Source organism: Gallinula chloropus (assembly GCF_964237585.1).
Source record: "Gallinula chloropus genome assembly, chromosome: 34".
Taxonomy (NCBI): Eukaryota; Metazoa; Chordata; class Aves; order Gruiformes; family Rallidae; genus Gallinula; species Gallinula chloropus.
In genome coordinates this window covers 1385318-1457406 of record NC_140119.1, presented here as the reverse complement: position 1 = coordinate 1457406, position 72089 = coordinate 1385318, and positions in this window count along the sequence as shown.

Genomic DNA, 72089 nt, shown 5'->3' with positions numbered 1-72089 from the left:
TAGGGCTTAGGGGTGGGGGATGATTTGCATAATGAGGCAGGTGGGGGCGCTTGTTAACTCCTTCTGTGTATCTGATCGCTAAGGAGGTGCACCCACTTGGTTTGGTTTGACTTAATTAATTAGTTCTCCAGAGAATGACGCTCGTGGAAAAATAATTTATTTCTTTTTCTATCTATTTATTTATTTAATTGATTACAAGGGTCTGGTCTCAGGTGTCCATTCAAAACAAGGACTTAATTAATTAATTGGAAGTTCTCCAGGGCAGCTGTGGGATTTAATTAAGTAATTATGGGGAGATGGGTGGCAGAATGAGATTCAGAAGTCTGTTAATTAAGGAATTATAGGGATCTCTGGGGAGCCTGTGTCATATGCACGGCAAAAGTAATTAAGATATCCATGAGTTACTTGGTGAATGGGGGTGTCTGGGGGAGCCTGTGGCAGGGACATGGGGAACGTGATGCCTCAGGAAGCCGGAATCCAAACTCAGTGGCCTTGGTGCCTCTGCAGCAGGATCCTTGATGGCAGCGCTGGGCACACAGGGGATCGATCGCTCCTCCCTCTGTGTGCTGATCACAGCCAGATTTCTCACCCTGACACACATGAACTACACACAGTCAGTGTCATTGCTGAGAAAAGGCAGGGTTATGATAATTATTCCCAGGAAGTCATTCCCATTCCCTCCTCCCAGCTAGAGCGTGCTCAGTGGCACTCAGGGGCTCTGCCGCTGGGCTTCAGGGATGAAGGCTGGACGTCTTCCTCTCCCTCAGCTCATCCTCTGTATGTTTCTCCTCCATGGCTACCTGAGCTCAAACACACATTCCTGCACCGACTCGTTAGGAAGCCCTGTAACTGGAAACAAGATATACTTTGTCTCTTAATTGCTCGTTGGGCTCATTATTGATGACTCCCCGGTCGTCACTTTCTGCAGCCCCAAGGCTGTTGCACTCTCATGGCTCAGTTTGGTAGCCGCTGCCACCAACAGCTCACACAGTTACAGCCACATTCTACTGAAATCCAACCCAAATCTATTCTTAAAACACTCCAATTAAACTTCTATTAATTGTCTCTCAAGCTGCATCTCCATCAATCTATTCAGCATCATTACACTTCATTGAATCACCAGGGTTTGAGCTCGGGGTGCTTTGGGCAGCAGCCGGGGAGGTTTTGGGGCAAAGAGTTGGGATTTGAGTGCAGAGGGTCAAGGGTTTGGGAAAGGGTCAGAGCTCGGGGCCAGCAGTCAGGGTCTGGACAAGCATGGCCAAGGGTTGGGCAAGTCAGACGGGGCAACTCACCCCACCCAAAAGCTCACCCACCGGTGGCTTCACCTTCGGCAGCTCCACCACCCTTCGGGTTGTTCCGGAAGTGTTGGGGTGGGTCCAGGCCCTAAACTTGGCCATGTTGGACCCAACACCAGGAGATTTCAAGCCTCCACATCCCCCATTCCCACCACAACCCCCAACTGGTCAACCCAACCCTCAACTGGTCACCCCAAACCTCGGCCCTTGGAGCAACATCTTGACCCGTCCCTGCCAACCTCACCCAGTTTTGCCTCAACACCCCCCTGAGCTCCCACCCTGGAGCCACCCAGACACTTCCCGGGCCGTGACACCCCCAGACCCAGACTTGGTCCCACCAAGGGGTGATGAATCGGACACTGAGGTCACTGGCGGCACGGGGAGACTCACTGGTGTCCTTCCTCCTTCCCCAGGGCTGCGGGCGGCCGTGATGCTGGTGGAGTCCGGAGGGGCCTCCAGACACCCGGGGGGTTCCTGCGCCTCCTCTGCAAGGGCTCTGGCTTCACCTTCAGCAGCACCAGCCTGGGATGGGCTCGACAGGCACCTGGGAAGGGGCTGGAGTGGGTCGCGACTATTTACACTGGTGGTGGCAGCACCAGCTACACACTGTCGGTCCAGGGCCGGTTCAGCATCTCCAGGGACAACTCCCAGAGCACGGTGACGCTGCAGATGAACAGCCTCAGGGACGGTGACACGGCCACCTACTACTGTGCCAAAGCTGGTGGTGGTAATGGTGCTGATGCTGATGGAGGCCCTGACCCCATCCCCATGTCCCCAGTTCCCTGGAGAACCATTTCGAGCTCCAACATAAACTGGTTTGGAGACCTTGAGTCTCCCGGTCCCACCATCACCCTCCTCATCCACTTCAATGTCCCTCGGGGGGAGCAACTCTGTGTTGAGCTCTTGGCAGTGCTACAAGGCCGAAGGTTTGGGGTGACCAGTTGAAGGTTGGGGTGACCAGGTGAGGGTTGGGTTGAAGAAGGTTGAGGTTGGAGGGCAACGGTCACAATTGCAGGCCAATGGCCAAGGGTTGGGGAAAGGGCTCAAGCGGTTGGTGGGCACCAGAGGGATGATTGAAGGAAACTGGTCAAGACTTGGGCAAAACCACTCAAGGATGGGTCAGAAAAGCCTGATAAATGTTCAAAATTGTTCTCTAGGGAGGTGGGGAAACAGGGACGGGGTCGGGGCCACCAGCACCAGGAAATTTAAAACTACCAGCTCCATCGTATTTCACACAGTAGTAGGTGGCCGTGTCACTGTCCCTGAGGCTGTTCATCTGCAGCGTCACCGTGCTCTGGGAGTTGTCCCTGGAGATGCTGAACCGGCCCTGGACCGACGGCGCGTAGTTTGTGTATCTACTGGTTCTGTCAATACTCGCGACAAACTCCAGCCCCTTCCCGGGTGCCTGGCGCACCCATCCCATTTGGAGGCTGTCGAAGGTGAAGCCAGAGCCCTTGCAGAGGAGGCGCAGGGACCCCCCGGGTGTCTGGAGGCCCCTCTGGACTCCACCAGCGTCACGGCCGCCCGCAGCCCTGGGGAAGGAGGAAGGACACCAGTGAGTCGCCCGCTCCCACCATCATCATCATCATCTCCATCTCCACGTCCTCAACACCTCCTCGATACCTGGATTGCTTTGCAAGTATTTACCCCACTGCTGGCAGAGCCTACTATGGATCATTTAGTCCATCTTTAGCCCAAATCTCAACCAGTTTCCTTCAGAACCTGCCTGTGCTGCCCAGCAACCCCTTGAGCCCTTTGCCCAAACCTTGACCATTGGCCACATGGAGCCAAACGTGCTCCAAGTTTGAAGAAGAACAGCCCTATAATAACACCTCTGCCCTATAAGAACCCCCCGACCCTGTCATGGAGCCATCACCCCCCTTCCCAAACCCACCACCCATCACCATGGGCAGCCGCTGGAAATCCCCAATCCTCCTCTTCCTCGTCGCCCTCCCAGGTAACGAGGGGGTGGTGAGGATGTGGCGATGGATCTGATGATGATGATGATGATGATGATGATGATGATGATGATGATGATGATGATGATGATGATGATGATGATGATGGTGGGAGCGGGCGACTCACTGGTGTCCTTCCTCCTTCCCCAGGGCTGTGGGCGGCCGTGACGCTGGTGGAGTCTGGAGGGGCCTCCAGACAGCCCGGGGGGTCCCTGCGCCTCCTCTGCAAGGGCTCTGGCTTCACCTTCTGCAGCTACGGCATGGGATGGGTGCGACAGACACCTGGGAAGGGACTCGAGCCTGTCACAGGTATTAGCAAGGATGGGAGTAGCACCTTCTACGCGCCCTCGGTCAAGGGGTATTTCACCATCTCCAGGGACAACTCCCAGAACACGGTGACGCTCCAGATGAACAGCCTCAGGGACGGTGACACGGCCACCTACTACTGCGCCAAAAGTGCTACTGGTGGTACTAATGTTGGTGGCCCTGACCCCATACCTGTGTCCCCACCTCCCTGCTGAACAATTCTGGCCCAATATTGGCACTTTTTGACCCATCTTTGAGGTTTTTTGGCCCAAATCTTACCCATTTTTGTTCAAACATTCATGTGGTGCTCACCAACCCCTTGGGCACTTTGCAAAACCCTTGACCATTGACCTTCAACTTCAGGTTAGGGTTAGGGACTGTAAACATCGGCCAATTCAAGGCCAAAGTTGCTGCTGACCAAGGCTGAGCACATCAGCGATGGTCACATCGCCTCTGGGAATCACAGTTTTGTAGGAAAAAACCCCTACAGGCATCTGCTTTCTGCCCCCAGAGAAGGGAGTGAGAAGATGTAAGAAGCCATGCAGACACCAAGACCAGGGAACAAGGAGGGAGGGAGAAGAATGAAGCCGTTAGGGTGCCACAGAGAGATTCCCCTGCAGCCCGTGGAGAAGCCCATGGTGCAGCGGGTGTCCCCTCGCAGCCCATGGATAAGGGCGGGGAGCAGAGACCATCTACAGCCTGTGCAGAGACCGACCCACCCCTCAGCAGAGTGGGAGAGCGGCTTTGGTGGGCGTCTGGCCTCCAGCCAGGGCCAAACCACCACCCACGGCCACGGCCTTGGTCCTCGGGGGGAGCAAGTCTGGGTCAGGCCTTGGCCATGGCTCCAGTGGTCAGGGGTTGGGGTGACCAGTTGAGTGTTGAGGTGACCAGTTTGGGGTTGGGGTAACCAGTTGGTGTCTGGAACAAAATCAATGGAGGTTGGAGGGAAACGGTCAAAGGTGGAGGCCAATGGCCAAGGGTTGGGCAAAGGGCTCCAGGGTTTGGTGGGCACCACAGGCAGGGGTTGCAGTAAACTGGTCGAGCTTTGGCACTAACCACTCAAAGCTGGGTCAAAAGAAAACAGGCAAAAGCTTTTCTCCGGGGAGGTGGGGACACGGGAACAGGGTTGGGGCCACCAGCAAAATAATACCCAGCATAACCAGTACCAGCATTTTTAGCACAGTAGTAGGTGGCTGTGTCACCATCCCTGAGGCTGTTCATCTGCAGCGTCACCGTGCTCTGGGAGTTGTCCCTGAGGATGCTGAACCGGCCCTGGACTGATGGTGCGTATTCTGTGTAACCACCACTGCTCTCAATACCTGCAACAAACTCCAGCCCCTTTCCGGGCGCCTGTCGCACCCACTGCATGCCATAGCTGTCGAAGGTGAAGCCAGAGCCCTTGCAGAGGAGGCGCAGGGACCCCCCGGGTGTCTGGAGGCCCCTCCGGACTCCACCAGCGTCACGGCCGCCCGCAGCCCTGGGGAAGGAGGAAGGACACCAGTGAGTCACCCGCTCCCACCACCACCACCATCATCATCATCATCATCATCATCATCATCATCATCATCATCATCATCATCATCATCTCCATTGCCACGTCCTCACCACCCCCTCGTTACATGGGAGGGCGACACGGCCACCTACTACTGCGCCAAAGAAGATGGTGCTGGTGATTATGGTAGTGGTGGGGGCTGGTGGTTGGGGCTGGAGGTGTCCCCGACCCTGTCGCTCTGTCCCCACCTCCACAGAGAACATTTTTGTCCAATTATCAACCTCTTTTGTCATATCTTTGAGTTTTCTCAGCCCAAGCCTCGACCAGTTTCCTTCAGTCCCTGCCTGTGTGCCCACCGACCCCCTGAGCCATTTCCCAGCCCTTGGACATTGGCCTCCAGCTTTCCCCAGTCCCATCCAGATGTGAGCGTTCCCATGTCCTGGAAATCAGTGCCCCGGGAACCCAGCAGCCTGGGAAAACAGGGCCCAAGAAACTAGGGGCTCATTCAAAGGGGGGTGCAGGAAAGCGGGGTGGGGAGACCCCGCTGTGCCCAGAAACAGGGGTGCCGGCAAACTGGGTGTGCATGGAACCAGTGAGGTGGGAACAGGGCGGCGCAGGACACCGGGAATGCGGGAAATCTGGGTGCCAGGCAGCTGGGAGCATGGGAAACCGGATTTCCTGATTGCATTCTGCCACCCATCTCTCCATAATTAATTAATTAAATAAATTTTACAGCTGCCCCGCCTCCCTGAAGACCATCTAATTAATTAATTAACCCCTTTGTTTGACTGGACACCTGAGACCAGACCCTCACAATCAATTGATTTACTAATTAATAAACTAAAAAATTATTTCCCCCCCCGCCTCATTCCCTGGAGAACTAATTAATTAAGTCAAAACAAACCACCCTATGGGTGTGATCTGTTACCCACGGTAGGTGTCGTTAATGAGGTGCCCCCCTTGTCTCGCCCGCCCTGCGTCGTTATGTAAATCATCCCCCAACCCTCTGCCCTATAAGAACCCCCCAACCCCTGTCATTGAGTCATCACCCCCCTCCCCAAACCCATCACCCATCACCATGGGCACTCGCTGGGCCTCCCCCATCCTCCTCTTCCTCGTTGCCCTCCCAGGTAAAGAGGGGGTGGTGAGGACGTGGCAATGGAGATGATTGATGATGATGATGATGATGATGATGATGATGATGATGATGATGATGATGATGATGATGATGGTGGGAGCGGGCGACTCACTGATGTCCTTCCTTCTTCCCCAGGGCTGCGGGCGGCCGTGACACTGGTGGAGTCCGGAGGGGCCTCCAGACACCCAGGGGGTCCCTGCGCCTCCTCTGCAAGGGCTCTGGCTTCGACTTCTGGAGCAACTGGATGGGATGGGTGCGCCAGGCACCTGGGAAGGGGCTTGAATATGTCGCAAGTATTGACAGCTTTAGTTTCATCCCTGACTACGCGCCATCGGTCCAGGGCCGGTTCAGCATCTCCAGGGACAACTCCCAGAACACAGTGACGCTGCAGATGAACAGCCTCAGGGACGGTGACACGGCCACCTACTACTGCGCCAGAGCTGCTACTGGTCATGCTGGTGGTTATGCCCCGACCCCATCCTCGTGTCCCCATCTCCCCTTAGTAAAATCCTGGCCACACCACCGACCACCAACCACTTGATCGTGTGGCCTGAGTCCCCTGCCCCCTCGGCCTCAATCTGCTCTATCCCTGGCCCAACGTCACCCGTTTGTCCTCAAGGTTGGGGTAAATCTGGTCACGGCCGGGCCTGAAGCAGCCCGAGCTCAGGGAAGAACAGCAAAGCTGGGCCAGGCGTCGCTCCAAGGGCCGAGGGTTGGGGTGACCAGTTGAGTTTTGCGGTGAACAGGGTTGAGGTTGGAGGGAACTGGTCAATGCTGGAGGCCAGTGGCCAAGATAAGGGTCCACAGGTTCAACTCTTGATCCAACCATGAAAGACCCCGGGGCGTTGGGGATTCCTGGGAAGGGGCTGGAGATGGTTGTGACACCCGATACGCATCATCAGTGAAGGACGATGACACGGCCACCTACTACTGAGCCAGAGATGGTGGTGGTGGTTCTGATGGTGATCACCACCCCATCGCCATGTCCCCACCTCCCAGCATCTCCCTCGTGTCCTGTCACAAATATCCAGATCTCATTCCAGGCACAAACCCCAAAACCTTTGGAATTTCACCCAAATTCTTCCTGTAATCCCGGCCACGACTCATCCAGCTTCACCTCCAGTTACTCTAGGATGTTCTCCGTGCCTGAGGAACCAGGAAGATGGTTCTGGTGATTATGGCAGTGGTGGGGACTTGTGGTCGGGGCTGGAGGTGGCCCTGACCCTGTCACTGTGTCCCCACCTCCCTGGAGAACAATTTTTGCTCATTATCAGCATTCTCTAACCCAACTTTGAGTATTTTCTGTCCAAATCTTGCCCAGTGTTGTTCAGAACCTGACCTGTGGTGCTCACCAACCCCTTGAGCCCTTTGCCCAGCCGTTGACCATTGGCCACCTGTAGCCAAACATGGTCAGTGCTTGGCACGAAGCAGCTCGAGCTGGGTCAGAATGGCAAAGCTGGGCAACGTGTCACTCCAGGGACCAAGGGCTGGGTAACCGGCTCAAGGGGTTGGTGGGAACCTCAGGCTGATTTTGAAGGAAACTGGTGAGGATTTGAGCTTAAAATACGCAAAGATGGGTCAAAAAGTTCTGATAATGGGTCAAAATTTTCCTCCAGGTAGGTGGGGACATGGGGACGGAGTCGGGACCACCAGCATTAATACCACCACCAGTATAACCACCTTTGGTGCAGTAGTAGGTGGCCATGTCACCGTCCCTGAGGCTGTTCATCTGCAGCGTCACCGTGCTCTGGGAGTTGTCCCTGGAGATGCTGAACCGGCCCTTGACTGAAGGCATGTAGCCTGTGCTGCCACTGCTGGTGATACTCGCAACGTATTCAAGGGTCTTCCCAGGTGCCTGGTGCATCCAGCCCATGCCGTAGGTGCTGAAGTCGAAGCCAGAGGCCCTGGCAGAGGAGGCGCAGGGACCCCACTGGTGTCTGGAGGCCCCTCCGGACTCCACCAGCGTCACGGCCGCCCGCAGCCCTGGGGAAGGAGGAAGGACACCAGTGAGCCAGCCACTCCCACCACCATCATCATCATCATCATTATCATCATCATCATCATCATCATCTCCATCTCCACGTCCTCACCACCCCCTCGTTACCTGAGAGGGTGATGAGGAAGAGGAGGATGGGGGAGGCCCAGCGGGTGCCCATGGTGATGGGTGGTGGGTTTGGGGAGGGGGGTGATGACTCAATGACAGGGGTTGGAGGGTTCTTATAGGGTGGAGAGGTGGGGGGTGATTTGCATAATGACGTGGGGAAAGCGAGATGTCAGGTTTGCTTGTTATCTCCCGCTGTGGATCGGATTGCTAATGAACAAAACTACTTGGTTGGGTTTGACTTAATTAATCAGTTTTTCAGGCAAAAAGATGCTGGGGAAATTAATTTAATTAATTAATTCATTAATTGTGAGGGTCTCATGTCGTGTCTGGTCAAATCAAGGAGTTAATTAATTAATTATTAAATCTCTAGGGAAGACATGTCAGCTGTGCAGGTTATTTAATTAATTATGGGGGGACTCATTGCAGAAAGCCATTAAGAAATCAGTTAATGAAGCAATTAAAAGGTGTCTGCACAGAGCCCCAGGCAGATGCCCAGCAAAAGTACCTCTGAAGTGGCCCCGCTGGGCTTGTTGTTTGTACCCAGAGAAGGCCCAGTGGGGGATGGGAAGGGTGGAGGACGCCTGGGGCACAGTGACCATGTGCTGAGAGGATTCTCAGTGCTGGGAGAAGGCAGGAAGGGAGAGAGCAGAACAGCCACCTCAGGCTGCCCTAGGGCTGCCTTTGGGCTGCTCAGGCAGCTGCTGGAGAAGATCCCAGGGGAGGCAGCCCTTGAGGGCAAAGGAGCCCAGGAGGGGTGGATGCTGCTCCAGAAGGAAATCTTGGCGGCACAAGAACAGGCTGTGCCAGGCTGTGGGAAGAGGAGTGGGCCAGGAAGGAAGCCAGCTTGGCTGAGGTGACAGAGCCAGGAGGAGACTGGGGAAAATAGGGGGAAAGAGGAGCTCTGGAAGGAGGGGCAGGTGTCTTGGGACGACTCTAGGGATGGGGTGAGATCATGTAGGGAAAAAGTCAGAAGGGCTGAAGCCCAACTGGGTCTCAGCCTGGCCAGTTCTGTACCAGAGAATCCAAGTCCTTCTCTAGGGAGATGAACAGGAACAGGAGGGTCAAGACCTTGACAGGTCTTGGCGATCAGGACAGGTGCCTGAACACTGGAGGATGAGCAGTGTCACTCTGGTCTGACTACAGGCCAGTCAGCCTCAGCTCTGTCCCTGGAAAGGGGATGGAGCAGCTTGTGCTGGATGCCATCTCCAAGCAGCTGGAAGAGAAGAAGGTGATGAGGAGCAGTCAGCAGGGATTCACCAAGGGCAGATCGTGCTCCACCAATCCCGTAGCCTCTTGTGACGTCATCATCACCGGCTGGGTAGATGGTCCTGGTGGGTGACGGGTTGGCCATGAGCCAGCAGTGTGGGACACAGGGGGCCATGGGCAGCCTCTGCTCAGTGTCTGTGGGGACAGGACAAGGGGCGATGGGCTCAAGTGGGAGCACAGGGAGTTGAGCACCAATGTGGGGAAGAACTTCTTCCCGGTGAGGGTGAGGGAGCCCTGGGACAGGCTGCCCAGGGGGTGTGGAGTCTCCTTCTCTGGAGAGATTCCAGCCCCGTCTTGACACTGACCTGTGTGCCCTGTCCTAGGGACCCTGCTTTGGCAGGGGGTTGGACCCCATGGGCTCTGGAGGTCCCTTCCAACCCCCGTGATTCTGAGATAATAAATTAATTAACTCTTAGAGCTACCCCGCTTCCCTGGACACCTTCTAATTAATTAATTTACCCCCTGTTTTCACTGGACATCTCAGACCAGACTCTCGTAATCTGTTAATTAATTACCTAGTTAACTACTAGAAACTAATTAATTAATTTTTCCCTGTGCCTTATTCCATGCAGAGCTAATCAAATAAGTGAAAACAAACCACCCTATGGGTGTGCTCGTTAGCAATCTGATACCCACAGGAGGTGTTGCTAATGAGCCCACCCCTTCTTCTCCCCTCCCTGCCTCATTATGCAAATCACCCCCCACCCCTCCGCCCTATAAGAACTCCCTGACCACATTGTAGCGCCATCACCCCCGTCCCCAAACCCACCACCCATCACCATGGGCACCCGCTGGGCCTCCCCCATCCTCCTCTTCCTCGTCGCCCTCCCAGGTAACGAGGGGGTGGTGAGGACGTGGCGATGGAGATGATGATGATGATGATGATGATGATGATGATGATGATGATGATGATGATGATGATGGTGATGATGATGATGATGGTGGGAGCGGGGAGTAGTAGGTGGCCGTGTCACCATCCCTGAGGCTGTTCATCTGCAGCGTCACCGTGCTCTGGGAGTCATCCCTGGAGATGGTGAAACGCCCCTGAACTGACGGCGCGTAGTTGGTGTAACCACCACCGCTGTTAATCTGTGCAATGTACTCGAACCCCTTCCCGGGTGCCTGGCGCACCCAAACCATGAAGGTGTTGCTAAGGGTGAAGCCAGAGGCCTTGCAGAGGAGGCGCAGGGACCCCCCGGGTGTCTGGAGGCCCCTCCGGACTCCACCAGCGTCACGGCCGCCCGCAGCCCTGGGGAAGGAGGAAGGACACCAGTGAGTCGCCCGCTCCCACCATCATCATCATCATCATCATCATCATCATCATCATCATCATCATCATCATCATCATCATCATCTCCATCGCCACGTCCTCACCACCCCCTTGTTACCTGGGAGGGCGACGAGGAAGAGGAGGATGGCAGAGGCCCAGGGAGAAATTAATTAATAAGTTGATTAGTTAATTCATTAGTTACAAGAGTCTTGTCTCAGGTGTCCAGTAAAAACAAGCAGTGATTAAATTAATTAATTATAGAGTCACCAGGGAAGATGTGGCAGCTGTGTGGGATGATTAATTAATTGTGGGGAGAGGCACATTGGAAAGCAATCAAGATAGAACTTAATGAAGTCATTAAAGTGATATGGGGGGAGCATATAGAAATAGAAAGAATAGCTCACAAGATTTAAGTCACGTAACTGTGTAGCTTAAAGAAACAGATAAGGAGGCCCACAGGAACTGGCTTGCAGGGAGGTAGATTTTGTAGGGAACAGCTGTAGGAATTCAGGATTCAGGAGACAGAATGGGAACAGGATGACATCCATCACAGAGATGTCAATTATCTCTTTGCTAATGAGGGAACAGATGGCTGGAATACATCCGTAGGTCTCCCTGTAGGGACATAAATTAGTCCAAACTGATAAGAACACTGCAGGTTGGCAAGATTCTGGCGTTCCAGGCAAGGGAGTTGAAAAGTACATCGTGAGGAAGACTCGGGGCCTTCATCCCATGGACCACCAGAGACCCAGGCCCACCATATTTTTGAAGGATCTGAGCAAGCGTGAAAGATGATAAACTAATTAGCATACGAGGCGAGGGTAGCTGGGTACAGGTAATTAATATGTATAGGTGTAAAATGAATATTCATTATTAAATTGTATAAATACACAAACAGCTTGCTGTGTAGGGGTGCACGTTTGTGGTGGAGAGATGCCCCGTGCACCCAGCGCTGAATAAACACACCTACTTTATAACTTTCCAGTTACAGAGTCTGTTTTCCGCACGTCAATTAAGTCAAACAAAAAACAAGTGGGTGTGCTCGTTAGCAATCTGATACCCAGGAAGAGGTAATGAGCCACCCCCTCACCCCACACCCGCTTTACCTCCTTATGCAAATCACCGCCACCCTTCCACTTTGTAAGAAGCAGCTGACCCCACCGTGGTGCCATCTCCCCCCTTCCAAAAGCCACCACCCATCACCATGGGCACCCACAGGGCCTCCCCCATCCTCCTCTTCCTCATCGCCCTCCCAGGTAATGAGGTGGTGGTGAGGACGTGGCGATGGAGATGATGATGATGATGATGATGATGATGATGATGATGATGATGATGATGATGATGATGGTGGTGGTGGGAGCGGGCGACTCACTGGTGTCCTTCCTCCTTCCCCAGGGCTGCGGGCGGTCGTGACGCTGGTGGAGTCCGGAGGGGCCTCCAGACACCCGGGGGGTCCCTGCGCCTCCTCTGCAAGGGCTCTGGCTTCGACTTCAGCAGCGTCCAAATGGGATGGGTGCGCCAGGCGCCTGGGAAGGGGCTGGAGTGGGTTGCAAGGATTAACAAGGATGGTAGCGGCACATGGTACACGCCATCATTCAAGGGCCGGTTCAGCATCTCCAGGGACAACTCCCAGAGCACGGTGATGCTGCAGATGAACAGCCTCAGGGACAGTGACATGGCCACCTACTACTGCGCCAGAGCTGATACTGTAGCTGATGGTAGTTATAATAATGATGGTGGCCCCGACCCCGTCCCTGCACCCCTGGGGGCTGTGTGCTGGGGCAGGGACTCTGCTGCTGCTGGGGTCAGCACTCAGCCTGGCTCGTGGGCTTTCCACAGGGATGTAGATAGCAGCTGTGGGCTGGAGATGTGACCCAGGGAAGAGCAACATAATGTCCTTCTGCTGGAAGAAGGTGCTGCCTGGGTCAGCTTTGCTCCCAGCTCCAGCTGATCCCTGAGAGAAGGAACTTTGAGGAACAACATCAAGGAAGCCTTTTCCTGCCGGGCAGAGTCTTTGCTTTGACTTTTCCTCTCCTGTGGTCTGTGCTGACTGTGGGAGATGAGAACCCCCAGTCCCTGCCCCTCCCTGTGCCATGACAGGGGGAAGAAGGGGGTAAAGTCGTGTATAAAGTGCAGTCTTCTAGGAAGGGAGGGGTGGGGGAAGGTGCTTTATGACCTGTCCGTGCTTCTCATCACCTGACTCTGTTGTCACTGGGGGTGTAGTTGTAGTGTAATAAATCCCTTTTCTTTCCTTTAGTCTGTTTTGCTCTTTGCACTAATTGCAGAGTGATCCCTCTGTCCTTAGCTTGGATCCTGACCCTCCTGAGAGCTGTTTGCTCCCATTTTTGGCTCAAAAGGGTTGTGAGCGAGCGGCTTGTTGGGCATTTGGCCTCCCAACCCTCTCTACCTGCCTCGTTATGCAAATCACCCCCCACCCCTCTGCCCTATAAGAATCCCCTTACCCCATCATGGCACCATCACCCCCCTCCCCAAACCCACCACCCATCACCACGGGCACCCACTGGGCTTACCCCATCCTCCTCTTCCTCGTCGCCCTCCCAGGTAACGAGGGCGTGGTGAGGACGTGGCGATGGAGATGATGATGATGATGGTGATGATGATGATGATGATGATGATGATGATGATGATGGTGGTGGTGGGAGTGGGCGACTCACTGGTGTCCTTCCTCCTTCCCCAGGGCTGCGGGCGGCCGTGACACTGGTGGAGTCCGGAGGGGCCTCCAGACACCCGGGGTGTCCCTGCACCTCCTCTGCAAGGGCTCTGGCTTTGACCTCAGCAACACTGGCATGACTTGGGCTCGCCAGGCACACGGGAAGGGGCTCGAGTACGTCGCAGCTATTGGCTACAATGGTGGTTGGACCAGCTACGCACCGTCAGTCAAGGGCCGGTTCAGCATCTCCAGGGACAACTCCCAGAGCACGGTGACGCTGCAGATGAACAGCCTCAGGGACGGTGACATGGCCACCTACTACTGCACCAAAACTGCTTCTGGTACTGGTTGGGTGACCCCGACCCCGTCCCTGTGTCCCCACGTCCCTGAGGTGTCCCACGTAGGTGGCCGTGTCACCGTCCCTGAGGCTGTTCATCTGCAGCGTCACCGTGCTCTGGGAGTTGTGCCTGGAGATGCTCAACCGGCCCTTGAACGACGGCACGTAGTTGGTGTAACCACCACTGCTGTAAATACCCGCGACGAATTCCAGCCCCTTCCCGGGCGCCTGGTGAGCCCAAACCATGTCATAGCTGCTGGAGGTTAAGCCAGAGCCCTTGCAGAGGAGGGTCAGGGACCCCCCGGGTGTCTGGAAGCCCCTCCGGACTCCACCAGCGTCACGGCCGCCCGCAGCCCTGGGGAAGGAGGACGGACACCAGTGACTCACCCGCTCCCACCATCATCATCATCATCATCATCATCATCATCATCATCATCATCATCATCATCATCTCCATCTCCACGTCCTCACCACCCCCTCATTACCTGGGAGGGCGACGAGGAAGAGGAGGATGGTGGAGGCCCAGCGGGTGCCCATGGTAATGGGTGGTGGGTTTGGGGAGGGGGGTGATGGCGCCACGATGGGGTCGGGGAGTTTCTTATAGGGCGGAGGGGTGGGGGGTGATTTGCATAATGAGGTGGGGAGGGTGCGAGGAGGAGGGAGGCCTTGAACCTCTGAGCTCGGACCTGAATGTTGTCCCAAGGGCTCTGGGCTGCTGTGAGGCTGTTTGATTCCAGAGGGGCCTCCAGACACCCAGGGGGCCCCTGCGCCTCCTCTGCAAGGGCTCTGACTCCACCTTCAGCAGCTATAACATGGTTTGGGCTCCCCATGTGCCCAGGAAGGGGCTCAAGTACGTCAGGAGTATTATTAGGGAATTTTGGGAGGAAACGAGGGAATTTCAGGGAATATGGGCGCTGAGGAAGAGGAGGATGGCAGAGGCCCAGTGTGTGCCCATGGTGATGGGTGGTGGGTTTGCTGAAAAATTAATTAATTAGTTACACTGACCTCAGTGTAACTAAGTACTTGTCCCACTATCACCCTCCGTGTCCATGGGCTGAGCCTTTCCCATGGCTCCAGGGGTCAAATTTTGGGGTTATCAGTTGGGGTTTGGGGCAAACACGGACGAGACATGAGGGGAACTGTCAAAGGACCCAGACATGACCCTTCCACCCAACCCTCAACTGGTCACCCCAACACTAATCTGGTCACCCCAAGCCCCAATTTGTCACCCCAACCCTCGGGCCTTGGAGCGACATGTCGCCCAAGACTTTGCCATCCTGCCCCCAGCTCGGCCTCCTCCAGCTCTGTCCCAGTTCTGGGTCGCTGGGTGCTGGGAGAGAACAGGGGCTGCAGCAAAGGGCTGCTGCAGGGAGCAGCCAGAAGCTCTCTGCAGCCCCACAGAGCAACATCGGCCGGTTCAAGGCCGGAGTCGCTGCTGACCAAGGCCGAGCCCATCAGCGATGGTCACAGCGCCTCTGGGAATCACATTTAGCGGGGAAAACTCCCCAAGCAGCCGCTTTGTGCCCCCAGAGAAGGGGGTGAGAAGGTGTGAGGAGCCATATGGACACCAAGGACAGGGTAGAAGGAGGAGGGGGGGAAGAATGGGGCTCTACAGGTTCCCAGAGAGAGAGATTCCCCTGCAGCCCGTGGAGAAGCCCATGGTGCAGCGGGTGTCCCCTCGCAGCCCATGGATAAGGACGGGGAGCAGAGACCATCTCCAGCCTGTGCAGAGACCGACCCAGCCCGCAGCAGGTTTGCTGGGGACTTGTGGCTCTGGGGGGGACCAGGCTGGAGCAGTCTGGGCCCCAAGGTCAGCACCCCATGGAAGGAGCCGCGCTGAGGCCCGTGGTGAGGAGATGACTCCCTGACAGAGAGGACTCAGGCTGCAGAAGTTGGTGGAGGTCTGTCTGCCGTGGGTGGGACCCCACGGTGCCGCAGGGGAAGGGGGTGCAGAATTCCCCCCCCTCCAGCTTAGAAGGAACAGATGTTGGGAGGAACGGACTGGAACCCCATTCCCCAGTCCCTGACCCTCCCTGTGCCACGACGGGGGGAAGAAGGGGGTAAAGTCATGACTAAAGTGCAGTCTGCTAAGAAGGGAGGGGTGGGGGGAAGGTGCTTTAAGACCTGGCCACACTTCTCATCACCTGACTGTGGTGTCACTGGGGGTGCAGTTGTAGTGTAATAAATCCCTTTTCTTTCCTTTATTTTGTGCTGAGTCTGTTTTGCTCGTTGCACTAATTGCAGAGTGATCCCTCTGTCCTGAGCTTGGATCCTGACCCTCCTGAGAGCTGTTTGCTCCCCTTTTCAGTTGAAAAGGCGTGTGAGCCAGCGGTTTGCTGGGCATTTGGCCTCCCTACCCTCCCTCCCCACCTCGTTATGCAAATCACCTCCCGCCCCTCCGCCCTATAAGAATCCCCCGACCCTGTTGTGGCGCCATCACCCCCTTCCCCAAACCCACCTTCATTTTGCCCAAAATTTCCCCCTTCCTGTCAGAATTCTCTCATTTCTCCCCACAAATTCCCTCATTTCCCCACAAAATTCCCTAATTGCCCCAAATTTGCCCATTTTCTCACTGAAATCCCCTCATTTTCCTCACAAAGCTCCATAATTTCTGGCCAAAATTCCCTAATTCCCCCATTTCCCCTGAAATTCCCTCACTCCCCCCAAATTTTCCCACTTTTCCCTATAAAATCCCCTCCCCCCTCCCAATACCATTTTTTCCCCAAATGCCCATGATTTCTCCCTAACATGGAGGGGGGAGACACAGGGCAAAGCTCAATTCTGGCCTCGGTGATGAGGTCATAATTAATTAAAAGGAAAAGAAGGTATCAAGCACAGCTGGCAGTTAATTAATTAATTGGGGTAAACGTGTGATCATGCCTTGCAATTAATTAATTAGGGGCAAATAAGCGATCAATGTAGAGGCTTTCATTAATTAATTGGGGTGAAGAAGTGATCAGGCAGAGCTTGCAATTAATTAATTAAAGGCAAGTGATCGAGTCACTGCAGAGCTTGAAATTAATTATTAGAGAATTAATTTATTAGAGGCAAAGAAGCAATCCAGGTAGAGCTGGTGATTAATTAATTGAGGGTAAAGAAGCGATCAGGGCTTGTAATTAACTAAGGGCACTTCTGTGCCCTGTGATCAGGGTTCACCATACCACCCTCGCTTAATTAATTGATTAATTTGCCATTGTCGAGCTCTCTGGGGCACCTGGAATTAATTAATTAATTGGTTGTTTGGCCAAATGGCTGCTTCCCCAGAGAGATACCGCCCTTCATTAATGAAGGAATTCATTAATTGTACTGGCCATACACCTGATCACCCATTTCCCAAAGTACCCCTCTAATTAATTGATTATCTAATTGGTTTTTAGGTGCACAGCTGCTGCGGGTTCCCTGGGGTAACTCTCAGGTCTGTTAACTAACTAATTAATTAATAAATAAGCCAAATGGACTCCCTGGAGACACACAAACACACACAGAGTGCTCTCATTAGTATTCTGATACCCAAGGAGAGGAAATGACCCCAATCTCCCTGCCCGTCTGCCTGGCCTCGTTATGTAAATCAGCCCCCACACCACCACCCTATAAGAACCCCCAGACTCCTGTCAAGGCATCATCACCCCCCTCCCCAAACCCACCACCCATCCCTACGGGCACCCGCTGGGCCTCCACCATCCTCCTCTTCCTCGTTGCCCTCCGAGGTAACGAGGGGGTGGTGAGGACGTGGCGATGGAGATGATGATGATGATGATGATGATGATGATGATGATGATGATGATGATGATGATGATGATGATGGTGAGAGCGGGCAACTCACTGGTGTCCTTCCTCCTTCCCCAGGGCTGCGGGCGGCCGTGACGCTGGTGGAGTCCGTAGGGGCCTCCAGACACCCAGGGGGTCCCTGCGCCTCCTCTGCAAGGGCTCTGGCTTCGATTTCAGCACCAACAACGGCATGGGATGGGTGCGCCAGGCTCCTGGGAAAGGGCTGGAGTCTGTCGCAGGTATTAGCAGCAGTGGTGGCACAGCCTACGCGCTGTCAGTCACGGGCCGGTTCACCATCTCCAGGGACAACTCCCAGAGCACGGTGACGCTGCAGATGAACAGCCTCAGGGATGGTGACACGGCCACCTACTACTGCGCCAAAGCTGGTTGTGGTTATGGTGCTGGTGCTGGTGGATGATCCATCCCCATGTCTCCACCTCCTGGAGAAGAAATTCAATTTCCTAAGTCAACTTTTCTTGACCATTTGACTCGCCCGGTCCCACCATCACCCTCCTCATCTGCGCCACTGTCCCTCAGGGGGAGCAAGTCTGGGACGAGCTACTGAACGTGCTCCAACAGTAAAGAGCTGGGATTGAGCAGTTGAGAATTGTGGTGACCAGGTGACCATTGGGTGGAACAGTCACACCTGAAGGGGGGTGTTGAAAGCTGAAGGCCAATGGCCAAGGGTTGGGCAAAGGTCTCAAGGGGTTGGTGGGCACCACAGGCAGGTTTTGAAGGAAACTGCTTGAGATTTGGGCGCAAAAATTTCAAAGAAGTGTCAAAAGAGGTTGATAATGGGCCAGAATTGTTCTCCAGGGAGGTGGGGTCACGGGGACGTGGTCGGGGCCACCAAGAACCAGCAGCACTATAAAAAACACCATCTTTGGCAAAGTAGTATGTGGCTGTGTCGCCGTCCCTGAGGCTGTTCATTTGCACCCATCACCACAGGCACCCGCTGGGCCAGCGTCATCACCCTCTTCCTCATCACACTCTTGTTAATCAAGAAATAATTAAAAGTCATTAAAGTTGGTATCCAGGGACCCTCTGGATGGACTTGCTCTCCCCGGGGGATGAGGAGGCTGATGGTGGGACTGTGTGACTGAATGGATCAAACCCAGTTGATATTGGAGCTCAAAATGGTTCTCCGGGGAGGTGGAGACACAGGGACTGGGTTGGGGTCACCAACCACTGAAAGTAACAGTACCAGCACCGTCATATTTCACACAGTGGTAGGTGGCCGTGTCACCGTCCCTGAGGCTGTTCATCTGCAGCGTCACCGTGCTCTGGGAGTTGTCCCTGGAGATGCTGAACCGGCCCTGGACCGATGGCGCATAGTAGGTGGTGCCACTGCTACTAATATCTGCGATGAACTCCAGCCCCTTCCCTGGCGCCTGGCGCACCCATCCCATTTGGAAGCTGCTGAAGTCGAAGCCAGAGCCCTTGCAGAGGAGGCGCAGGGACCCCCCGGGTGTCTGGAGGCCCCTCCGGACTCCACCAGCGTCACGGCCGCCCGCAGCCCTGGGGAAGGAGGAAGGACACCAGTGAGTCACCTGCTCTCACCATCATCATCATCATCATCAGCTACTACTGCTCCAGAGATGTTTATGGTGCTGGTGGTGCTTTTAATGCTGGTGGCCCCGATACCATCCCCGGTTCCCCACCTCCATGGAGAACACTCCTGTCCTCTTATGAGCCTTTTCTGACCCATCTTTGAATATTTTTGGCTCAAATTGTTTCCCACTTTTGTTCAAACCTGCCTGTGGTGCCCACCAACCCCTGGAGCCCTTTGCCCAACCCTTGTCTATTGGCCTCCAGTTTTGACCGTTTCCGTCCATCCTCAATGCTCTCTACCCCAAACCTCAACTGCTCACCCCATCCCTCGCCCACAGGAGCCATGTCCAAGGCTCATCCCAGACTTGCTCCCCCCGAGGGCCAAGGCCGTGGCCGTGGGTGGTGGTTTGGTCCTGGCTGGAGGCCAGACGCCCACCAAAGCCGCTCTCCCACTCTGCTGCGGGGTGGGTCGGTCTCTGCACAGGCTGTACATGGTCAGTCAAGGGCCAGTTCACCATCTCCAGGGACAACTCCCAGAGCACGGTGACGCTGCAGATGAACAACCTCAGGGACGGTGACACAGCCACCTACTACTTTGCGAGAGATGCTGCTGGTGGTTATTTTCCTCGTGGTGCTACTGGTGCTGGTGACCCCTACCCCATCACCATGTCCCCACCTCCCTAGAGAACAACTCTGGCCCATTATCAACCTCTTTTGACCCATCTTTGTATGTTTTTGGCCCAAATCTCAAGCAGTTTCCTTCAAAACCTGCCTGTGGTGCCCAGCAACCCCTTGAGACCTTTGCCCAAGCCTTGGCCATTGGCCTCATCTATCCCATGCTTTCTCAGCTTTGTTATCAGGATGTCATGGGAGACAGTATCAAAGGCCCTGCTGAAGTCAAGGTAGATGACATCCACTGCTCTCCCTCCATCCAGCCAGCCGTTGATGACGTCACAGAAGGCTACGAGATTGGTGGAGCACGATCTGCCCTTGGTGAATCCCTGCTGACTGCTCCTCATCACCTTCTTCTCTTCCAGCTGCTTGGAGATGGCATCCAGCACAAGCTGCTCCATCCCCTTTCCAGGGACAGAGCTGAGGCTGACTGGCCTGTAGTCAGACCAGAGTGACACTGCTCATCCTCCAGTGTTCAGGCACCTGTCCTGATCGCCAAGACCTCTCCAGGTGCCCCTGTCCAGCCCAGTGGCAGACAGTTTCTCACTCAGAATGCTGGGAGAAACCCTGCCAAAGGCTTTCCTGAAGGCCAGGCAGGCACATCCACAGCCTTCCCCTCGTCCATTCAGCGGGTCACCTTGTCACAGAAGGGGATCAGGTGAGTTTGACAGGATCTGCCTTCTGTAAACCCCCGTTGACTGGGCCTGATCCCCTGGCCATCACGCATGTGCTGCAGGACAGCTCCCAAGATGAGCCTCTCCAAGATCTTCCCCGGGACTGAGGTCAGGCTGACAGGCCTGGAGCTCCCTGGATCCTCCTTCCAGCCCTTCTTGTCTGTGGGTGTCACACCTGCCAGGCTCCAGTCGAGTGGAACTTCCCCAGTCTGCCAGGATTGCTGGGAGATGATGGGAAGGGGTTTGGCAAGCACATCTGCCAGCTCTCTCAGCACCCTGGGGTGGATCCCATCCGGCCCCAGTGACTTGTGGGTCTCTAACTGGGCAAGCAGGTCACTCATCATTTCCTCCTGACCCATGGGAGCTTTGTTCTGCTTCCCCTCCCTGTCAGCCCCTTCCTGATGATGGGCACTAAGGGAACATCCAACTTGACTAGGAAAGGCTGAGGGAAAGAAGGAATTCAGGACCTCAGCCTTGTCACTCCTGTTCCCCCTGCGTCCATTATCAGTTTTTTCTGACCCATCTTTGAGTATTTTCAGCCCAAATCTCACCCACTGTCGTTCAGAACCTCTTGTGGTGCCCACCAACCCCTTGAGCCCTTTTCCCAAACTTTGGCCATTGGCCTCCAGTTCTGACCGTTTCCCTACAACCTCAACGCTCTTCACCTCAAACCCTCAACTGGTCACCCCAACCCTCAACTGGTCACCCCAACTGTCAATTGGTCACCCCAACCATCAATCGGTCTCCCCAAATTTCAGCCCTTGGAGCACTGTCAATAGCTCAGCCCAGCTTTTCTCCCCTCAAGGGACAATGAGGCAGATGAGGAGGGTGGTGGTGGTACCGGGCCACTCAATAGGTTAAATAAAGTCAATGTTGGAGCTCAAAACTGTTCTCCAGGGAGGTGGGGACACAGGGACAGGGTCGGGGTCACCCAACCAGTACCAGAAGCAATTTTGGCGCAGTAGTAGGTGGCCGTGTCACCGTCCCTGAGGCTGTTCATCTGCAGCGTCACCGTGCTCTGGGAGTTGTCCCTGGAGATGGTGAAGCGCCCCTGGACCGATGATGTGTACCATGTGCTGCTCCCATCCTTGGTAACACTCACCACGAACTTCAGCCCCTTCCCAGGCACTTGGCAAGCCCAGGATATCCAGATGCTGCTGAAGTCGAAGCCAGAGCCCTTGCAGAGGAGGCGCAGGGACCCCCCGGGTGTCTGGAGGCCCCTCCGGACTCCACCAGCGTCACGGCCACCCGCAGCCCTGGGGAAAGAGGAAGGACACCAGTGAGTCGCCCGCTCCCAGCAGCACCCTCCATGTCCGAGTACGCATTCTTCAAGGGGAGCAAGTCTGGTCTGAGCCTTTGCCGTGGCTCCAGGCGTCAAGGTTTAGGGTGATCGGTTTGGGTTTGGGGCAACTATGGCTGAGACCTGAGGGGAACGGTCAGAGCACCCAGACGTGACCGTTCAGGCCCAAACCTCACCTGCTCACCTCATCTCTCAGCCCTTGGAGCAATGTCTTGATACGTCTCTTTGAACCTGACCCAGTTGTGCCCCAAACCCTGCTGAGCTCCCACCCTGGAGCCACCCAGACCCTTCCCAGGCCCTGACCCCCCAAGACCCAGATTAGTTCACCCCAAGGGGTGATGATGTGGACAGGAGGATGATGGTGGGAGCGGGCGACTCACTGGTGTCCTTCCTCCTTCCCCAGGGCTGCGGGCGGCCGTGACGCTGGTGGAGTCCGGAGGGGCCTCCAGACACCCGGGGGGTCCCTGCGCCTCCTCTGCAAGGGCTCTGGCTTCGACTTCAGCAGCTATGACATGGTTTGGGCTCGCCAGGCACCTGAGAAGGGACTGGAGTGGGTCACAGGTATTTGGAGCGATGGGAGCAGCACATGGTACGCGCTGTCAGTCCAGGGCCGGTTCAGCATCTCCAGGGACAACTCCCAGAGCACGGTGACGCTGCAGATGAACAGCCTCAGGGACTGTGACACAGCCACCTACCACTGTGCCAAAACTGGTAGTGGTTATGATTCTGCTACTGGTGGCCCTGACCCCATCCCCATTTCCCCACCTCCCTGGAGAACAATCTTGACCCATTATCCTCCTTTTCTTACCATCTTTGAGTGGTTTGGATGTCAGCCCTTGGAGCGACACCTCACCCAGCTTTGCCATCCTGCCCCAGCTCGGCCTCCTCCAGCTCCCAGCACTGACCATGTTTCCCCGACCTTGAGTGTTCTGGGACCAACCCGTGCCCGTTTCTGCTCCAACCCCACCTGGGAGGGGACATCCCTGACCCCACTGCCCCAAACCTCCATCCTTTGTGGCCCAAAGCTCCAGGGTCAGAGTTGGGGCCAGAAGCCGTCAGGGCCTGGGGCAAACCTGTCCAGGCTGGAGCCAGAGAGGTCCCGGTGTAGGGGAGGAGCTGGGCTGTGGGGCAGGAACATCTGGGGGGTTCAGGAAGAAACGGTCAGACGTGGTCAGGGGTTGGGCCAGACTGCTGACAGGGTCAGGGCCACCAAAACCAGCATCACCAGCACCAGCACCAGCTCTGCTGCCCAGGAGGGTCCCGTAGTGCAGGGGGTGGCAGATGGCAGCGTAGCAGTCATAGGCCATGACAGTGAGAAGACAGAGCTCTGTGGAGATCAAAAACACAAAGGAAAAGACTTGAGCCACACATCCTGTGTAGGAAATGGCCCTGGTGTCCCACAGGGAAATGGCCATGGATTTGGGAACAGTGGTGGAGATGCAGCCAAGGTCAGTAACAGAGAGGCTGAGGAGGAAGAAGTACATGGCAGTTGGGTTTTGGCCCCAGTGTTGAACATTTTGGCCCCAACTTTGATGAGGTTTGGCCGAAATCTCAACCTCTCTGGTTCAGAACCTGCCTGTTGTGCCCACCAACCCCTTGAGCCCTTTGCCCAACCCTTGGCCATTGGCCTCCAGCTTTGACTGGTTCCCTCCAACCTCAACACTCTTGACTCCAAACCTCAAATGGTCACCCCTAACTTGAACAGGTCACCCGAACCCTGGGCCCTGGGAGCACTGTCAAGGGCTTGACCAAGACGTTGTCCAACCAAGGGACGATGACACGGATGAGGAGGGTGATGGTGGGACTGGGCAATTCAAAGGGTCAAAACCAGTTGATGTTGGAGCTCGAAATTTTTCTCCAGGGAGGTGGGGACACGGGGACGGGGTCGGGACCACCAGGATAACCACCACTAGTACCAGCTGTTTTGGCGCAGTAGTAGGTGGCCGTGTCACCGTCCCTGAGGCTGTTCATCTGCAGCGTCACCGTGCTCTGGGAGTTGTCCCTGGAGATGCTGAACCGGCCCTTGACCGATGGTGGGAATCTTGTGTAGTCATCGTTGTCTATACCTGTGATATACTCCAGTCCCTTCCCAGGCGCCTGGCGCACCCAGTTCATGCCATATCTGCTGAAGGTGAAGCCAGACCCCTTGCAGAGGAGGCGCAGGGACCTCCCTGGTGTCTGGAGGCCCCTCCGGACTCCACCAGCGTCACAGCCGCCCTCAGCCCTGGGGAAGGAGGAAGGACACCAGTGAGTCGCCTACTCCCACCATCATCATCATCATCATCATCATCATCATCATCATCATCATCATCATCATCATCATCATCATCATCATCATCTCCATCGCCACGTCCTCACCACCCCCTCGTGACCTGGGAGGGCGACGAGGAAGAGGAGGATGGGGGAGGCCCAGCAGGTGCCCATGGAGATGGGTGGTGGGTTCGGGGAAGGGGGGTGATGGTGCCATGACGGGGTCAGGAGATCTTATAGGGCAGAGGGGTTCTTATAGGGCTGTCTTCCCCAAACTTGGAGCACGTTTGGCTCCATGTGGCCAATGGCCAAGGTTTGGGCAAAGGGCTCAAGGGGATGGTGGGTAGCACAGGCAGGTTCTGAAGGAAACTGGTAGAGATTTGGGCTAAAGATGGATTAAATGACCCATAGTAGGTTCTGCCAGCAGTGGGGTAAATACTTGTAAAGCAATCCAGGTAATGAGGGGGTGGTGAGTACATGGCAATGGAGATGATGATGATGATGGTGGGAGCGGGCGACTCACTGGTGTCCTTCCTCCTTCCCCAGGGCTGCGGGCGGCCGTGACGCTGGTGGAGTCCGGAGGGGCCTCCAGACACCCGGAGGGTCCCTGCGCCTCCTCTGCAAGGGGTCTGGCTTTGATTTCAGCAATGCCTACATGCAGTGGCTGCGCCAGGCGCCGGGGAAGACCCTTGAATGGGTCTCGCAGATTAACAGTGCTGGGAGCAGCACATGGTACAGGTCATCAGTCAAGGGCCGGTTCAGCATCTCCAGGGACAACTCCCAGAGCACGGTGACACTGCAGATGAACAGCCTCAGGGACGGTGACACAGCCACCTACTACTGTGTGAAATACGATGGAGCTGGTAGTTTTAAATTTCCTGGTGCTGGTGGCCCGTACCCCGTCCCTGTTTCCCCACCTCCCTAGAGAACAATTTTGAACATTTATCAGCCTTTTCTAACCCATCCTCTAGTGCTTTTGGACCAAGTCGTGACCAGTTTCCTTCAATCGTCCCTCTGGTGCCCAGTAACCGCTTGAGCCCTTTCCCCAACCCTTGGCCATTGGCCTCCGATTGTGACCGTAGCCCTCCAACCTCAACCTTCTTCAACCCAACCCTCACCTGGTCACCCCAACCCTCAACTAGTCACCCCAAACCTTCGGCCTTGTAGCACTGCCAAGAGCTCAACACAGACTTGCTCCCCCCGACGGTCATTGAAGTGGATGAGGAGGGTGATGGTGGGACCGGGAGACTCAATGTCTCCAAACCAGGTTATGTTGGAGCTCGAAATGGTTCTCCAGGGAACTGGGGACATGGGGATGGGGTCAGGGCCTCCACCAGCATCAGCACCATAACCATCACCAGCTCTGGCACAGTAGTAGGTGGCCGTGTCACCGTCCCTGAGGCTGTTCATCTGCAGCTCTGGGAGTTGTCCCTGGTGATGGTGAAACGGCCCTTGACTGATGACCTGTACCATGTGCTGCCAGCAGTGCTAATACCCACAACATCCTCCAGCCCCTTCCCAGGCACCTGGCGCATCCATCCCATTTTGTAGCTGCTGAAGTCAAAGCCAGAGCCCTTGCAGAGGAGGCGCAGGGACCCCCCGGGTGTCTGGAGGCCCCTCCGGACTCCACCAGCGTCATGGCCGCCCACAGCCCTGGGGAAGGAGGAAGGACACCAGTGAGTCGCTCGCTCCCACCATCATCATCATCATCATCATCATCATCATCATCATCATCATCATCATCATCATCTCCATCACCATCATCATCTCCATCACCACGTCCTCACCACCCCCTCGTTACCTGGGAGGGCGATGAGGAAGAGGAGGATGGGGGAGGCCCAGTGGGTGCCCATGGTGATGGGTGGTGGGTTTTTGGGAGGGGGGTGATGGCACCACGACGGGGTTGGTTGGTTCTTATAGGGCAGAGTGTGGGGCAGAGATTTGCATAACGAGACGTGTGAGAGGTGAGGGTGTGGATCGTTACCTCCCCCTGGGTGTCAGATTGATAACGAGCACACCCACTTACTTGTTTTGGTTTCACTTGGAAGGAAGACATGGCAGCTGTGTGGGATAATTAATTAATATTGGGGAGAGTCATAGTGGAAAGCAATCAAGAAATAAGTTAATAAAGTCATTAAAGGGTGTATCGAGGAGCACATGTGAGATGCACGGAAAAGATTATTAAGAAAGCAGTTAATTCAGTAATAAAAGGGGGTCTATAAGGTGTCCACAGCAGACAAACAATGAAAGTAATGAAGAAATCAGTTAATTAATTAATTATAGGGAGTCTCTATAGACCAAAGGCAGACCAATGGCGAAAGCAATTAAGAAATCAGTTAATGTAACAATTAAAGGGGGTCTGCACAGAGCCCCAGGCAGATGCCCAGCAAAAGTGCCTCTGCAGGGGCCCTGCTGGGCTTGTTGTTTGTACCCAGAGAAGGCCCAGTGGGGGATGGGAAGGGTGGAGGACGCCTGGGGCACAGTGACCATGAGCTGAGAGAATTCTCAGTGCTGGGAGAAGGCAGGAAGGGAGAGAGCAGAACAGCCCCCTCAGGCTGCCCTAGGGCTGCCTTTGGGCTGCTCAGGCAGCTGCTGGAGAAGATGCCAGGGGAGGCAGCCCTTGAGGGCAAAGGAGCCCAGGAGGGGTGGATGCTGCTCCAGAAGGAAATCTTGGCGGCACAAGAACAGGCTGTGCCAGGCTGTGGGAAGAGGAGTGGGCCAGGAAGGAAGCCAGCTTGGCTGAGGAGAGAGATGCAGGAAGTTGCCTCCACGTCCGTGTCCTCGTCCTGCAAGGGGAGCAAGTCTGGGCTACAGATGAGCAGCCTATTTCCCAGGGAATCCCCAACTCCCCAGGGTCTTTGATGGTTGGATCAAGAGTTGACCCAGCTGACCCATCTCTTGGCCACTGGCCTCCAGCTTTGACCAGTCCCCCCAACCTCAACACTTTTCCCTGCAAAACTCAGCCGATGAGCCAACCCTTCAACTGGTCACCACAACCCCAACTGGTCACCCCAAAGCACATCTAGTGACCCCAACCTACGGCCACTGGAGCGATGCCTTGCTCAGCTTTGCCATTCTGCCCCCAGCTTGGGTGGATTCGGGCCAAGAGCTGACCATGTTTGGCTCCATGTGGCCAATGGCCAAGGGCTGGGTAAAGGGATCAAGGTGTTGCTGGGTACCACAAGCAGGTTCTGAACAACAGTGGGCAAGATTTGAGCTGAAAAAATCTTTTTTTGTGTCAAAAAGTGTTGATAATGGGCCAGAAATGTTCTCCAGGGAGGTGGGGACATGGGGATGGGATTGGGGCCACCAGCACCAGTAACAGCATGAAGAAAAAAACCACCAGCAGCAGCTCTGGCGCACTAGTAGGTGGCCGTGTCACCGCCCCTGAGGCTGTTCATCTGCAGCATCACTGTGCTCCGGGAGTTGTCCATGGGGATGCTGAACCGGCCCTGGACTGATGGCCCATAGTAGGTGCCACCATTGCTGGCAATAATTGCAACGTATTCAAATCCCTTCCTGGGTACCTGGCGCATCCATCCCATGACAAAGTTACTGAAGGTAAAGCCAGAGGCCTTGCAGAGGGACCCCCCCAGGTGTCTGGAGGCCCCTCCGGACTCCACCAGCGTCACGGCCACCCGCAGCCCTGGGGAAGGAGGAAGGACACCAGTGAGTCGCCCGCTCCCACCATCATCTCCGTGTCCACATCATCACCCCTTGGGGTGAACTACTCTGGGTCTTGGGGGGTCAGGGCCTGGGAAGGGTCTGGGTGGCTCCTGGGTGGGAGCTCAGCAGGGTTTGGGGCACAAATGGGTGAGGTTCAAAGAGACGTGTCAAGACATTGCTCCAAGGGCTGAGAGATGAGGTGAGCAGTTAAGGGTTGGGCCTGAACGGTCATGTCTGGGTCCTCTGACTGTTCCCCTCAGGTCTCAGACATAGATGCCCCAAAGTCCAACCAATCCCTTAAACATTGACCCCTGGAGCCATGGCAAAGGCTCGGCCCAGACTTGTTCCCCGTGAAGAATGAGGATATGGATATGGAGGGAGATGGAGGGACCAGGACACTAACTGGTGTCCTTCCTCCTTCCCCAGTGCTGCGGGCGATGGTGTGACCCCATCCCCATGTCCCCACCTCCCTTGAAAAAAATCTTGAGCCATTATCAGCCTTTTCTGACCCATCTTTCAGTGTTTTGTTCCTCAGCCCTTTGGAGCAACACCTTACCCAGCTTTGCCATCCTGCCCCAGCTCCGCCTCCTCCAGCTCCCAGCACTGACCATGTTTCCCCGACCTTGAGTGTTCTGGGACCAACCCGTGCCCGTTTCTGCTCCAACCCTGCCTGGGAGGGGACATCCCTGACCCCATTGCCCCAAACCTCCATCCTTTGGGGCACAAAGCTCCAGGGTCAGAGTTGGGGCCAGAAGCCGTCAGGGCCTGGGGCAAATCTGTCCAGGCCGGAGCCAGAGAGGTCCCGGTGTGGGGGAGGAGCTGGGCTGTGGGGCAGGAACGTCCGGGGGGTTGGGGAAGAAACGGTCAGACGTGGTCAGGGGTTGGGACAGACTGGTGACGGGGTCAGGGCCACCAAAACCAGCTGTGAGAGTCGGAAAAGGCAGTGAGAAGTTAGGGAATGCTTCTTTGAGGAAAAGCCCTTCCACTTCTCATGGAATGCCCTCATCATATCAGCACTGCGGGACTGTCAGGAGGTACCAAATCCCCACTGCCAGGGCACTGCTGGGAGCAGCTCCTTCTCCCTCCCTGACAATGTCTCTGCTGCCTGGAGCTGTCCCTGCAGCTGCTTCTCTTTGCCCATCTCACCTCCTGCTCTGTGCTCACAGACCTCATCCAACCTGCCCTGCGGTCAGCTCTGCTCTGCAGACCCCTCCTGGCATCAGGGCACTGCCCCAGGGAACCTCTGTGTGTGCAGGGCTCAGGAGATGCTCTGATGTGGACATTCTAGAGGGGAGAACTAAGTTCTCATCTCCCACAGTCAGCACAGCCCACAGGAGAGGAAAAGTCAAAGCAAAGACTCTGCCTGGCAGGAAAATGCCTCCTTGATGTTGTTCCTCAAAGTTCCTTCTCTCAGGGATCAGCTGGAGCTGGGAGCAAAGCTGAACCAGGCAGCACTTTCTTCCAGCAGAAGGACCTTATGCTGCTCTTCCCTGGGTCACATCTCCAGCCACAGCTGCTGTCTACATCCCTGTGGAAAGCCCACGAGCCAGGCTGAGTGCTGACCCCAGCAGCAGCAGAGTCCTTGCCACAGCACACAGCACCCAGGGTGCAGGGACGGGGTCGGGGCCACTACCAATGTGATAACTACCATCAGCTAGAGTAACAGCTCTGGCACAGTAGTAGATGGCCGTGTCACCGTCCCTGAGGCTGTTCATCTGCAGCGTCACCGTGCTCTGGGAGTTGTCCCTGGAGATGCTGAACCGGCCCTTGAATGACAGCGCGTACCATGTGCCGCTACCGCGCTTGGTAATACTCCCAACCCACTCCAGCCCCTTCCCGGGCGCCTGGCGCACCCACTGCATGGCAAAGATGCTGAAGTCGAAGCCAGAGCCCTTGCAGAGGAGGCGCAGGGACCCCCCGGGTGTCTGGAGGCCCCTCCGGACTCCACCAGCGTCTCGGCCGCCTGCAGCCCTGGGGAAGGAGGAAGGACACCAGTGAGTCGCCCGCTCCCACCATCATCATCATCATCATCATCATCATCATCATCATCATCATCATCATCATCATCATCATCATCATCATCATCTCCATCGCCACGTCCTCACCACCCCCTCGTTACCTGGGAGGGCGACGAGGAAGAGGAGAATGAAGGAATTTCACGGGTGCCCATGGTGTTGGGTGGTGTGTTTGGGGAGGGGGGTGATGGCGTCACGATGGGTTGGAGGTTCTTATCATAGAATCCCAGAATGCTCTGGGTTGGAAGGGACCCCAAGGGTCACAGAGCTCCAACCCCCTGCCACAGGCAGGGACAACAACCTCCAGGCCTGGATTACACATTTGCCCAGGGCCCCATCCAACCTGACCTTGAACACCCCCAGGGATAGGGCACCCACACCCTCTCTGGGCAGCCTGTTCCAGCCCCTCACCACTCTCACTGCAAAGAACTTCCCCCTAATATCCAATTTAAACCTTCCCTCCTTTAGCTTTAATCCATCCCCCTTGTCCTGCCAGTCTCTGCCCTTTAACAAGCCCATTCCCCTCCTGTTCCTCTGCTCCCTTCAGGGACGGGGAGGCTGCAGTGTGGTCCCCCCACATCCTTCTCTTCTCCAGGCTGAACCAGCCCAGCTCCCTCAGCCTCTCTTCATAGGGGAGCTGCTCCAGCCCTCTGATCATCTTTCTGGCTCCTCTGACCCCTCTCAAACAGCCCCACATCTTCCTTGTGTTGGGCCCCAGCTCTGGACACAGGACTCCAGCTGGGGCCTCCCCAGGGCAGAGCAGAGAGGGACAATCCCCCATCTGGGCTGCTCCACTGTGGCAAGACATCTCTGCCCAGCCTGAGCACCTCACTGTCACAGGACGGCGTGGACATGCCCACGGACCCAAGAGCCCCTGAAGAACATCAGAACAACCGTCGGGTGGATCAGGGTGCTGAGGCTGAAGTGGCTCCAGGAGACCTCGACTGGCAACCTCAGGGTGAATCCTTTATTGCTCACTGACCCCACGACCCCTCCGGCCATCAAGGGAGAGATGCCACATCCAGCTGGGCTGGGGATGGAGGGGGGGATTTGACCGTGGAGCTGAGAAGCGAGTCCTCTGGCGACATGGCCCTCCAGAGAGAATCCAGTGGGACAAGGGGACTCATGTCTGGAATGATCCCTTAGACACCTGGGCCCAGGAACACCCCATCCAATGGGGTATCACATCCCCCCCCATGCACCAGCCCCTGGGAAGAGCGAGAGGTACAAGGGGTGGTGGAACCCTCTAGAACTGGGATCTGCATTTAGCCAAAGCCACGTGGCTGGGTAGTTCCAGGGGGTCTTCCCATCGAGCTGGCCCTGCCCAATCAAAACTGCCACAGACTCTAGAGGGGCATAAAGTCCATTAAAACCAGTAGGCAAAACCAGTCTGGGTGATTCCTGCCCCAGGCAAAGGCAAACCCATCGTTGGGATGAGCTTTTGCTCAGGGACCTGGGTGCCCTTGGTGGGTGATGGGAAAGGGTGGGGAAATGCAGTGTGTACCCCCAGGGGACTGAATTCCAGGGGAGGACAGCCACTCAATTCTTGGTGTGGAAAATCAGTCCATGGCAGGGGAATGATGTTATGAACCTGCCCAGGGCTCTGCAAATGTAAGATCTGGGCATGGTGGAGATGGTGTGGAAACAGGGGTGGGTAATGTGCTGGTGCTGGCCAGGCCAGAGCTCAGCTCCCCAAGCAGCCAGCACAGCTGAGCTGAGTTTGCCTGGGCTGTTTTCCACACCCCCTGACACCACTGCCCCATGAAAGCAGCTGGGGGAGAAAGGGGAGGGGCTGTTTGCCTCCAGAACAGGCTGAGTGTGGCCGGGGTGTGGGGCCGCTCAGTCGGTCCTGGCCGTCAGGCAGCCCTCTGGAACCGTCGGGTCAGTCAGGGACTCTGTGTCAGCACTGGGGGGGAGTGGAACTGCCCGTTCTTGTTCTACACTCACAGGGATTTCTGTCAGGAACTGTCCCTGTCCCACCCCACGGAGGCTCCGTCTGTCTGTCTGTCCCGGGGGAGTGAGCGAGCGGCTGGGTGGGCATTTGGCCTCTAGCCAGGGCCAAACCACCCCCCACCCCCCAACCCCACATTTAGACCCAACGACGGCCTCCAGGGTGGAATTTTGGGGAGAGTGTGTCGACCCTCGTCCCCTCACCCACACGTCCCCACCCTGGGAAGGTAAAATTTTGGGGCAAAAAAGGCCAAAATTTGTCCCGGTGAGATGATGGTGACGAGGACTTAATGGAGGAGATGGTGACGACGATCCCAGCGCCCCAAAACTCAATACTACCAGTATAACCACTGTGATTCATTCCTGACGCTTCCCCTTCCAATATCTTTTGGGTTTAAAAGCCGAATTTTGGGAAAAAAAACTCTTAATATTTTTTTAAATTCTATTCAATTTTCAAATATTCCTTGAAATTCACAATTTTTTAAAAATAAATCAATTTTTTTCTAAATTTTCTTGGTTGTTTTGGATTGTATGTTGGAAATTGGGAGAAAAAAGTGATGGATTAGAGCAAAAATTTGTGAAAAATTGTGAGAAAAGGGAAAAATTACAAAAATTATGCAAAACTCCCCCAAATCATCAAAAATTGGGAAAAAAAGGGGGAAAAATTTGGATTTGGGCTCATTGTAGTGAAGTGGAATGATGGGGGGGAATACACTCAAATAGTCCAAAGTTGCCCAAATTTAGGGGCAATGGGGCAAAAAGTGGTAAGAAAGAGAGACCTTGGGGCAAAAAAGCTGAATTTTGTCAATATTTGGGGCAAAATAATGACATAATTGGAAAAAGAATGTGAAGATTTGGTGGGAAATGTGGCAAAAATGGGAAAAGAATCAAAATATGTAGATCAAAATGGGTTTAAAGTAAAACTTTCCGCAATTTGGTGTCAAAATTGGAAATTTTTACTAAAAAATGCCCATATTTGGGGCAAAATAGATAAAAAAGGGCAACACTGGGGGAAAAAGTGGTAACTATAGGGAAGCAAAGGTCAAATTTCTGGGGAAAATGTGGCAAAAATGGGGAAAGAATGTGAAGATTTGGGCAAAATGGTGAAAAAGTGGGAGGAAAGTTGAAATATTTTGGTTAAAAATGTGTATAAAGTGGAAAATTCCCCAATTTTGGGTGACAAAATGACCAGAATTGGGTCAAAACCGTGGAAAATTGGGAAAATCAGCCCAAATTTATTGAGAAACTTGGATGAAAGAGGAAGCACCATTTTTTTGTCACCACCCATGTCACTGTGAGTAGCACCCCAACCACCAGCAGCACCACGGTGACACAGGGGGGACAAATTCCCCCTCTGCCAGCACAGCTGTCTACCCTCACCCTTTGGATTTGGGTCAAAATTGGGAAACAAATATGAGAGGAAGAACAGATTTGGGTCCAAACTTGTCCCAAATCCAAAGTTATTCAAGATTGGGGTGAAAAATTGCCAGGAGACACAAAGCTTGATGAGAATTGGGTCAATATTGGCCCAAAGAAACCAAAGGAACCCCAGATTTGGATCAAAATGGACCAGAAGAAGCCAAAGGAAGAGCAGGTTTGGGTCCTGATGGACTGGTAGCCTCAAAGCTTGGTGAGAGCTGGGTCCAAAGTGATCAGAGAAGCCACAGGAAGAGCAGCTTTGGGCCCAAAAAAGGAGGTGAGGAGGCCAAGTTCTTCTCCCCTGGAGCAAAGCTGCCCACGCCCCCACTCAGGGTGGGTGTGTAAGACTCCAGGAAGGGGAAGAGGGACCAAGTGGGGGCTGGACCCCTGGGAAAGGCCCCCTGAGCCTAGAGATGACCTATAATTTCTTAATTAACAGATTTCTTCATTACTTTTGTTGGGCATCTGCCTTGGGCTCTGTGCAGAGCTCCTTTAACCCCCTTTTTAATTAATTTACCCCTTTTTTTGTCTGGAAATCTCAGACCAGGCCATTGTAATCTGTTAATTAATTACTTAGTTAACTAATAGAAACTAATTAATTATTTTTTCCCTGTGCCTCATTCCATGCAGAGCTAATCCAACAAGTCAAGAGAAACCACCCTATAGATGTGCTCATTAGCAATCTGATACCCACAGGAGGTGTTGCTAACAAGCCCACCCCTTCTTTCCCCCTCCCTGCCTCATTATGCAAATCACCCCCCACCCTTCCGCCCTATAAGAACCCCCCTACCCCTGTCATGGCATCATCACCCCTCTCCCCAAACCCACCACCCATCACCATGGACACCCACTGGGCCTCCACCATCCTCCTCTTCCTTGTCGCCCTCCCAGGTAACGAGGGGGTGGTGAGGACGTGGCGATGGAGATGATGATGATGATGATGATGATGATGATGATGATGATGATGATGATGATGATGATGATGATGGTGGGAGCGGGTGACTCACTGGTGTCCTTCCTCCTTCCCCAGGGCTGCGGGCGGCCGTGACGCTGGTGGAGTCCGGAGGGGCCTCCAGACACCCGGGGGGTCCCTGCGCCTCCTCTGCAAGGCCTCTGGCTTCACCTTCAGTGACACTGGCATGGGATGGATGCGTCAGGCGCCCGGGAACGGGCTGGAGTATGTGGCGGGGATTGGCAGCACTGGTAGCAGCACCGGCTACGCGCCATCTGTCCGGGACCGGTTCAGCATCTCCAGGGACAACTCCCAGAGCACGGTGACGCTGCAGATGAACAGCCTCGGGGATGGTGACACAGCCACCTACTACTGCGCCAGAGCTGCAGCTGTTTTTTTTTTTCTTCGTGCTGTTACTATTAATGGTGGCCCTTACCCCATCACCATGTCCCCACCTCCCTGGAGAACATTTCTGGCCCATTATCAACACTTTCTGACCCATTGTGAGTATTTTCAGCCAAAATCTCATCCACTGTTATTCAAAACCTGCCTGTGGTGCCCAACCACCCTTTGAACCCTTTGCCCAAACCTTGGCCATTGGCCACATGGAGCCAAACTTGGTCAGCACTTGGCCCAGAGCAGCCCGAGCTGGGGGCAGAACGGAAAATCCAGGCAAAGCATCACTCAAAGGGCTGAGGATTTGGTGAACAGTTGATGTTTGGGCTGAGGAGCATTGAGGTTGCAGGGAGCTGGTCACAGCTGGGATGCAGAGGAAGAGGAGGATGGAGGAAGCCCAGCGGGTGCCCATGGTGATGGGTGGTGGGTTTGGGTAGGGGGTGATGGCACCACGACGGGGTTGGGGCTCCTCCTAGGGCAGAGGGGTGGGGGGTAATCTGCATAACGAGTCTGGGAGGGCAGGAGTGTCTTGTTACCTCCCCCTGGGAATCAGATTGCTATTCCCTGAGTGCTCATCCTGAGGAAGGGGCTGACAGGGAGGGGAAGCAGAACAAAGCTCCCATAGGTCAGGAGGAAATGATGAGTTACCTGCTTGGCCAGTTAGAGACACAGAAGTCAATGGGGCCAGATGGCGTCCACTACTGTCTCCAGCCTTCCAGCCAAGGGGGAAGAGTCTCCAGCAATCCTGGCCAAGGGGGCGGAGTCTCCCCACAGAGCTGGAGAAGTGGCTCCCCCATCTCAGACTGAATCCAAGGGGGTTTTATTCCATTGTTTGGCTGATGTCACTGTCAGTGGGCAGGACTGTGTCCCAGGGGACAATGCCACCCCCCATGTCTGTCATTAGCAGTCATCCCCCTTATCTCATGCCTTATCTGCTGCATCTCTCTGCACTGCAGACCCCCTGGCTGCCTTTACCTCACTGCCAGGCAGCTGGATAGTGGCTGGATCGGGGCTCAGGGCATATTGTTTGCTGGAGGAATCCCAGGGCTCAGCCCAGGTTTGGGTTCCCCATTCAGCCTGGTTGTGCAGGACAGCTCCTGTCTGAGCTCTGGACACAGTTCCCCAGGGGCTGTCTCTGCTGAGATGGGGTCTCAGGGCCATTCCAGGCTGAGTGCCATGACAATCCCCCGTGAGTCGCCTGATGGGCTGGGCATCTCACCTGGCTTTGCTGTTTTGAGCTTGGGCTGCTTCGGGCGCGACCATGGCCGTGTTGCCCCAACTCAGGGGGGTTTTCACTCAAACCTTGGGTGATTTTTATCCACCCAATCACCGTGTGGCCAGAAACTCTTGTTGGAGCAGAAACAGTCAGTGGTTGGGCCAGGATTGTCCTTAGAGAAGATGGGGACAGGAGGACGGGATCGGGGCAACCAAGATTATTAACACCATAATCAGTTTTGGCGCAGTAGTAGGTGGCCGTGTCACCATCCCTGAGGCTGTTCATCTGCAGCGTCACCGTGCTCTGGGAGTTGTCCCTGGAGATGCTGAACCGGCCACAGCTGGAGGCCAATGGCCACAGGGTGGGAAAAGGGCTCCAGGGCTTGGTGGGCAATACAGGAATGGGTAGAACCAAAGTGATCAACATTTTGGGGCAAAGAAACTCAAAGATGGGTTAGAAAAGGCTGATAATGGGCCAAAATGGTACTCCATGAAGGTGAGGACATGGGCACAGGATCAGGGCCACCAGGGATATCACCATCACCAGCAGCATGTTTGGTGCAGTAGTAGGTGGCCGTGTCACTGTCCCTGAGGCTGTTCAGCTGCAGCGTCACCGTGCTCTTGGAGTTGTCCCTGGTGATTGTGAACCGGTTCTTGATAGACGGTGCGTACCATGTGGTCCCACCACTGAAAATACTCCCAACCCACTCAAGCCCCTTCCCAGGTGCCTGGCGCACCCAGCCCATTTCGAAGCTGCTGAAGGTGAAGCCAGACCCTTTGCAGAGGAGGGGCAGGGAGCCCCTGGGTGTCTAGAGGCCCCTCTGGACTCCACCAGCGTCACAGCCGCCCGCAGCCCTGGGGAAGGAGGAAGGACACCAGTGAGTCACCCGCTCCCACCGTCATGACCCAAACCTACTCTTACTTTGGCTTCTTCTGGTACATTTTTACCTAAATCTGGTGTTCCTTTGGTTCCTTGGGACAATATTGAGCAAAATCTCATCAAACTTTGTGTCTCCTGGCTAATTTGTACCCAGATCTTGAATAACTTTGGGGTTTGGGGCTAATTTGGACCCAAATCTGCTCTTCCTTTATATTTTTTGCCCAATTTGACCCTAATCCAAAGGGTGAGGGAAAGCGGCTGTGCCGGTAGATGGGGAATTTGTCCCCCCCTGTGTCACCGTGGTGCCGCTGGTGGTTGGGGTGCTACTCACAGTGACGCGGGTGGTGACCAAAAAACGGTGCTTCCTCTTTCTTCGGAGTTTTTTGATAAATTTGGGCTGATTTTCCCAATTTTCCATGGTTTTGACACAATTCTGGTCATTTTTTTACCAAAATTGGGGCATTTTCCACTTTATACCCATTTTTAACCAAAATGTTTCAATTTTTTTCCCACTTTTGCCCCATTTTGCCCAAATCTTCACATTTTTTCCCATTTTTGACACATTTTCCCCAAAATTTGGCAATTATTTGCCTATAGCTATCAATTTTTTGCTCCAATGTTGCCCTCTTTTACCTATTTTGCCCCAAATATGGGCATTTTTCAGCCTAAAGTTTCCATTTTTGACCCTAAATTTGGGAACATTTTAGTGTAAACCCATGTTTGATAAAATTATTCTGAATCTTGTCCCACTTTTGCCCCATTTCCCCCCAAATCTTCACATTCTTTTACCCAGTATGTCACTTTTTTTCCCTCAAATATTACCTTTTATTGCAAAATTCTGCATTTTTGCCCTAAAGTCTCTCTTTTTTACCTTTTTGCCCCATTTCCCCAAAAATTTGGGCAACTTTTGTGGATTTTATGGTATTTCACCCCCAATCTGTCCACCTCACTACAATCCGCCGAAATGCGAATTTTTCCTCCACTTTATCCCAATTTTCCATGATTTGGGGAAATTTGTCATCATTTTTGTAAGTTTTCACTTTGCATGTCACTTTTCATCCAATTTTTCCCAATTCCATCACTTTTCTCTCCCAATTTCCACCATGCAACCCAAAAAATCCAAGAAATTTTGGAAAGAAATTAAAAGATTGTAAATTCCAATAAATTTCTTAAAATTCAGTGGAATTTTTTAAAAATTAAATGGTTTTTTCCCCAAAATTTGGCTATTTAAACCCAAAAAATGTTGGGAGGAGAAGCACCAGGCATGAATAACAGTGGTTATACTGGTAGTATTGAGTTTTGGGGTGCTGGGATCGTCGTCACCGTCTCCTCTGGTAAGTCCTCGTCACCATCATCTCCCCGGGACCAATTTTGGCATTTTTTGCCCCAAAATTTCAACTTCCCGGGGCAGGGACGTGTGGGTGAGGGGATGAGGGTCGACACACTCCCCCCAAAATTCCACCCTGGAGGCCGTCGTTGGGTCTAAATGTGGGGTTGGGGGTTGGGGGGTGGTTTGGCCCTGGCTAGAGGCCAAATGCCCACCAAGCCGCTCGCTCACTCCCCCGGGACAGACAGACAGACGGAGCCTCCGTGGGGTGGGACAGGGCCAGTTCCTGACAGAAATCCCTGTGAGTGTAGAACAAGAACGGGCAGTTCCACTCCCCCCCAGTGCTGACACAGAGTCCCTGACTGACCCGACGGTTCCAGAGGGCTGCCTGACGGCCAGGACCGACTGAGCGGCCCCACACCCCGGCCACACTCAGCCTGTTCTGGAGGCAAACAGCCCCTCCCCTTTCTCCCCCAGCTGCTTTCATGGGGCAGTGTTGTCAGGGGGTGTGGGAAACAGCCCAGGCAAACTCAGCTCAGCTGTGCTGGCTGCTTGGGGAGCTGAGCTCTGGCCTGGCCAGCACCAGCACATTACCCACCCCTGTTTCCACACCATCTCCACCATGCCCAGATCTTACATTTGCAGAGCCCTGGGCAGGTTCATAACATCATTCCCCTGCCATGGACTGATTTTCCACACCAAGAATTGAGTGGCTGTGCTCCCCTGGAATTCAGTCCCCTGGGGGTACACACTGCATTTCCCCACCCTTTCCCATCACCCACCAAGGGCACCCAGGTCCCTGAGCAAAAGCTCATCCCAAGGATGGGTTTGCCTTTGCCTGGAGCAGGAATCACCCAGACTGGTTTTGCCAACTGGTTTTAATGGACTTTATCCCCCTCTAGAGTCTGTGGCAGTTTTGATTGGGCAGGGCCAGCTCGATGGGGAGACCCCCTGGAACTACCCAGCCACGTGGCTTTGGCTAAACCCAGTTCTAGAGGGTTCCACCACCCCTTGTACCTCTCGCTCTTCCCGGGGGCTGGTGCATGGTGGGGGATGTGATACCCCATTGGATGGCGTGTTCCTGGGCCCAGGTGTCTATGAGATCATTCCAGACATGAGTCCCCTTGTCCCACTCAATACTTTCTGGAGGGCCATGTGTCCAGATCTGGGGCCCAACAGAAGGAAGATGTGGTTCTGTTGGAGAGGGTTCAGAGGAGCCACAGAGATGCTCAGAGGGCTGGAGCAGCTCCTCTATGGAGAGAGGCTGAGGGAGCTGGGCTGGTTCAGCGTGGAGAAGAGAAGGCTGTGGGGGGACCTCACTGCAGCCTCCCAGTCCCTGAAGGGAGCAGAGGAACAGGAGGGGAATCAGCTTGTTAAAGGGCAGAGACTGGCAGGACAAGGGGATGGGGTGAAGCTGAAGGATTAAAGATTTAGATTAGATATTGGGGGAAGTTCTTTACGAAGAGAGTGGTGAGGGGCTGGAAGGGGCTGCCTAGAGGGGGAGTGGGTGCCCCATCCCTGGGGGTGTTCAAGGCCAGGTTGGATGGGGCCCTGGGAAACCTTGTGTAGCTCCAGGTCTCGAGATTTGTGTCCCTGCCTTTAGCAGGGGTGTCGGAGCTCTGGGACCCTTGGGGTCCCTTCCAACCCAGACCAGTCTGGGATTCTATGATAAGAACCCCCGACCCTGTTGTGGCGTCATCACCCCCCTCCCCAAACCCACCACCCATCACCATGGGCACCCGCTGGGCCTCCACCTTCCTCCTCTTCCTTGTCGCCCTCCCAGGTAATGAGGGGGTGGTGAGGACGTGGCGATGGAGATGATGATGATGGTGGTGGGAGCGGGCTACTCACTGGTGTCCTTCCTCCTTCCCCAGGGCTGCGGGCGGCCGTGACGCTGGTGGAGTCCGGAGGGTCCTCCAGACACCCGGGGGGTCCCTGCTCCTCCTCTGCAAGGGCTCTGGCTTCGACTTCAGCAACTTCCAAATAGGATGGATGCGCCAGGCCCCCGGGAAGGGGCTGGAGTTCGTCGCAAGTATTCCTGTCTATAGCAGCATCTCCTACGCGCCATCAGTCCAGGGCCGGTTCAGCATCTCCAGGGACAACTCCCAGAGCACGGTGACGCTGCAGATGAACAGCCTCAGGGACGGTGACACGGCCACCTATTATTGCGCCAGAGCTGGTACTGGTTATGCTGGTGGTTATGATATTGGTACCCCCGACCCCGTCCTCGTGTCCCCATCTCCCTTTAGGGAAATCCTGGCCCCACCACCGATAATCAATAACTTGACCATGTGGCCTGAATCCCCTGACGCCATTTCCCAAACCCTCAGCCTCAATCTTCTCCCTCCCTGGCCCTGTTTGTCCTCAAGGTTGGGGCAAATCTGGTCACGGTCGGGCCTGAAGCATCCCGAGCTCAGGTCAAAATGGCAAAGCTGGGCAAGACTTTGCTACAAGAGCTGAGGATTGGGGTGACCGGTTGAGGGTTGGGGGGAATAGTTTGGGTTTTGGGCAAACATGGCTGAGACCTGAGGGAAACTGTCAAAGGACCAAGACGTGACTGTTCCACCCAAACCTCAGCTGGTCGCCCCAAACCTTGGAGCAACATCATGACCCAGCTGTGCCAACATTACCCAGTTGTCCCACAAACCACACCGAGCGCCAAACCTGGACCCACCCAGATCTCTACCCGTCCCCTGACCCCCAGCCTCAGACTTGATCCCACCAAGGGGTGATGTCATGGACATGGAGTGTGCTGGCGGGACTGGGTGACTCACTGGTGTCCTTCCTCCTTCCCCAGGGCTGTGGGCAGCCGTGACACTGGTTGAGTCCAGAGAGGCCTCCAGACACACGGGGTGTCACTGTGGTTGTGGCCCTGACCCCATCACCGTGTCCACACCTCCCCAGGGGGACATTCATGGCCCTGATTTTGTCTCTCCCTGACCCAAGCTGGACCCAACAAGCACGGGTCCCACCCGCACAGTCTGTGTCCGAGTCCTCGTCCTTCAGGAGGAACAAGTCTGGATCGAGCCTTTGACATCGCTCCAGCATCTGGAGTGATGAGTTGAGGTCTGGGGCAAAGCCAGTCAAGATTTTGGTTGATCAGCAGAGGTTTTGGTCAAATGATCAACTCTGAGTGTGGCTGGGGAGAGCTGGAGGCCAGTGGCCCAGGTTTGGGTCCCAGGGCAGGTGTTTGGGGCCAGGATGGTCACGGTGTGGCTCTGCTGCCAAGGTTTGGGGTGATGGGTTGGGGTTTGGGCCAACTACTACTTCAGCAAAGCTGAAATGTCCTGGTTTTAGTCAGGATGGAATTAATTTCATTTGTAACAGTGGATGAAATGCTGTGTTTGAGAGTAAAATGGGAGTACTGCTGATAACACCCTGATGTTTCTAGTTGCTGTCAGACAGTCAAGGACTTTCTCAGCTCTTCATGAGAAAGGAGGGGCGAAGCCAGGACAGGTGACCGAGCTGACCAAAGAGAGTATTCCACGCCAGTTACGTCCTGCCCAGGATATCGGGGGGGCTGACGGGAGGAAGGCCTGGGGTGGCTCCGGGACGCGCGGTTCTTGGGGGACGGTCGGGTTCTGGGACGGCTCTGGGTGGCACGGCCTGAGTTGTGTGGTTTGGTGAGAAACTGCCTTGTGTATCAACAGCTTCATATATTTTGCTTTGAAGTCCTGTTAGTATTGTTACATTGTATCTTTCTGTTATCTTAGTAAACTATCCTTATCCCAACCCACGGGCCTCTTAATTTCTTGATTTTGGGGTTATTTGCCCCTTTCTCTTCCTTTTCCCTTCCCTTACTTCTCACCCCCCTTCCCCTTCCCTTTGACCTGCTCTTTTCCTTTAAGGAGCAGGCAGCTGCGTGGATCTTGGCCCTCAGCCGGGTGAAACCACGACAGTCTTTTTGGCGCCCAACGTGGGGCACGAAAGGTTGGGATAAGGGCAGATCTGACCCTGACTCGATTGTAATTAAGTCAAAGTTGTGATAAGCACTTTGATTTAAGCAGTCTCTGGTCACGATGCTCTGGTATTTACTTACAAGGCTGTGCTCACAGCTGTGGCAGCAAAAGCACCGTCTGTTGTATGCAATCCTAGCAGGATCCTTTAACATCCTGGGACTGCAGCTCCTGTTTTCGTTCCCGTACCTCATCTTGGTGTATTTTATGAAAACAGTTTATGATACAGTGATATCGATGATCGTGAACTTGTGCTGGTATGTGTATAAGATTTTTCTGCCCTCTCTATTCTTTAGACAGGGAGGGATTAATAATGGCAGCTGGTATGGTGGGAGTACAGAAAGAAATATCTACGCTGCTTTCTCTTCCTTTGGGCTCAATACAACAGCTCTGGTAACAGTTTTTGAAAATTTCCAATATCCCTGGGATATTCAAACTAGCATTTTGCTGTTGTTATGTTTGGTGAATATGGTTCTGCTTTTGTTCAATATTAAGCAAAGGTTTATGAATACCACTCAAGAGTGTTCTGCGAGGCCAGATAATCACGAGTGGCAGGGTACATGGCAGAGTATGGGCAACTACCTAGGCACTTTCTCACGTCCAATGTTTTGGAGTTTCACTCCCGAACAGTTACAGGACCCTGATAAAGTGGCTGCATATCTGAAAAGAAATTGCCGTAAGTTTCCCAGAGATGCACAGCTTACTGCACTGTGCTGGGCCCTGGCCACTATTTACCAAACACTGCTTGATAGCAGTCAGCACTGTCAGAGGGAAAGGAAGGAAAACAGACCAGCAGAAACTGCAGCTACTGTAACCACTGGGACTAACACTGAGGCCACTGTAACTTCTGTGACTAGCACTGTGGCTACTGCAACCTGCCCAACTGAAACTGCAGCTACTGTAACCACTGGGACTAACACTGAGGCCACTGTAACTTCTATGACTAGAACTGTGGCTACTGCAACCTGCCCAACTGAAACTGCAGCTACTGTAACCACTGGGACTAACACTGAGGCCACTGTAACTTCTATGACTAGCACTGTGGCTACTGCAACCTGCCCAGATGATGCTGCAGCTACTGCTGCCCCTACAGCAGATACTGCCGGTAAAACAAAAAATCAACCCACATCAGTGTCGGTTGCTCCTGTACGAAAGAGGAAATACACAAAGAAAGTTGTTCCCGTAGTGAAGGATGAGGATGAGGATGAAATTGAATCAGGGCCACCTGATGAAGGTCGGGATAAAGCTGGGTCATCTGATGAATGCCAGGATGAAGCAGGGCCATCCAAACCATCTCAGGATAAAGCAAAGCCATCCAAACCATCTCAGGATAAGGCAAAGCCATCTCAACCATCCCGGGATAAGGTTGTTCCATCTCAACCATCTCAGGATGAGGTTGTTGTCACACGATCCCTGTCCCTGAGTGAGCTGCGTGAAATTCGAAAAGATTTCAGCCGCCGCCCAGGTGAGCACATCATCACTTGGTTGCTCCGATGCTGGGATCACGGAGCCAGTAGTCTGGAATTAGATGGCAGGGAGGCCAAGCAGTTGGCATCCCTAGCTAGAGAAGGAGGCATTGATAAGGCAATTGGGGAAAAGCCTGAAATCCTCAGCCTCTGGAGGCGACTACTGTCAAGTGTGAGGGAAAGGTATCCCATAAAGGAATACATTACATGTCAAACACCCAAGTGTAACAACCTAGAGGCAGTTATCCAGCACCTGAGAGAATTAGCTGTACGGGAGGTAATTTATTATGATCTGGACAACCCACAGCTTCCCTCTGATCCTGATGACGTCCTATGCACCCCAGATATGTGGCGTAAGGTTGTACGAAGTGCACCAGCAGGGCACACCAATTCATTGGCAACAATGGACTGGAGTGATACGTATCCACCAACCGTATCTGAGGTGTCCGGCCACCTCCGGAGATATCAGGACAATGTTTCTCTCTCTGTGATCACAGCAGTAGAGAAACTGGTCAAGCGACTTGACGAAAATGTATCCATCTCCCAACCCGTATGCAGCCATGTTGCAGCTATTGGGAGAAAGCGTCCATCATCCCAGAAGGGAGGATACAGTAGGTACACACCGCGAGAGACGCTGTGGTTTTACCTGCGTGACCATGGTGAGGACATGAGTAAGTGGGGTATGCAGCCCACCTCAGCCCTTCAAGCACGAGTAAATGAGCTGCGAGGTAAAAGAATCGCACAACGTGATTCTGCCAGGAAGAACGCTGCACCAGTGAACAGCCAACACAGTCAGCGACAATAGAGGTGCCCTGCCTCCAGCCAGGTAGAGGAGAGGGATAACCGTGTTTATTGGACTGTGTGGATCCGATGGCCTGGCACGTCAGACCCACAAGAGTACAAGGCTCTGGTGGATACTGGTGCCCAGTGTACGATAATGCCATCGAATCATGTTGGGACAGAACCTGTCAGCATTTCTGGAGTGACAGGGGCATCCCAACAATTGACTGTGTTAGAGGCTGAAATGAGCTTAACTGGGAAGGACTGGGAGAAACACCCAATTGTGACTGGCCCAGAAGTTCCATGCATTTTAGGTATGGATTATCTCTGTAGAGGTTATTTTAAAGACCCAAAAGGGTACCGATGGGCTTTTGGAATAGCTGCTTTGGAGACAGAAGAAATTGAACAATTATGTGCCTTGCCTGGACTCTCTGATAATCCCTCTGTTGTGGGGTTGTTGAAGGTTGAAGAACAGCAAGTGCCAATTGCTACAACAACAGTGCACAGGAGACAATACCGCACTAACCGGGATTCCCTGATCCCCATCCATAAGCTGATTCATCAACTGGAGAGTCAAGGGGTGATCAGCCGAACCCGCTCACCCTTTAACAGTCCCATATGGCCAGTGCGGAAGTCTGATGGAGAGTGGAGGCTGACAGTAGATTATTGTGGCCTAAAAGAAGTCACTCAAGGTATGGGTGCTGCTGTACTGGACATGCTGGAACTGCAGTATGAACTGGAATCAAAGGCAGCCAAGTGGAACACCACAACTGACATTGCAAATGCTTTCTTCTCAATACCACTGGCACCAGAGTGCAGGACACAGTTTGCTTTCACTTGTAGGGGCATCCAATACACATGGAATCGTCTGCCCCAGGGGTGGAAACACAGCCCCACCATCTGCCATGGACTGATTCAGACTACACTCGAAAAGGGTGAAGCCCCAGAGCACCTGCAGTATATTGATGACATCATTGTATGGGGCAATACCGCAGAGGAAGTATTTGAGAAAGGAAAAAGGATAATTCAAATCCTTTTAGAAGCTGGCTTTGCTATAAAACAAAGTAAAGTCAAGGGGCCTACACAAGAAATCCAGTTTTTAGGAATAAAATGGCAGGATGGGCGTTGTCAGATCCCAATGGACATTATCAATAAAATAGCAGCTATGTCTCCACCAAGCAACAAAAAGGAAACACAAGCTTTCTTGGGTGTTATAGGTTTCTGGCGAATGCATGTCCCAAACTACAGTCTCACTGTGACTGTGTCCAGTGTGTACAGTACACTGTGTGTACTGTACCACGTAACTCGGAAGAAGAATGATTTCCAATGGGGCCCTGAGCAGCAACAAGCCTTTGAGCAGATCAAACGCGAGATAGTCCATGCAGTGGCCCTTGGGCCTGTCCGGACAGGGACAGATGTTAAAAATGAGCTTTACACTGCAGCCGAGGAGAATGGCCCCACCTGGAGTCTCTGGCAGAAAGCACAAGGGGAGACTCGAGGTCGACCGCTGGGGTTTTGGAGTCGGGCCTACAAAGGATCTGAGGCCAATTATACTCCAACAGAAAAGGAGATACTGGCCGCCTATGAAGGGGTTCGAGCTGCTTCAGAGGTGATTGGAACTGAAGTCCAGCTCCTCCTGGCACCCCGACTGCCGGTGCTGGGCTGGATGTTCAAAGGGAAGGTCCCTTCTGCACACCATGCCACTGATGCTACGTGGAGCAAGTGGGTTGCACTGATTACTCAGCAGGCTCGAATAGAAAACCCTAATCACCCAGGAATTGTGGACGTGATCACAGACTGGCCTGAAGGCAAAGATTTTGGTTTGTCATCAGAGGATGAGGAGGTAACACGGGCTGAAGAAGCCCCACCTTACAACAAACTGCCAGAGAATGAAAAGCAATATGCCCTGTTCACTGATGGCTCCTGTTGCCTTGTGGGAAAGCATCGAAGATGGAAAGCTGCTGTATGGAGTCCTACAAGACGAGTAGCAGAAGCCACTGAAGGAAAAGGAGAATCAAGCCAGTTTGCTGAGGTGAAGGCCATCCAGTTAGCCCTGGACATTGCTGAGAGAGAAAAGTGGCCAATGCTCTACCTTTATACTGATTCTTGGATGGTAGCCAATGTCCTGTGAGGATGGTTGCAGCAGTGGAAAAAGAACAACTGGCAGCGTAGAGGCAAACCCATATGGGCTGCTGACTTATGGCAAGATATTGCTGCCCGGTTAGAGAAGCTTGTTGTAAAGGTACGTCATGTTGATGCCCATGTACCTAAGAGTCGGGCCATGGAGGAACATCAAAACAACCATCAGGTAGATCAGGCTGCTAGGATTGAAGTGGCTCAGGTAGATCTAGACTGGCAAAGTAAAGGTGAATTACTCCTAGCTCGATGGGCTCATGATTCCTCAGGTCATCAAGGGAGAGATGCAACATATAGATGGGCTCAGGATCGAGGGGTGGACTTAACCATGGATGCTATTGCACAAGTTATCCATGAGTGTGAGACGTGTGCCGCAATCAAGCAAGCGAAGCGGTTGAAGTCCCTTTGGTATGGAGGACGGTGGATGAAATATAAATATGGGGAGGCCTGGCAGATTGACTACATCACCCTCCCATGAACCCTCCATGGCAAGCGCTACGTGCTTACGATGGTGGAGGCAACCACCCGCTGGCTAGAAACATATCCCGTACCACATGCCACTGCCCGGAATACAATCCTGGGTCTGGAAAGGCAAGTCCTGTGGCGACACAGCACCCCAGAAAGAATTGAGTCAGACAACGGGACTCACTTCCAAAACACTCTCTTAGACACCTGGGCCAAAGAGCATGGCATTGAGTGGGTGTACCACATTCCTTATCATACACCAGCCTCTGGGAAAATTGAACGATATAATGGGCTCTTAAAGACTACCCTGAAAGCGATGGGTGGTGGAACATTCAAACACTGGGATACACATTTAGCCAAAGCCACGTGGTTAGTTAACTCTAGAGGATCCACCAGTCGACCTGGTCCTGCCCAGTCAAAATCTCCACGCACTGTGGAAGGAGACAGAGTCCCAGTGGTGCATATGAAGAGTATATTAGGGAAGACAGTTTGGGTCATCCCTGCTTCAGGCAAAGGCAAACCAGTGTCTGGGATTGCTTTTGCTCAAGGACCTGGTTGTACTTGGTGGGTGATGCAGAAGGATGGAGAATTTCAATGTGTACCCCAGAGGGAATTGATTTTAGGTGAGAATAGCCAATATAATTAATAAGGTAGAAATTGTATTATAATAATTGCTCTGTGCATTCATTATTGCTATTATTGCTGTATGTTGTTGTATGTTGTACCAATGGAGTTGCAGCCGGAGTCATACAAGTCAATGAAGGAAGAGTGCCAACGATGACAGGACCAAGACCTGGTGTTCAGGAATTTTTTCCTCCTTCCCCTTTGAAAATGAACATCTTTGATTCACAGACTATGAACATGGACCACGTCAGGTGTATCAGTCGAGAGCCCGAGATGCAGCGTGCAACAATCCAATGGCGCATACTGACACCATGAGAGACTGTTACGACGAATGAAGCCTCAAAATCATCATGGACTAAATGTTCATTCACTCAACAAACTTAGAGGAATGGACTAAGGGAATAATACCTGTATGCACATGTGTATGTATACATGTGTGCACACATATATATGTGTCTGAAACAAGAAATGGTTGGATCTGGTCATGACGTAAATGGTATGGAATAAGGGGTGGATAATGTCCTGGTTTTGGTCAGGATGGAGTTAATTTCATTTGTAACAGCAGATGAATGCTGTGTTTGAGAGTAAAATGGGAGTAGTGCTGATAACACCCTGATGTTTCTAGTTGCTGTCAGACAGTCAAGGACTTTCTGAGCTCTTCATGAGAAAGGAGGGGCGAAGCCAGGACAGGTGACCGAACTGACCAAAGAGAGTATTCCACGCCAGTTACGTCCTGCCCAGGATATCGGGGGGCGGATGGGAGGAAGGCCTGGGGCGGCTCCGGGACGCGCGGTTCTTGGGGGACGGTCGGGTTCTGGGACGGCTCTGGGTGGCACGGCCTGAGTTGTGTGGTTTGGTGAGAAACTGCCTTGTGTATCAACAGCTTCATATATTTTGCTTTGAAGTCCTGTTAGTATTGTTACATTGTATCTTTCTGTTATCTTAGTAAACTATCCTTATCCCAACCCACGGGCCTCTTAATTTCTTGATCTTGGGGTTATTTGCCCCTTTCTCTTCCTTTTCCCTTCCCTTACTTCTCACCCCCCTTCCCTCTTCCCTTTAACCTGCTCTTTTCCTTAAAGGAGCAGGCAGCTGCGTGGATCTTGGCCCTCAGCCGGGTGAAACCACGACAGAGGTCTCCCCTCAGCCTCCTTTTCTCCAGGCTGAACAAACCAAGGGACTTCAGCCTCTCCCCATAAGACTTCTCCTCCAGACTCTTCACCATCCTCATTGTCTCCTCTGGACACTTCCCAATATTTTTATGTCCCACTTGTACTGTGGTGCCCAAAACTGCACCCAGCACTTAAGGTGAGGCTGCACCAGCACACTGTAGAGCGGGACAATCCCCTCCCTGGACCGGTTGGCAATGCCATGCTTGATGCACCGCAGGTTACATTTGGCCCTCCTGGCTGCCTGGGCACACTGCTGGCTCGTGTTCAACTTGCTGTCTACCAAGGCCCCCAAATCCCTACAGTTTCTGACCCCCCAGTCTGTATGTGCAGCCAGGGCTGCCCCTTCCCAGGTGCAGGATGTGGTGCTTGCCCTTGTTAAACTCCATGGTGTTGGTGACTGCTCATCTCCCTGACCTGTCCAGGTCTCTGCAAGGCTTCTCCATGCTCAGCACAGTCAAAAGCTCCTCCCAATTTGGTGTCACATGCAAATTTACTTAAGACACCCTCTAGTCCAGTTGTCTGGTCATTTCTGAAAACATTAAAAAGAATCACAGAATCACAAGGTTGGAAAAGACCAACTGTTCCCATCCTAAGCTAAACCATATCCCTAAGTGCCTCATTGACCTGTTTTTTAAACACATTGAGGGAAGGTGGCTCAACCCCCTCCCTGGGCAGCCTGTTCCAGGCCCTGACAACCCCTTCAGTAAAAAATTTCTTCCTAACATCTGATCTGACCCTTCCCTTGTGCAGCTTGAGGCCATTTCCCCTTGTCCCATCTCCTGCCCCCTGGCTGAAGAGACCATCGCCCACCTCTCTGCACCCTCCTGGCAGGTCAGTGAGAAGGTCTCCCCTCAGTCTCCTCTTCTACAGGCTCAACACCCCCAGCTCCCTCATATATGCCTCAGAGGTTTTGCCCTCCAGCCCCTTCCCCAGCCTCATTACCCTTCTCTGGACTCACTCCAGGACCTCAATGTCCTTCTGATGGTGAGGAGCCCAGAACTGGACTCAGCACTCAAGGTGCAGTCTCACCAATGCCCAGTACAGGGGCACAATCCCCTCCCCAGACCTACTGGCCACACTGTTTTTGATACAAGCCAAGATGCCGTTGTCCTTCCTGGCCTCCTGGGTGTTGCAGAATGGCTGGAGAAGCCAGTCCATGAGCCTGTGGAGCAGCTGCCCAAGCAGTCGCCTGTGTAGCTCAGCCAGACCAGGCCCCACGCCGTGTTGGTGAGCACAGAAGGGTCAACAATCGGTCAGGGTGTTCTTGTGTCTCGTGCAGCAAGGCCACAAGATGTGGGAGCAGGAGGTGTGATAAGGATTCAGTGCTCCTGGGACTGAGAAAGAGACATGATTCCCAGGCTGCCAGATGGGTGGAGTATGTAAATGTAACCTTTAGTTAAGAGCCACACTGGTTGGCAGCATTCTTCCCTCTTGTCGTGGCACCCATCCTTGGTAACAATCTTGGTAATAGTCTCTTCCCTTGAGGGAATTTTGGGGAAAATGTGAGAATTAGGGAATTTTGGGGGAAAAATAGAGGATTTGTGGGGAAACGTGAGGATTTTGGGGGAGTTTTGAGGATTTGGGGGAATTCCTGGTTCCTTGGGCATGGAGAACATCCTGGAGTGACCAGAGGTGAAGCTGGATGAGTCATGGCTGCGATTCCAGGAAGAATTTGGGTGAAATTCCAAAGGTTTTGGGGTTTGTGCTTGAAAGAGACCTGGATCTTTGTGCCAGGACACTGGGGAGATGCCCTGAGGTGGGGACATGGCGATGGGGTGGTGACCACCATCAGCACCACCTCCACCATCTCTGGCTCAGCAGTAGGCGTCCGTGTCATCGTCATTGATTGATGATGCGTATCGGGCGTGAAACCATCTCCAGCCCCTTCCTGGGAATCCCCCATCCCAGGGTCTTTGATGGTTGGATCAAGAGTTGACCCAGTTGACCCATCTCTTGGCCACTGGTCTCTGGTTTTGGCTGTTTCCCTCTAACATCAACCCCTTTCACCCCAACACTCAACGATCACCCCAACCCTCAACTGGTCACCCCAACCCTTTACTCCCTCACTGTCAGGACATTCTCTGTTTCCCTCCCCCTCCAGAGGATCCTTTGGGTTTCTCGACCGTGGCAGAGATGTTACTCTGTGTGGGACTCCACATCAGTGCCTTTGACAGCAGAGAGGCAGCAGGAGCCCCAGTGAGAAGGGAAACTGGGTTCCCCATTCTGGTTCCCCCACGTCCAGGCAGCCCTGCAGCAGCCCTACTGCTGCCATCAGCTGAGCACATCAGCAGAGGGGGTGCTGCTCTGTGAGGGTGGGTTTAGAAAGGGCACAAATGCCAGACTGGGACAGGGGTAAGGGAGGAGGGGGGAACATGAGGAAAGATCCCAGACATACCAGAGTCAGTGAGGAAGGAGGGGGAGGAGGAGTTCCCTCCCACAGAGTTAAGAAGGAGAAAAATACCCCTTCATACCCCAAAGGCTTTTAATAGGAACAAGTGGGGAGGCACAGAGTAACCACAGGAGAATAAACAGAGAGCAAACCCCGGGCTGTTTCTGCTGCCCCTGGGAGAAGGGAGATGGTTCCCTGGTGCTCAGGGCTCTCCCAGCTGCACAGACCTCTCCTCCCTCCTGGCTGCACCCAGCTGCATGGCCAGGATGGGCTGTGCTGGCCCAGGGCTCAGGGGCTGCTGTGCACTGAGCTCTGGTGTCACAGCCTTGGTGTCCTCAGGGGGATGTGCCAGAGACACCTCTTCAGCATCGTCATAGCCTGTGCTGTCCTGGGGAGGGGACCAGGCATCTCCCTCAGCTCCAGGGGCCTCAGCACGTCTCAGGGGGTGCAGGTGTGTCCCTGCAAGCAGCAAGGCAGCCCACTGAGTGATCGTCCCACCAGGTGCCCGTCCTGACCTGTACGTCACCTTCCTCCCTTCTCCTCACCAGTGGAGAAATATTTACCTCCCCCTCCCACCAAGGGTCCCCCCCAAGGAAAACACCCAGGGCAGGTTGGTCTCTTGCCAGATTTTGGGCTCTCAATATGGCAGCAATTCATCTGGCATCACAGGAACCCTCAGCACTGTCTGTCCCTCTCACTTCCAGGTGCATCCCTGGCACCAGCTCCATCCTCTGGTGCCCTGGGCAGGTAACGAGGGGGTGGTGAGGACGTGGGGATGGAGATGATGATGATGATGGTGGTGGGAGTGGGCGACTCACTGGTGTCCTTCCTCCTTCCCCAGGGCTGCGTGCGGCCGTGACGCTGGTGGAGTCCGGAGGGGCCTCCAGACACCTGGGGGGTCCCTGAGCCTCCTCTGCAAGGGCTCTGGCTTCGACTTCAGCAGCTACGGCATGGGATGGTTGCGCCAGGTGCCTGGGAAGAGCTTTGAGTTCGTTGCGAGTATCACCAGCAGTGGTGGCAGCACATGGTACGCGCTGTCAGTCAAGGGCCAGTTCAGCATCTCCAGGGACAACTCCCAGAGCACAGTGACGCTGCAGATGAACAGCCTCAGGGACGGTGACACGGCCACCTACTACTGCGCCAAATCTAGTTATACTGGTGGTGGTATTAATGCTGGTGGCCCCGACTCCGTCCCCGTATCCCCACCTACCTGGAGAAAAATTTTGACCCATTATCAGCACTTTTTGACCCATCGTTGAGTATTTTAAGCTCAAATCCTCACCAGTTTCATTCAAAACCTGCCTGTGGTTCCCACCAACCCCTTGAGCCGTTTACCCAACCCTTGGTCCCTGGAGCGACACTTTGCCCAGCTTTGCCATTCTGACCCAGCTCGAGCTGCTTCGGGCCAAACACTGACCATGTTTGGCTCCATGTGGCCAATGGCCAAGGGCTGGGCAAAGGGCTTAAGGGGTTGGTGAGCACCACAGGTCCGTTCTGAACAACAGTGGGCAAGATTTGGTCTGAAAACACTCAAAGTTGGGTTAGAGAGTGCTGATAATGAGCAAAAATTGTTCTCCAGGGAGATGGGGACACAGTGACAGGGTCAGGGCCACCTCCAGCCCCGACCACAAGTCCCCACCACTACCATAATCACCAGCACCATCTTCCTGGTTCCTCGGGCATGAAGAACATCCTTGAGTAACTGGAGGTGAAGCCAGATGAGTCATGGCCGGGATTCTGGGAAGAATTTGGGTGAAATTCCAAAGGTTTTGGGGTTTGTGCCTGGAATGAGACCTGGATCTTTGTGCCAGGATGCCGGGGAGATGCTGGGAGGTGGGGACATGGCGATGGAGTGGTGACCACCATCACCGTCACCACCACCATCTCTGCTGCAGTAGTAGGTGGCCGTGTCATCGTCCTTCACTGATGATGCGTATCGGGCATCCCAACCATCTCCAGCCCCTTCCCAGGGAACCCCCAACGCCCCGGGGTCTTTGATGGTTGGATCAAGAGTTGAATCTGTTGACCCATCTTTTGGCCACTGGCCACCAACATTGACCAGTTCCCTCCAACCTCAACCCTTTTCAACCCAACACTCAACCAACCACCACAACCATCAACTGGTCACCACAACCTTCAGCCCTTGGAGCGAAGTCTCACCGGGCTTTGCCGTTCTGCCCCCAGCTCGGGCTGCTTCAGGCCAAGCACTGACCATGTTTGGCTCCATGTGGCCAATAGCCAAGGGTTGAGCAAAGGGTTCAAAGTGTTGGTGGGCATCACAGGCAGGTTCTGAACAACAGTGGGTGAGATTTTGGCTGAAAATACCCAGAATGGGTCAGAAAGTGTTGATAATGGGCCAGAAATGTTCTCCAGGGAGGTGGGGACACGGTGATGGGGTCAGGGCCACCAGCACCAGTAACAGCACGAAGAAAAAAAACACCAGCAGCAGCTCAGCTGTCAGTCAAGGGCCAGTTCAGCATCTCCAGGGACAACTCCCAGAGCACGGTGACGCTGCAGATGAACAGCCTCAGGGATGGTGACACAGCCACCTACTACTGTGCCAAAAGTTCTGGTGATGGTTATGGTGCTGATGCTGGTGGAGGCCCTGACCCCATCCCCATGTCCCCAGTTCCCTGGAGAACCATTTCGAGCTCCAACATAAACTGGTTTGGAGACCTTGAGTCTCCCGGTCCCACCATCACCCTCCTCATCCACTTCAATGTCCCTCGGGGAGGCAAGTCTGCGTTGAACATTTGGCAGTGCTACAAGGGCGAAGGTTTGGGGTGACCAGTTGAGGGCTGGGGTGACCAGGTGAGGGTTGGGGTGAAGAAGGTTGAGGTTGGAGGGCAACGGTCACAATTGGTGGCCAGTGGCCAAGGGTTGGGCAAAGGGCTCAAGCGGTTGGTGGGCACCAGAGGGACAATTGAAGGAAACTGGTCAAGACTTGGGCCAAAACACTCAAGGATGGGTCAGAAAAGGCTGATAAATTTTCAAAATGGTTCTCTAGGGAGGTGGGGAATCAGGGACGGGGTCGGGGCCACCAGCACCAAGAAGTTTAACACTACCAGCACCATCGTATTTCACAGAGTAGTAGGTGGCCGTGTCACCGTCCCTGAGGCTGTTCATCTGCAGCGTCACCGTGCTCTGGGAGTTGTCCCTGGAGATGCTGAACCGGCCCTGGACCGACGGCGCGTAGTTTGTGTATCTACTGGTTCTGTCAATACTCGCGACAAACTCCAGCCCCTTCCCGGGTGCCTGGCGCACCCATCCCATTTGGAAGCTGTCGAAGGTGAAGCCAGAGCCCTTGCAGAGGAGGCGCAGGGACCCCCCAGCTGTCTGGAGGCCCCTCCAGACTCCACCAGCGTCACGGCCGCCCGCAGCCCTGGGGAAGGAGGAAGGACACCAGTGAGTCGCCCGCTCCCAACATCATCATCATCATCATCATCATCATCATCATCATCATCATCATCATCATCATCATCATCATCTCCATCGCCACGTCCTCACCACCCCCTCGTTATCTGGGAGGGCGACGAGGAAGAGGAGGATGGGGGAGGCCCAGCGGGTGCCCATGGTGATGGGTGGTGGGTTTGGGGAGGGGGGTGATAGCGCCATGACGGTTTCAAGGGGTTCTTAAAAGGCAGAGGGGTGACTTGCATAACGAGGCAGGGATGGTGGAGGTGGCTCGTTACCTCCCCCTTGGTATCGGATTGCTAACAAGCGCCCCGATACGGTTTGGTTTGGACTTAATTAATTAGTTCTCCAGGGGATGAGGATAGGGGAAAAAATAATAAATTAGCTAATTAGTTAATTAATTACAAGGGTCTGGTCTCAGGTGTCTGGTCAAAACAAAGAGTTAATCAATTAATTATAAAATCTCCAGGGAAGATGTGGCAGCTGTGCAGGTTAAATAATTCATTATGGGGAGAGGCACGGTGGAAAGCAATCAAGAAATAAGTTAATGAAGTCATTAAAGGGGGCATCCCAGGAGCCCATGTCAGATGCACAACAAAAGTAATTAAGAAATCAGTTAATCAAGTAATTAAAGGTGGTCTATAGGGTGCCCACAGCAGACAAACCGTGAAAGTAATGAAGAGATGAGTTAATTGACTACAGGGGGTCTCTAGAGAACCCATGGCAGGTGCTCAGTGAAAGCAATTAAGAAATCGGTTAATGAAGCCATTAAAGGGGGTCTGCACAGTGCAAAAGTAATGAAGAAATCTGTTAATTAAGTAACTATAGGGGGTGTCTATTCTCAGGGGTCCTTTCCTGGGGGTCCAGGCCCCGCTTGGTCCCTCTTCCCCTTCCTGGAGGCTTCCGCACCCACCCTGAGCGGGGGCGTGGGCAGCTTTGCTCCAGGGGAGAAGAACTTGGCCTCCTCACCTCCTTTTTTGGACCCAAATCTGCTCTTCCTTTGGCTTCTTCTGGTCAACTTTGACCCAAATCTGTGGCTCCTTTGGTTCCTTGGGCCAATTATGACACAAATCTTGAATAACTTTGGGGTTTGGGGCCAATTTGGACACAAATCTGCTCTTCCTTTCCCCTTTTTGACCAATTTTGACCAAAATTCACCAGGTGAGGGGAGGCTGCTGTGCTGATTGAGGGAGAATTGCTCCCTCCTGTGTCACCGTGGTGCTGCTGGTGATTGAGGTGATACTTATGGCAACATGGGTGATGGCAAATACCCGGCGCTTCCTCATTCTACTGAGGTTCTCGGCAAATTTGGGCTGGTTTTCCCAATTTTCCAGGGTTTTGACCCAGTCCTGGTCATTTTTGGACCTAAAGTTGGGGAATTTTCCACTGTCTACCCAAATATTTCAACTCTTCTCCAAATTTTGACCCATTCTTGCCCATATCTTCACATTAATGTCCTATTTATGACAATTTTCCCCCTAAATCTGGCCTTTGTGTGCCTAAAATTGTCACTTTCTGCCCCCAAATTGAACCTTTTCACCTATTTTTCCTAAAATATGAGCACTTTTCAACCTAAAATTGCCATTTGGACCCAACATAGGGGAATTTTTTACATTAAACCCACTTTTCATGCAAATATTTCAAGCCTTTTCCCACTTTTGCCAGTATTTTCCCCAAATCTTCACATTATTATACCAATTATTTAATTAATTTTGTACCCCATATATGGCCTGTTATTGCCAAAAAATAGCATTTTTGCTCCAAAGTAGCAATTTTTTACCTCTTTTTTTGCCCCATTTCCATCCAAATTTGGGAAACGTGACATTTTAGGGCATTCCCATTCCAATCTCTTCATCTCTCTAGGATGAGCCTAAATCTGCCCTTTTTGCCCCCAATTTATCGAATATTTTCTTATTTGGGGGAATTTTTCATTGTTTTTTGGTAATGTTTCCCTTTTCCCACCATTTTTCAATGAATGTTTGCCCAAATCCATCACTTTTCTCTCCTGAAATCCACCATGCACACACAAAAAAATCCCAGAAATTTACAAAAGAATGTGAAAATTTTAAAATAATTTGTAAATTTCAGAGAATTTTTTTAAAATCTGGAAATGTTTTAAATTTTTAGATTTTTTTCCCCAAATTTATCTTTTTGACCCCAAAAAATTGCTGTGGGGGAAGTGCCGGGTGTGAATCATAGTAGTATTCCTGGTCATATTGATCATTGGGGTGCCGGAGACGTCGTCACCGTCTCCTCCGGTAAGTCCTCGTCACCATCATCTCCCCAGGACCAATTTTGGCCTTTTTTACCCCAAAATTTCACCATGCCAGGGCGGAGGGTGGGTGGGGGAGGTGACAAGAGTCGACCCCCCATCCCCAGAATTCCACCCTCGAGGCCATGGTTGGGTCAAAATATGGGGTTTTTTGGGGGAGGAGGGAAATTCCATTTTGAGGTGAGAAATTTGATTTTTGGAGAGAATTTGGGGAATGTTGGTGAATTTGGGGGGTTTCTAGTTAAGGCGGTTTTAGAGTGTCGCCCAGTCTGACTTCCCCAACCCTTGACTGCTTTTGCCACAAACCCCAACTTATCACCCCAGACTTGGACCCCTGGATCCACGGCAAAGGCTCGGCCCAGACTTGATCCCCTTGAAGGACGAGGACACAGACATGGAGGGTGATGATGGTGGGAGCGGGCGACTCACTGGTGTCCTTCCTCCTTCCCCAGGGCTGCGGGCGGCCGTGACGCTGGTGGAGTCTGGAGGGGTCTCCAGACACCCAGGGGGTCCCTGCGCCTCCTCTGCAAGGGCTCTGGCTTCGACTTCAGCAGCTACGGCATGGGATGGATGCGCCAGGTGCCAGGGAAGGGGCTGGAATACATTGCAAGTATTAACATCTTCAGCAGCACCGACTACGCGCCGTCGGTCCAGGGCCGGTTCAGCATCTCCAGGGACGACTCCCAGAGCACGGTGACGCTGCAGATGAACAGCCTCAGGGACAGTGACACAACCACCTACTACTGTGCCAAAAGTGCTGGTACTAGTGGTGGTTATCCTGGTGTCCCTGACCCTTTCCCCATGTCCCCACCTCCCTGGAGAACAATTGCGAATTCCAACAACTGGTTTTGACCCATTGAGTTTCCCAGTCCCACCATCACCCTCCTCATCCGTGTCATCGTCCCTTGGGTGGATGACGTCCTAGTCAAGCCCTTGACAACGCTCCCAGGGCCCAGGTTTCAGGTGACTTATTGAGGTTTGGGGTGACCAGTTGAGGTTTGGGGTCAAGAGTGTTGAGGTTTGAGGGAACCAGTCAAAGCTGGAGGCCAATTTGCAAGGGTTGGGCAAAGGGCTCAAGGGTTTGGTGGGCACCACAGGCAGGTTCTGAACCAGAGAGGTTGAGATTTGGGCCATACCTCATAAAAGTTGGGGCCAAAATTTTCAACACTGAGGCCAAAACCCAACTGCCATGTACTTCTTCCTCCTCAGCCTCTCTGTTACTGACCTTGGCTGCATCTCCACCACTGTTCCCAAATCCATGGCCAATTCCTTGTGGGACACCAGGGCCATTTCCTACACAGGGTGTGTGGCTCAGTACTTTTCCATTGTGTTTTTGATCTCCACAGAGCTCTGTCTTCTCACTGTCATGGCCTATGACCGCTACGCTGCCATCTGCCACCCCCTGCACTACGGCACCCTCCTGGGCAGCAGAGCTGGTGCTGGTAGTGCTGGTTTTGGTGGCCCTGACCCCGTCACCAGTCTGGCCCAACCCCTGACCACGTCTGACCGTTTCTTCCAGAACCCCCCGAACGTTCCTGCCCCACAGCCCAGCTCCTCCCCAACACCGGGACCTCTCTGGCTCCGGCCTGGACAGGTTTGCCCCAGGCCCTGATGGCTTCTGGCCCCAACTCTGACCCTGGAGCTTTGGGCCCCGAAGGATGGAGGTTTGGGGCAGTGGGGTCAGGGATGTCCCGTGCCAGGTGGGGTTGGAGCAGAAACGGGCACGGGTTGGTCCCAGAACACTCAAGGTCAGGGAAACATGGTCAGTGCTGGGAGCTGGAGGAGGCTGAGCTGGGGCAGGATGGCAAAGCTGGGTGAGGTGTCGCTCCAAGGGCCGAGGTCCAAACCACTGACAGATGGGTCAGAAAAGGCTGATAATGGGTCAAAATTGTTCTTCAGGGAGGTGGGGACATGGGGATGAGATCGGGGCCACCAGCAGCAACATCATTATCACTACCAGTTTTGGCACAGTAGTAGGTGGCCGTGTCACCGTCCCTGAGGCTGTTCATCTGCAGCATCACTGTGCTCTGGGAGTTGTCCCTGGAGATGCTGAACCGGCCCTTGACTGAGGGCACGTAGTCTATGCTGCTCCCATCGCTCCAAATACCTGCGACCCACTCCAGCCCGTTCCCAGGTGCCTGGCGAGCCCAAACCATGCCATAGCTGCTGAAGGTGAAGCCAGAGCCCTTGCAGAGGAGGCGCAGGGACCCCCCGGGTGTCTGGAGGCCCCTCTGGACTCCACCAGCGTCACTGCCGCCTGCAGCCCTGGGGAAGGAGGAAGGACACCAGTGAGTCGCCCAGTCCCACCATCATCAGCCTCATCATCGGCGTCCTTGTCCTTCAAGGGTAGCAAGTCTGGGCTGAGCCTTTGCCATGGCTCCAGGGGTCAAGGTTTGGGTTGGGGTTTGGGGCATACACGGATGAGCCATGAGGGGAAAGGTCAAAAGACCCAGACCTGACTGTGCCACCAAAAACTCCACTGGTAACCTCAAAACTCAACTGGTCACCCCAAGCTCAAATTTGTCACCCCAACCCTCGGCCCTTGGATCGACGCCTCGCCCAGCTTTGCAGTTCTGCACCCAGCTCGGCCTCGTCCAGCTCTGTCCCAGTTCTGGGTCGCTGGGATCTGGGAGAGAACAGGGGCTGCAGCAAAGGGCTGCTGCAGGGAGCAGCCAGAAGCTCTCTGCAGCCCCACAGAGAAACATCGGCCGGTTCAAGGCCGCAGTCGCTGCTGACCAAGGCCGAGCCAATCGGCGATGGTCACAGCACCTCTGGAAATCACATTTAGGGGGAAAAAAACCTCCAAGCAGCCGCTTTGTGCCCCCAGAGAAGGGGGTGAGGAGGTGTGAGGAGCCATATGGACACCAAGGCCAGGGAAGAAGGAGGAGGGGTGGAAGAATGGGGCCCTACAGGTTACCAGTGAGAGAGATTCCCCTGCAGCCCGTGGAGAAGCCCATGGTGCAGCGGGTGTCCCCTCGCAGCCCATGGATAAGGACGGGGAGCAGAGACCATCTACAGCCTGTGCAGAGACCGACCCAGCCCGCAGCAGGTTTGCTGGGGACTTGTGACTCTGGGGGGGACCAGGCTGGAGCAGTCTGGGCCCCAAGGTCAGCACCCCATGGAAGGAGCCGCGCTGAGGCCCGTGGTGAGGAGATGACTCCCTGACAGAGAGGACTCAGGCTGCAGAAGTTGGTGGAGGTCTGTCTGCCGTGGGTGGGACCCCACGGTGCCGCAGGGGAAGGGGGTGCAGAATTCCCCCCCTCCAGCTAAGAAGGAAAAGAAGTTGGCAGGAACTGACTGGAACCCCATCCCCCAGTCCCTGCCCCTCCCCATGATGCAACAAGGGGGAAGAAGGAGGTAAGGTCGTGACTAAAGTGCAGTCTGCTAAGAAGGGAGGGGGGGAGGAATGTGCTTTAAGAGCTGGCCACACTTCTCATCACCCGACTCTGGTGTCACTGGGGGTGTAGTTGTAGTGTAATAAATCCCTTTTCTTTCCTTTATTCTGTGCTGAGTCTGTTTTGCTCGTCACTAATTGCAGAGTGACCCCTCTGTCCTGAGCTTCGATCCTGACCCTCTTGAGAGCTGTTTTCTTGACATTTCAGCAGAAAAGGTGTGTGAGTGAGCAGCTTGTTGGGCATGTGGCCTCCCTCCCCTCCCTCCCCGCCTCATTATGCAAATCACCTCCCACCCCTCTGCCCTATAAGGACCCCTGAACCCTGTCATGGCGCCATCACCCCCATCCCCAAACCCACTACCCATTACCATGGGCACCCTCTGGGCCTCCACCATCCTCCTCTTCCTCATCGCCATCCCAGGTAACGAGGGGGTGGTGAGGACGTGGCGATGATGATGATGATGATGATGATGATGATGATGATGATGATGATGATGATGATGATGATGATGATGATGATGATGGTGATGGTGGAAGCGGGCGACTCACTGGTGTCCTTCCTCCTTCCCCAGGGCTGTGGGCGGCCGTGACGCTGGTGGAGTCTGGAGGGGTCTCCAGACACCCGGGGGGTCCCTGCGCCTTCTCTGCAAGGGCTCTGGCTTCACCTTCAGTAACTACAACATGTTCTGGGTGCGCCAGGCACCTGGGAATGCGCTGGAGTACGTCGCGGAGATTAGTAGTAGTGGTGGCAGCACATGGTACGCACCATCGGTCCAGGGCCGGTTCAGCATCTCCAGGGACAACTCCCAGAGCACGGTGACGCTGCAGATGAACAGCCTCAGGGACAGTGACACGGCCACCTACTACTGCGCCAAAAATGCTGGTACTGGTTATGCTGGTTATTATCGTCCTGGTGGCCCTGACCCTCTTCCCGTGTCCCCACCTCCCAGGAGAAAAGCTTTTGCGTCTTTTCAGCCTCTTTTGACCCAGCTTTGAGTGGTTAGTGCCAAAGCTCGACCAGTTTACTGCAACCCCTGCCTGTGCTGCCCACCAAACCCTGGAGCCCTTTGCCCAACCCTTGGCCATTGGCCTCCTGCTTTGACCGTTTCCCTCCAACCTCCATTGATTTTGTCCCAGACATCAACTGGCCGTGCGTGGTGGTTTGGCCCTGGCTGGAGGCCAGACGCCCACCAGAGCCGCTCTCCCACTCTGCTGCGGGCTGGGTCGGTCTCTGCACAGGCTGGAGATGGTCTCTGCTCCCCGTCCTTATCCATGGGCTGCGAGGGGACACCCACTGCACCATGGGCTTCTCCACAGGCTGCAGGGGAATCTCTCTCCACACCTACAGCACCTCATTCCTCCCTCCACCTCCTTGTTCCCTGGCCTTGGTGTCCATATGGCTCCTCACACCTTCTCACCCCATTCTCTAGGTGCACAAAGCAACTGTTTGGGGGTGTTCCCCCCTGACATGGTTTCACCCCGGCTGAGAGCCAAGGTCCATGCAGCTGCCTGCCCTTTAAAGGAAAAGAGCAGGGGAAGAGGGAAGGGGCCGGGGGGGTGGGCTGGGGGGGGGGGTGGGGGGTGGGGGGGTGGGAAGAGGCAAGGGAAGGGAAAAGGAAGGGGCAAATAACCCCAAAACCAAGAAATTAAGAGGCCCGTGGGTTGGGATAAGGACAGTTTACTAAGATAACAGAAAGATAAAATATAACAATGCTGACAGGACTTTAGAGCAAAAATATATGAAGCTGTTGATACCCAATGCAGTTTCTCACCAAACCCACAGCTCAGGCCGTGCCACCCAGAGCCGTCCCAGAACCCGACCGTCCCCCAAGAACCGCGCGTCCCGGAGCCACCCTCGGCCTTCCTCCCGTCAGCCCCCGATATCCTGGGCAGGACGTAACTGGCTGGAATACTCTCTTTGGTCAGTTGGGTCACCTGTCCTGGCTTCGCCCCTCCTTTCTCATGAAGAGCTGAGAAAGTCCTTGACTGTCTGACAGCAACTGGAAACATCAGGGTGTTATCAGCAGTACTCCCATTGTAACTACCAAACACAGCATTCCATCCGCTGCTACAAATGAAATTTCACCTTCCCGGGGCAGGAGCTAACAAGGTCCCCCTCCCCTCATCTCAGCCGCCCAGCCTCGTTATGCAAATCACCACCCACCCCTCCGCCCCATAAGAACCCCCGATCCCTCATGGCGCCATCACCCCCCTCCCCAAACCCACCACCCATCACCATGGGCACCTGCTGGGCCTCCCCCATCCTCCTCTTCCTCGTCGCCCTCCCAGGTAAGGAGGGGGTGGTGAGGACGTGGCGATGGAGATGATGATGATGATGGTTGTGGGAGCGGGCGACTCACTGGTGTCCTTCCTCCTTCCCCAGGGCTGCTGGCGGCCGTGACGCTGGTGGAGTCCGGAGGGGCCTCCAGACACCCAGGGGGGTCCCTGCGCCTCCTCTGCCAGGGGTCCGGCTTCTTCTTCAGTTACACCCGCATGGGATGGATGCGCCAGGCGCCTGGGAAGGGCCTTGAGTTCGTCGCGGGTATTTTCGGAGATGGTGGCACCACCTACTACGCGCCGTCAGTCCAGGGGTGCTTCAGCATCTCCAGGGACAACTCCCAGAGCACGGTGACGCTGCAGATGAACAGCCTCAGGGACGGTGACACGGCCACCTACTACTGTGCCAAAACTGCTTCTGGTACTGGTTGGGTGACCCCGACCCCGTCCCTGTGTCCCCACCTCCCTGGAGAACAATTTTGAGCTCCAACATTGACTTTTTTTAACCCATTGAGTCGCCCGGTCCCACCATCACCCTCCTCATCCGCCTCATTGTCCCTTGAGGGGAGAAAAGCTGGGCTGAGCTATTGACAGTGCTCCATGGGCTGAGATTTGGGGAGACCAACTGAGGCTTGGGGTGACCCGTTGAGGGTTGGGGTGACCAGTTGAGGGTTTGAGGTGAAGAGCTTTGAGGTTGTAGAGAAACGGTCAGAGCTGGAGGCCAATGGCCAAAGTTTGGGAAAAGGGCTCAAGGGGATTGTGGGCACCACAAGAGGTTCTGAACGACAGTGGGTGAGATTTGGGCTGAAAATACTCAACGATGGGTCAGAAAAAAAGGATAATGGATGCAGGGGAACAGGAGTGACAAGGGATGAGGACAAGGCTGAGGTCCTGAATTCCTTCTTTCCCTCAGCCTTTCCTAGTCAAGTTGGATGTTCCCTGAGTGCTCATCCTCAGGAAGGGGCTGACAGGGAGGGGAAGCAGAACAAAGCTCCCATGGGTCAGGAGGAAATGATGAGTGACCTGCTTGGCCAGTTAGACACCCACAAGTCACTGGGGCTGGATGCTGAAGAGGAGCCCTTGCAGAGGAGGCACAGGGACCCCCTTGGTGTCTGGAGTCCCCTCTGAACTCAACCTGCATCTCGGCCACCTGGAGCCCTGGGGAAGGGGCAGAAGGGGAGGGAGGCCATCTCCCCTATAATTATTCAATAAACAGATTTCTTAATTACTTTTTCTGTGCATCTGTCGTTGGCTCTATGGAGACCCCCTTTAATTACTTGATTAACTGATTTCTTAATTTCTTTCGCTGTGCACCTGACATTGGTTCCTGAGACTCCCTATAATTAATTAATCATGTAATATATAATATATATTATATTGTATTATAAATATTTTATATATTATTATAATTATAATAGATATTATACATTAATTAATTGACAATTAATTAATTTCTTAAATTACTATCATCGTGTGTGTGAGCTGTGGACTCCCATAGAGACACCCTGTAATCAATTAATTACCAGATTTCTTCATTACTTTCATTTTTTGTCTGCAGTGAACTACCTATTGACCACCTTTAATTACTGGATTAATGGATTTCTTAATTACTTTTGCCGTGCATCTGACATGGGCTCGCTGGAAACGCCCTTAAATGACTCAATTAATGTATTTCTTAATTGCTTTCCTCCATGCCTCTCCCCATAATTAATTAATTAACCCACAGAACTGTAATGTCTTCCCTGGAGAGCTTCTAATTAATTAATTATCTCATTGTTTTGAGCACACACATGAGACCAGACGCTCAAAATTAATTAATTAATTAACTAACTAAATAATTAAATTTTTTTCCCTGTACCTCTTTCCCTGGAGAGCTAATTACTTAGGTCAAAGCAAACCAAGTGTGTCTGCTCGTTAGCGATCCAGTACCCAAGGGGAGGTAACGAGCCACCCCGTCTCCATACCTGGCCCGCTTCATTATGCAAATCACCCCCCACCTCTCCACCCTATAAGAACCCCCCAACCCCATCGTGGTGCCATCACCCCCCTCCCCAAACCCACCACCCATCACCATGGGCACCCACTGGGCCTCCACCATCCTCCTCTTCCTCGTCGCCCTCCCAGGTAAGGAGGGGGTGGTGAGGACGTGGCGATAGAGATGATGATGATGATGATGATGATGATGATGATGATGATGATGATGATGATGATGATGATGATGATGATGATGATGATGGTGGGAGCGGGTGACTCACTGGTGTCCTTCCTCCTTCCCCAGGGCTGCAGGCGGCTGTGACGCTGGTGGAGTCCGGAGGGGCCTCCAGACACCCGGGGGGTCCCTGCGCTTCCTCTGCAAGGGCTCTGGCTTTGATTTCAGCAGGACCCACATGCAGTGGGTGCGCCAGGCACCCGGGAAGACCCTTGAGTGGGTCGCACAGATTAACAGTGCTGGGAGCAGCACATGGTACAGGTCATCAGTCAAGGGCCGGTTCAGCATCTCCAGGGACAACTCCCAGAGCACGGTGACGCTGCAGATGAACAGCCTCAGGGACGGTGACACGGCCACCTACTACTGCGCCAAAACCTCTACTGGTGCCGGTTGTGGTAGCCCTGAACCTTTACCCATGTCCCCACCTCCCTGGAGAACAAATTTGACCCTTTATCAGCCTTTTCTGACCCATCTTTCAGTGTTTTGGACCTTGGCCCTTGGAGCGACACCTCACCTGGCTTTGCCATCCTGCCCCAGCTCGGCCTCCTCCAGCTCCCAGCACTGACCATGTTTCCCCGACCTTGAGTGTTCTGGGACCAACCCGTGCCCGTTTCTGCTCCAACCCCACCTGGCACGGGACATCCCTGACCCCACTGCCCCAAACCTCCATCCTTCGGGGCCCAAAGCTCCAGGGTCAGAGTTGGGGCCAGAAGCCATCAGGGCCTGGGGCAAACCTGTCCAGGCCGGAGCCAGAGAGGTCCCGGTGTGGGGGAGGAGCTGGGCTGTGGGGCAGGAACGTCTGGGGGGTTCGGGAAGAAACGGTCAGACGTGGTCAGGGGTTGGGCCAGACTGGTGATGGGATAGGGGCCACCAAAACCAGCACCACCAGCACCAGCTCTGCTGCCCAGGAGGGTGCCGTAGTGCAGGGGGTGGCAGATGGCAGCGTAGCGGTCACAGGCCATGACAGTGAGAAGACAGAGCTCTGTGGAGATCAAAAACACAAAGGAAAAGAGTTGAGCCACACATCCCAAGGGTGGATGACACGGATGAGGAGGGTGATGGTGGGACTGGGCAACTCAATGGGTCAAAACCAGTAGATGTTGGAGCTCGAAATTTTTCTCCAGGGAGGTGGGTACATAGGGACGGGGTTGGGGCCACGAGGATAACCACCACTAGTACCAGCACTTTTGGTGCAGTAGTAGGTGGCTGTGTCACCGTCCCTGAGGCTGTTCATCTGCAGCGTCACCGTGCTCTGGGAGTTGTCCCTGGAGATGCCGAACTGGCCCTTCACCGACGGTGCATATTCTGTGCTGCTCCCATTGCTCCGAATACCTGAGACCCACTCCAGTCCCTTCCCGGGTGCCTGGCGCACCCACTGCATGCCAAAGCTGCTGAAGGTGAAGCCAGAGCCCTTGCAGAGGAGGCACAGGGAACCCCTGGGTGTCTGGAGGTCCCTCCGGACTCCACCAGCGTCAACGCCGCCCGCAGCCCTGGGGAAGGAGGAAGGACACCAGTGAGTCGCCTGCTCCCACCATCATCATCATCATCATCATCATCATCATCATCATCATCATCATCATCATCATCATCATCATCATCTCCATCGCCACGTCCTCACCACCCCCTCGTTACCTGGGAGGGCGACGAGGAAGAGGAGGATGAGGGAGGCCCAGCAGGTGCCCATGGTGATGGGTGGTGGGTTCGGGGAAGGGGGGTGATGGTGCCATGACGGGGTCGGGAGATCTTATAGAGCAGAGGGGTTCTTATAGGGCTGTTCTTCCCCAAACTTGGAGCACGTTTGGCTCCATGTGGCCAATGGCCAAGGTTTGGGCAAAGGGCTCAAGGGGATGGTGGGTAGCACAGGCAGGTTCTGAAGGAAACTGGTTGAGATTTGGGCTAAAGATGGATTAAATGACCCATAGTAGGTTCTGCCAGCAGTGGGGTAAATACTTGTAAAGCAATACAGGTTATGAGGGGGCGGTGAGTACATGGCAATGGAGATGATGATGATGATGGTGGGAGCGGGCGACTCACTGGTGTCCTTCCTCCTTCCCCAGGGCTGCGGGCGGCCGTGACGCTGGAGGAGTCCAGAGGGGCCTCCAGACACCCGGAGGGTCCCTGCGCCTCCTCTGCAAGGGGTCTGGCTTTGATTTCAGCAATGCCTACATGCAGTGGCTGCGCCAGGCGCCGGGGAAGACCCTTGAATGGGTTGCTCAGATTAACAGTGCTGGGAGCAGCACATGGTACAGTTCATCAGTCAAGGGCCGGTTCAGCATCTCCAGGGACAACTCCCAGAGCACGGTGACGCTGCAGATGAACAGCCTCAGGGACGGTGACACGGCCACCTACTACTGTGTGAAATACGATGGAGCTGGTAGTTTTAAATTTCCTGGTGCTGGTGGCCCGTACCCCGTCCCTGTTTCCCCACCTCCCTAGAGAAAAATTTTGAACATTTATCAGCCTTTTCTAACCCATCCTTGAGTGTTTTTGGCCCAAGTCTTGACCAGTTTCCTTCAATTGTCCCTCTGGTGCCCAGTAACCGCTTGAGCCCTTTCCACAACCCTTGGCCATTGGCCTCCGATTGTGACCGTAGCCCTCCAACCTCAACCTTCTTCAACCCAACCCTCACCTGGTCACCCCAACCCTCAACTGGTCACCCCAAACCTTCGCCCTTGTAGCACTGCCAAGAGCTCAACACAGACTTGCTCTCCCCGAGGTTCATTGAAGTGGATGAGGAGGGTGATGGTGGGACCGGGAGACTCAGTGTCTCCAAACCAGTTTATGTTGGAGCTCGAAATGGTTCTCCAGGGAACTGGGGACATGGGGATGGGGTCAGGGCCTCCACCAGCATCAGCACCATAACCATCACCAGCTTTGGCACAGTAGTAGGTGGCCGTGTCACCGTCCCTGAGGCTGTTCATCTGCAGCGTCACCGTGCTCTGGGAGTTGTCCCTGGAGATGCTGAACCGGCCACAGCTGGAGGCCAATGGCCACAGGGTGGGAAAAGGGCTCCAGGGGTTGTGGGCAATACAGGCAGGGGTAGAACCAAAGTGATCAACATTTTGGGGCAAAGAAATTCAAAGATGGGTTAGAAAAGGTTGATAATGGGCCAAAATGGTTCTCCAGGGAGGTGAGGACACGGGCACAGGATCAGGGCCACCAGGGATATCACCATCACCAGCAGCATGTTTGGTGCAGTAGTAGGTGGCCGTGTCACCGTCCCTGAGGCTGTTCATCTGCAGCGTCACCGTGCTCTTGGAGTTGTCCCTGGTGATTGTGAACCGGTCCTTGATAGACGGTGCGTACCATGTGGTCCCACCACTGAAAATACTCCCAACCCACTCAAGCCCCTTCCCAGGTGCCTGGCACACCCAGCCCATTTCGAAGCTGCTGAAGTCGAAGCCAGAGGCCTTGCAGAGGAGGCGCAGGAACCCCCCCGGGTGTCTAGAGGCTCCTCTGGACTCCACCAGCGTCACAGCCGCCCGCAGCCCTGGGGAAGGAGGAAGGACACCAGTGAGTCGCCCACTCCCACCGTCATGACCCAAACCTACTCTTACTTTGGCTTCTTCTGGTACATTTTTACCCAAATCTGGTGTTCCTTTGGTTCCTTGGGACAATATTGAGCAAAATCTCATCAAACTTTGTGTCTCCTGGCTAATTTATACCCAGATCTTGAATAACTTTGGGGTTTGGGGCTAATTTGGACCCAAATCTGCTATTCCTTTATATTTTTTGCCCAATTTGACCCTAATCCAAAGGGTGAGGGAAGGCGGCTGTGCCGGTAGATGGGCAATTTGTCCCCCCCTGTGTCACCGTAGTGCTGCTGGTGGTTGGGGTGCTACTCACAGTGACGCGGGTGGTGATCAAAAAACGGTGCTTCCTCTTTCTTCTGAGTTTTTCGATAAATTTGGACTGATTTTCCCAATTTTCCATGGTTTTGACACAATTCTGGTCATTTTTTTACCAAAATTGGGGCATTTTCCACTTTATACCCATTTTTAACAAAAATGTTTCATTTTTTTCCCACTTTTGCCCCATTTTGCCCAAATCTTCACATTTTTTCCCATTTTTGACACATTTTCCCCAAAATTTGGCAATTATTTGTCTATAGCTATCAATTTTTTGCTCCAATGTTGCCCTCTTTTACCTATTTTGCCCCAAATATGGGCATTTTTCAGCCTAAATTTTCCATTTTTGACCCTAAATTTGGGAACATTTTAGTGTAAACCCATGTTTGATAAAATTATTCTGAATCTTGTCCCACTTTTGCCCCATTTCCCCCCAAATCTTCACATTCTTTTACCCAGTATGTCACTTTTTTCCCTCAAATATTACCTTTTATTGCAAAATTCTGCATTTTTGCCCTAAAGTCTCTCTTTTTTACCTTTTTGCCCCATTTCCCCAAAAATTTGGGCAACTTTTGTGGATTTTATGGTATTTCACCCCCAATCTGTCCACCTCACTACAATCCGCCGAAATGCGAATTTTTCCTCCACTTTATCCCAATTTTCCATGATTTGGGGAAATTTGTCATCATTTTTGTAAGTTTTCACTTTGCATGTCACTTTTCATCCAATTTTTCCCAATTCCATCACTTTTCTCTCCCAATTTCCACCATGCAACCCAAAAAATCCAAGAAATTTTGGAAAGAAATTAAAAGACTGTAAAATTCCAATAAATTTCTTAAAATTCAGTGGTATTTTTTTAAAATTAAATGTTTTTTTCCCCAAAATTTGGCTATTTAAACCCAAAAAATGTTGGGAGGAGAAGCACCAGGCATGAATAACAGTGGTTATCCTGGTAGTATTGAGTTTTGGGGCGCTGGGATCGTCGTCACCGTCTCCTCCGGTAAGTCCTCGTCACCATCATCTCCCCGGGACAAATTTTGGCCTTTTTTGCCCAAAAATTTCACCTTCCCGGGGCGGGGACGTGTGGGTGAGGGGACAAGTGTCAACACAGTCTCCCCAAAATTCCACCCTGGAGGCCGTCATTGGGTCTAAATGTGGGGTTGGGGGGTGGGGGGTGGTTTGGCCCTGGCTAGAGGCCAAATGCCCACCAAGCTGCTCGCTCACTCCCCCGGGACAGACAGACAGACGGAGCCTCCGTGGGGTGGGACAGGGACAGCTCCTGACAGAAATTTTTCACCAAAAATATCTCAAATTTTCTCCCACTTTTGCCCAATTTTGCCAAAATCTTCACATTATTTTACCATTTATTCCAAATTTTCTGCAAAATATGGCCATTGTTTGCCTATAGTTATCACTTTTTGCCCCGAAGTTGTCCTTTTTAAAATATTTTTACCCAAATATGGGCATTTTTCAGTCTAAAATTTCCATTTTTGACACAAAGGTAGGGAATATTTTACTTTAAAATAATTTTTGACCCAATATATTCTGACTCTTTTCCCACTTCTGCCCCATTTCCTCCTAATCTTCACATTCTTTTGCCAATTATGTTGCTTTTTTTTCCCCCAAATATAGCCTTTTATTGACAAAATTCAGCATTTTCACCCCAAGGACTCTCTTTTTAACCTTTTTGTCCCATTTCCCCCCAAATTTGGGTAACTTTGGAGGATTTTAGGGTATTTGCCGCCCAATCTGTCCACCTCACTATAGTTAACCCAAATCCCATTTTTCCCCCTTTTTCTCTCATTTTTCTATTATTTGGAGAAATTCGTCATCATTTTTGTAATTTTTCCCTTTCCTTGCCACTTTTCATCCAATTTTTTCCCAATTCCATCACTTTTCTCTCCCAATTTCCACCATGCAACCTAAAACATGCAACAAATTTTGGAAAGAATTTAAAAATTTGTAAAAGATTGAAAATTTCAAGGCATTTATAAAAATACAGTGGAAATTAAAAAATATTTCTTTTTCGCGAATTTTCGGTATATTAAACCCAAAAAATGTTTGGAGGGGAAGTACCAGGCATGAATCACAGTGGTTATACTGGTTGGATTGACTTTTGGGTCGCCGGGATCATCATCACTGCCTCCTCCAGTAAGTCCTCGTCACCATCATCTCACCAGGACAAATTTTGGCCTTTTTTGCCCCAAAATTTCAGCTTCCCGGGGCGGGGACGTGTGGGTGAGGGGACGAGGGTCAACACACTCCCCCCAAAATTCCACCCTGGAGGCCGTCGTTGGGTCTAAATGTGGGGTTGGGGGTGGGGGGTGGTTTGGCCCTGGCTAGAGGCCAAATGCCCACCAAGCCGCTCGCTCACTCCCCCGGGACAGACAGACAGACAAATGGAGCCTCCGTGGGGTGGGACAGGGCCAGTTCCTGACAGAAATCCCTGTGAGTGTAGAACAAGAACGGGCAGTTCCACTTCCCCCCAGTGCTGACACAGAGTCCCTGACTGACCCGATGGTTAAAGAGGGCTGCCTGACGGCCAGGACCAACTGAGCGGCCCCACACCCCGGCCACACTCAGCCTGTTCTGGAGGCAAACAGCCCCTCCCCTTTCTCCCCCAGCTGCTTTCATGGGGCAGTGGTGTCAGGGGGTGTGGAAAACAGCCCAGGCAAACTCAGCTCAGCTGTGCTGGCTGCTTGGGGAGCTGAGCTCTGGCCTGGCCAGGACCAGCACAGGTCTGAAACACTTCTTGGAGCAGAAGCAGTCGGTGGTGGGGCCAGAAAAGTGCAGAGAGGAGATGGGGACACAGGGACGGGGTTGGGGCCACCCGCAATATAACCACCAGTACCAGCACATTTGGCACAGTAGCAGGTGGCCGTGTCACCGTCCCAGAGCATGGTGACGCTGCAGATGAACAGCCTCAGGGACGGTGACACGGCCACCTACTACTGCACCAAAGAAGGTGGTGCTGGTGCTGGTGATCTCCAGGGATGAAGGGCAGGGATCATCACCCCTTCCCAGCAAAGGCTGACTGAGCCAGGGCTGTTCCGCCTGGAGAGAAGCAGCCTGAGAGGGGATCTGAGCAATGGTTATCAATATCTGAGGGGTGGGACACAGGGAGAAATGGCCAGCTTCTTATCAGCATCTGTGGGGACAGGACAAGGGGCGATGGCCACAAGTTGGAGCACAAACCTGAGGAAGAACTTCTTCCCAGTGAGGGTGACAGAGGCCTGGGACAGGCTGCCCAGGAAGGTGGTGATGTTGGAGCTCAAAATTGTTCTGCAGGGAGGTGGGGACATAGTGACGGGGTGGGAGCCACCACCAATATAAGTACCACCAGCACCACTTTTGGCGCAGTAGTAGGTGGCCGTGTCACCGTCCCTGAGGCTGTTCATCTGCAGCATCACCGTGCTCTGGGAGTTGTCCCTGGAGATGATGAACCGGCCCTGGACCGATGACCTGTACCATGTGGTCCCAGCGCGGTTCATCGCTGCGACCCATTCAAAGGTCTTCCCGGGCGACTGGCGCACCCACTGCATGCCAAAGCTGCTGAAGTCGAAGCCAGAGGCCTTGCAGAGGAGGCGCAGGGACCCCCCGGGTGTCTGGAGGCCCCTACGGACTCCACCAGCATCACGGCCGCCCGCAGCCCTGGGGAAGGAGGAAGGACACCAGTGAGTCGCCCGCTTCCATCACCGTCATCATCATCATCATCTCCATCGCAACGTCCTCACCACCCCCTCGTTACCTGGGAGGGCAAGAAGGAAGAGGAGGATGGGGGAGGCCCAGCGGGTGCACATGGTGATGGGTGGTGT